Source organism: Hylobates moloch, unplaced genomic scaffold (genome assembly GCF_009828535.3).
Source record: "Hylobates moloch isolate HMO894 unplaced genomic scaffold, HMol_V3 SCAFFOLD_6, whole genome shotgun sequence".
Lineage (NCBI taxonomy): Eukaryota > Metazoa > Chordata > Mammalia > Primates > Hylobatidae > Hylobates > Hylobates moloch.
The window spans coordinates 24919064-24991152 of record NW_026652281.1 but is presented as its reverse complement, the minus strand read 5'-3'; the positions used below and the strand labels follow the sequence as shown (position 1 = coordinate 24991152).

Genomic DNA, 72089 nt, shown 5'->3' with positions numbered 1-72089 from the left:
TTGATTGATTGATTGGTTGATTTTTGCCTGCGTGCTTATAGTCTCTTTTAAGTTCATCTTTGAAATTTTGGAGTTGATTGTTTTATATCGACTTCAGAGGGGCACAATATGCCTCTTCAATCTTTTATAGAAGTTTTTTTCTATTGTCCTTCTTTGCAAACTTTTGTCTTATTTGTTTCCGTTTTCAGCAATACCAGTTATTCCTATTTTGGAGCCCTTTTGTCTTTCATTTTCTTTCATTTTCTCTCTGCTATTTGTGCAGTGTTTTCTCTTTTTCATGTCATTTTGCTCAGTTTCCTCAATGTGATTCTTCATATTTATGACTTTATTTTCACTAGTGTCTATGTTCTCTTTTGATATTTCTAATGTTTCCTTCATTTAAATCACGGTTTTATTTTTTCTATTTATTTTATTTTATTAGTTGTATGGAAAAGCTATTTTCTCCTTGACCTTCATTTGCCTTTTAAAAATATGCTTTATAATGTTTTTCTGGAATAGCTTTTGGCTGTCTTTTTTTTTTCTTGAAGTACTTCTTTATATATATATTTCTTTAATATATATGTGTATTTATATGGAATATATAATACATTCCATTAAATATATATGTAGTACATTCCATGCTTTATACATTTCATGCTGGTTCATTTCTAGTTACTATTCATCTTAGAGTTAAGGCTTTTGGGAAAAAAGTGAGGTAGGAGGAGACGGACCATTTAGCAAAATAAAAGAAAATATAGTCCTTTGATGTAAGAGCATTGAGAAGAGATGAAAAAGCCATCAGAAAAAAAATGATACAACAGCAAAAAGAGATAAATAGTGAAATGGTAGAGCTCAAAAAGAAATGAGAGAGAGAAATAAAAGTCCAACAGAAATCAAGACAACATTAGATGCTGCAAAGAATAGAATAGATGGCACAGAAACACAGTCAATGATGAAGAGAATAGGCTTGAAAAGCTATTTTTTAGTCGGCTGGTTATTTCTTTTAAAAATAAAGTATAACAGAAGGGCTGCAAGAGTGAGCTGTGTTAATTAATTGTCTTTGTAGACTTTACAAATTAAAGAAAAAAACCCCTTTTGTGGGTTAGATTCTGCTATTATCTAGCAGATATCTTTTTTGGTCACATTGAAAGTTCTCATGTCACAAGATTTCTTATGAATTGATGTGGTGTGTTCCTTTTATCTTACCAAGAACAGGTCACTATTCTCCATCTCATTTCTTTCATCTCACCCCAACAGGTGGGTTTTTCTTTCAATTTATCAGGTTTTCCCCCTTACTTATCTCAATTTCCTTTGCCACAGTGTGTTGTTAAACAGCTATAAGGAGTCTCGAGTGCTTTGCCGTGTACTCAGACCGTGCCTTTGCAATTAAGGAGTTGTTGATTTCACTCCTCATCTGGTGATCTCCCTGTAATACTGAAGATCTGCGTTATCCCACTCTCAGCTTCTTCTCTCGATGAGCTCTAACACTCACTATCTTTGGTCGACTTCTTGAAGTTTGGTCCCTCACTGTGGCTGCATACACATTCTGTAAGTATGTTTTCACACTGCTCTAAAGAACTACCCCGAGACTGGGTAATTTACAAAGAAAAGAGGTTTAATTTTCTCACAGTTCCACATGGCTTGGGAGGCCTCAGGAAACTTACAATCATGGTGGAAGGTGAAGGTGGGGAGGCAAGTCCTTCTGAACATAACCAGATCAGACATGGCAACCTACTGAATTTAAGCATATTAGTCAGTGGAGGAAAAGAAATTAACCTGCACTCCCTCAGTAACAGCAAGTGAAAAGGGAAGAGCCCAGAGTTGAATCCCTGACCCACAGTGGGGTGCGGGAAATGTGGCATATTGAAGACCCACTCCCCGGTGATGCTCATGGGGGGCCCAAGTCCTTCTGATTGAGGTGCAGCCCATGGACAGTGTGAGACTGGCAGTGGTCCCCAGTGTGCCAGACCCAGGTCTTCCCAGAGTTGGGCTGCTTGGGAATGCAGAGGAAAGTGGGTGGTAAACTCCATCTATGGCTAAATACTGGCATGAGACCGACAGTCAACAAGTACCATAAGGGAAAGTTGAAAGAACTTTGAAGAGAGACTTCAACAGGGTATGACCCGCTCTGGGGATGGTACAAAGTAGGGTGTTTGACTGGGGCAGTCAAGGCATGTCTTACATAGTGGCAGGAGGAGTAGGGGACTGCCAAAAACTTTAAAGCCATCAGATCTTGTGAGAACTCATTATCCTCAGAACAGCATGGAGGAAGCACCCTGTGATCTAATCACCTCCCACCAGGTCCCTCCCTCTCATGATGATTACAATTTGAGATGGGGTTTGGGTGGGGACACAAAGCCAAAACATATCATTTCACCCTGGCCCCTCCCAAATCTCATGTCCTTCTCACATTTTAAAACACAATCATGCCTTCCCAACAGTCCTACAAGTCTAAACTAATTTCAGCATTAACTCAAAAGTCCGATTCCAAAGTCTTATTTGGGACAAAGCAAGTCCTTTCTATGAGCCTGTAAAATCAAAAACAAATTAGTTACTTCCTAGATACATGGCAGTACAGGCATTGCATAAATACACCCATTCCAAATGGGAGAAATTAGCCAAAACAAAGAGGTTACAGGCCCCATGCAAGTCCAAAGCCCAGTGGGGGAGTCATTAAATCTTAAAACTTCAAAATGATCTCCTTTGACTCCATGTCTCTCATCCAGGGCACAGTGATGCAAGGGGCAGGCTCCCAAGGCCTTGGGCAGCTCCACCTCTGTGGCTCTGCAGGGTACAGCCCCCACAGCTACTTTCGCAGGCTGGTGTTGAGTGCCTGTGGCTTTTCCAGGTGCACGGTGCAAGTTGTCAGTGGATCTACCATTCTGGGGTCTAGAGAAACGTGGCCCTCTTCTCTCAGCTCCACTACCCAGTGAGGGCTTTGTCTGGGGGCTCCAATCCTACATTTCTCCTCTGCATTGCCCTAGTAGAGGTTCTCCATGAAGGTTCCACCCCTGAGCAGACTTCTGCCTGGACAGCCATGTGTTTCCTTACATCCTCTGAAATCTAGTCAGAGGCTCCCAAAGCTCAACTCTTGTCTTCTGTGTACCTACAGGCCAAATACCAGGTGGAAGCCACCAAGGTTTGGGGCTTGTACCCTATGAAGCAAAGGCCCAAGATGTACCTTAGCCCCTTTTAGCCATGGCTAGAGCTGGAACAGCTGGGACACAGGGTGCCATGTCCCAAGGCTGCACAGAGCAGCAGAGCCAGGGGCTCGGCCCATGAAACCATTTTTCCTTTCTAGGCCTTCAGACCTGTGATGAGAGGCTGCCATGAAGATCTTGAAATGCCCTGTAGACATTTTCCCCATTATCTTCGGTATTAACATTCAGCTCCTCATTACTTATGGAAATTTCTGCAGCTGCTTTCAATTTCTCCCCAGAAAATGGGTTTTTCTTTTTTACCACATGGTCAGGCTGCAAATTTTAAAACTTATATGTTCTGTTTCTCTTTTAAACATGAGTTCCAATTTCTGATTATCTCTTTGTGAATGCATTTGACTATACACTTTCACAAACAGCCAGGTAACATCTTAAATGCTTTGCTGCTTAGAAATTTATTCCACCAGATACCCTAAACAATCTCTCTCAAGTTTAAAGTTCCACAGATCTCTAAGGCAGGGGCAAAATGCCACCAGTTTCTTTGCTAAAACATAGCAAGTGTGACCTTCTCTTTAGTTCCCAATAAGTTCCTCATCTCCCTCTGAGACCACCTCAGCCTGGATTTCATTGTCCATATCACTGTCAGAATTTTAGTCAAAACCATTCAACATGTCTCTAGGAAGTTCGAAACTTTCCCACATCTTCCTGTCTTCTTTTGAGGCCTCCAAACTGTTTCATCCTCTACCCATTACCCATTTCCAAAGTTGCTTCCACATTTTCAGGTATCTTATAGCAGTGTGCCACTTCTCTAGGTACCAATTATCTGTATTAGTCTTTTCTTACACTGCTATAATGAACTACCTGAGACTAGGTAATTCATAACTAAAAGAGGCTTAATTAACTCAGTTCTGCATGACTGGGGAGGCCTCAGGAAACTTACAATCATGGAGGAATGTGAAGAGGAAGCAAGGCATGTCTTACATGGCAGCAGGAGAGAGAGAGAGAGAGAGAGAGAGAGTAAGGAGACAACTGCCAAAAACTTTAAAATCATTAGATCTCATGAGAACTCACTCACCATCACAAGAACAGCATAGGAGATATAGCCACATGATCCAATCACCTCCTACTGGGTCCCTCCTTTGGCATGTGGTGATTACAATTTAAGATGAGATTTTGGATGGGGACACAGGGTAAAACCATATCACACATATAGCTTTATATTTCGTATTTCCATTTCTATTTTGTACTTATGATTTTTCTTCACATTGTAGTTTTGTGTTTATTTCAAAGAGGGGAGCCTGAGCTTTGCCACATTAGCTAGAAATCTTTACAGTGATCACATGCAAAAGCCATTGCTTTGGAGGAAGCATTGCTCTCTCACTGTCAGTCTCTTTCTCAAATGGAGATATTGCATTAAGGACACTTTAATGCAATAAGATGATGCATTAAAGATGATGACACTTTAAGTCAGAAACACTAAAGTCTGAATTTATTTTTATCACATTCCTAAGGCCATGGAAAAGTGCCAGGGAAGCATGAGTGGCAGCTGCCCATAGGGTGAAGAAGCTGAGGAGGGAAGAAGTAATGCCTTGTTCCAGGCACTGCCCTGACAGTAATAGCCACTGGTGTCCTTCTCCTGATGACTCTGTACTTCCTTGGTCCCTGAGACAACCCTGACAAAGGTAAAATTAAGACATTGACAATCCCAGATCTATTTGTTGATAAGACCTGGAATTAGCAGTGCTACCCACAGGTTAAGGATAAGCCCAAGGTATTCTGGTAGATTTCATCACAGAAACACCCTCCTACTACCCCAGCTTCTGTTATCTGACTGGACCATACCCATCAAATTCTGGGTCTTTCATAAAACATCTGCTGAATGAATAAATGCTTTGTCTTCTAGAAACAGAGTCAGGCTTTTTAACTTGCCTAATCATTTGGGGTCCCATTACTGTGCCTCTGTCTTCACACGGCTTTCTCCTCTAGTCTCTCTTTTTTTTTTTTTTTTTCTGTCTGTAAAAAGAGCACTGTCGTTGGATTTGAGGTTCACCTGGTTAATCAGGAAGATCTCATCTTAAGATCCTTAATTATATCCACAAAGACCCTCTTTTCAAACAAGATCACATTCACAGGTTCTGGGTAGACATATATTTTGGGGGCCTATTCAACCCATTACAGTTGCAAAACACATATTGGATGACATTGTCATGTGTAACACACATACGTGTCCATCTGTAAAAAGGTGGTATACAGGAAAGTTGTAAGCTGAGATTTATGGGAATTCTCAACTTCACCTCTTTTCTGCTCATTGATCTCTAGTAATAGCGAATTGTGCAGTGGTGGTTGAAGACCAAGGAACAATTGTAAGTCCTCTTAAATGCCTGTTTTTGAATATAGCCAGGATTTTACCTGTTGCTGTGTCTTAGCCAGAAGACTGGACTCCCCTGACACGGATACTTGTCCCAACCACAACTAAGTTTGCTCTATTCTTTTTGCATTGCGCTTTGGTTGACCCTATTGTGGGCCCAAACTTTGACACACTGCTTGGCCCTGTAGAACTTTTTTTTCCCACTTTCAGCCACATTGTGGGGGTCCTGGCCTGGTTTCAGCACTCACTGTATTTTCAATGAAGAAAATATTTGCAAACTTTGCAATTGTACCTAGGCTCACTCTGCTGAAATTCCATAAGCAAGGAGTAATGATGATAGAGCAGTGAGTGCTCAAAACTTTGTTGAATGCAGAACAAAGGAGGCTAGGCAAGCTGCCTAGGTTTGCATGGTGAATGACAGGGAGAACTAAGTTTTAAACCCAGGTCTTTCCAATTCCAGAGCTCAAGCACTTAGTCACTGTGCCGTAAGGCTCCATTGGAAATCAGCCACTTACAACAGGGCTGGGTTTATGTTGCTCTTGCGTGGAAGTTTAATAGGAACCCAACAACAGGCAATCTCTGTGAGCTTATCTGACTCCTCAAAATAGTATAGAGAATGAAATAAATACTTTATCCAAGGGATTATGTGATTAAAGGAGTTTGCAGAACAATTTCATTAATGTAACTCTTGCTTTCTGCTTAAAAAAAGGCTGCATTTAAATTTTCAATGGATGTACGTGTGACATAATTTCTATAAGTGGCAGAGTATTAGAAATAACCGTGCTCAGTTAAGAAGGCATGGGAGAAAGGGCAGGGGAGAACAATGGTGAAAAAACAGGAAAATAAGAACAGTGGAAGGCTCTACCATAAACAGTAAGGAAAGTATTTAAATTATACTACACAGCCTAAAGACACAAAACATTTCATTTCCCTTTGCATAAAACTGGTTTGACCTTCACAGTTCTGAAATAACAGGAAATATTTCTCTGGTAACTGTACTGCATTTTAGGCTGGTAGTTAAGCAGACTGTTCAGCATGAATAAATATAGTTTGAAATTGTTAGGGCAGATTTCTATGAAGAGTGCATGTTAAGCAGTAATATAAATGTAAGAGCTTACAGCAAAATGAAATTCATGCTATAAAGGTCAAACCTGCCTAAGAGAGACTTTTAGGTAAACTGTTGGGTTGAAAAGCTGATTCCCATTTTGTTTTAATAGTTGGCAACGTATGGTGGCTGAGGTGATGTGTTTCAGTTGAGTAGATCATGGAGCATTATCCTATACTCAGTTGAGCAGAAATTGTCAGATTTCAGCAGGACTATGAAAAATGGCTGAATTCTCTCTTCCTGAATCTGAAATTAATGACTAAGAATGTTATCAACAACGTAGGTTGTCAAAAAAATAGTGTAGGTACTTTATCTAGAAATGGTATATTTTTCCTTAGATAAACACTGAGAATTTTATGGGATCGTTTAGGAGGAGAAATTTATGTATCTTTCTATTTAGCTACAGTGTTAGCTAAAAACAACTTGATATAAGAATTAGAGATGATTATTTCCTTGTTTTTAATCTCCTCCTTGCTTCTCTGAATTTGAAGTATATCATCAAGTCTTGTTCGTAATTGAGAAGACTGGCTGGGGTCGCAGAACTTGTAGGAGGGTCAGAAGATTCTTAATATTCTATCTGGATGGGTGTGTGAGCTATCAAAGGGGCCCTCATCCTTTGGGCATACTTACATAATTCCTACATTTTGTGTTAATTTTTTGCTTAATTCATATATTTATCAAAGACATATTGAACCCCAACTGTATACTAGCCACTTTTTATAGAGATGAGACAAATGAAGCATAGTTTCTGGCTTCAAGGCTGTGTAGAGAGGGTGGGTGTGTTGAACAAGTGGATAAGTGTTATGACTCAGAGTGCTATGGGAATAGTGAGATTGTGAGGGAGCCCAGTCACACCACCCAACCTAATAACAGGGAGGAGAGGGATTAGGGGAAAGCTTCTTGGAGGAGATGTGTTTTGAGGAAAGAAGCTACTTAATCTCTGGACCTATTTCCTTTTCTGCAAAATGTTGGGAAATTGCCACCTATCCTTCAGGGTTGTAGTGAGAATTATACCAGGTAGCATGTGTGAGAAAGCCTGGAACAGGTAGGCTCTCCATGTTTTCATTATGATCACTGTGGATGGCTTTATCTTCTCTCTTTCTAGCCTGAAATGCATGAATTCCAAAATCTGAATGGGAAAATTAAACTAATATTAGACCAGTTTGACTCTTAGGCTACATAAAGAAGCGCAATCTAAATTATCCACCACTCTGAATATGGAAAGCAGGAGATATGTATTAGTTTGTTGTTACTGCTGTTACAAGTTATCACAGAATTAGTGGCTTAAAATAACACATTTATTATCTCACATTTCTGGAGGTCAGAAGTCAGGAATCAGTGTTATTTGTCTAAAATCAGGGTGCGGTAAGACTGGTTTGTTTTGGAAGCTTTGGAGAGAATCTGTTTCTTACTTTTTCTAGCTTCCGGAGGCTGCCCATATTCCTTGGCTTATCACTGAATCACTCCAGTCTCAGCTTCCATGGTCGTCATATTAACTTCTCCTCCCTCTGATGTCCTAACTTTCTTTTATAAGGATACTTGTGAATATATGAGCCCACCTGGATAATATAGGTCAATCCCATCTCAAGATCCTTAACTTAATTGTATCTTCAAGGTTCCTTTTGTCAAATCAATTAATATTTATAGGTTCTGGGGATCCGAACATGAACATCTTTGGGGCCATTATTTAGCCAACCACAAGATGTAAAGATCAGAGGAGAGTATCTTTGTGTGCAGTGCTACAGTGTTTTGTCCCTGACAATGTTTCACTGCCCCTAATACGTTTGGGGTGTTGGAATGGCTCACAAAGAGAGATACCTATCAGAGCCCTTGGGCTACTGACATCTAAGCTTAGCAAGCCAATGGCAAGTCTTACTGGTTGTTCTTGAATTTAGAATTCTGTCCCATCTTCACATCAATTTCATCTGTTAATTGCTATTAGATAATATTTCTTAATTTCATTTAAATCTGTGTAACAGCCATGCTATGGGCAAAGTGTGAAGAGAATGACAGTAGACTAAAAACTCTGGGTAACAGTTGAATTTAATGCAGTGATGTAATTTGAGCACAATACATTTTTGGTGAGGGAGAGCTTGTGTTGACTATGATTTAGGCAGAGATGTATTTGTTTCATAACATCCAAGTGCAAGACATGTCATATTGCTTTATTTTCCTAAGTCAAATTAAATCTAAGCCTCTGTTCACATAGGTTAGCAAGACAACAAATATCAGTCATGACTGGGAAGGCCTTCCCCCACCCTAGAGCTGAACAAATCCTTGAGAGTTTAATCAGGCCAGAAATCTGGAGTAGGGGCTCTGGTTTTCTGTGAGCATAGTTGATCAGACCTTGCTCATTGTTTCGGTCCAGTTGGAACATTTAAAAGTGGGTTGGTCAGTTGTTCAGAGCATCAGTTTTCCCTATAAACAACTAAGCCAGTGGAAATTCTTCTGTAGCAGCCAATGCCGTACCTCCTAGGATTCATTTTTATCTCAGTCAGCCTCATCAGGACACTGTATTAGAGGGAGATTCTGGTCTCTTCTATACAGGAACCAGAACCATCCCCCACTTATTCCAAGATTTCCAGTTGTTTCCTAGCCCACCTGCAACCTCACCCCTTAGAACCAAACCCGATTTTCTCTTCAAGACCTTGCATTCTCTCACTTAAACTACATGAGATAGTATGTCTGAGAAAGCCTGGCTCACATAGGCGCTCCAAGTTTTCATTGTGATCATTGCTGCTTTCCTCAGGATTTAAAAACAAAAGCTTCTCAACTGTCTTGGTAGCAGTTCTTAACTGGGAGAGTGGCAGTCCTAAAATGTATGAATGCAAAGTCCAGCTGGCCTTTTTATTTTTGTGTGATGAGCTATATGAAATTAAGGCACAAATAACTTTTTCAAGAAGGTGATTCTGTTAAAATAGTTAATGGCTTGGCCAGGTGCGGTGGCTCATGCCTGTAATCCTAGCACTTTGAGAGGCCAAGGCGAGTGGATCACCTGAGGTCAGGAGTTCAAGACCAGCCTGGCCAACATGGCAAAACCCCGTCTCTACTAAAAATACAAAAATGAGCTGCGCATGGTGGCAGGCACCTATAATCCCAGCTACTCGGGAGGCTGAGGCAGGAGAATCTCTTGAAACCGGCAGTTGGGGGTGGGGGTAGAGGTTGCAGTGAGCTGAGATCGCCCCACTGCACTCCAGCCTGAGTGAAAGGGTGGAATTCTGCCTCTAAATAGTAAATAAATAAATAAAATAGTTAAGGCTTGAAAGTGAATTGTTGGCCCCGTGAACATCTAGACTACAGGAAAATAATGTGTTAGTTCAGTTTTCAGCTTTTTATTCTCTCATGTGTCTGCTTTTTTCCTTTCTCAGCCACTTCCCCCTTTCAATATACTACTCATGTCAGCTGTCTTTCAAGACACAAGGGAAATAATGTTCCTAGCTAATTTCACATGTAATACCCAAGATATACATTTTAAACGTTTATTAAGATAGGATTGATCAACTCGTGAAAGCATATCAACTCATGTAAATATTGTATAATCATTTTAGCAGAAGAACATGAGAGCAGCTTCTTGGTGATTTATCTTTTTCTTGCTGACTCAAGCTCTCACCCAAAACCTGTTGGTCCATTTTAGTGGAAAGGTTAAAATGAATTCACTTTCAAATGTTACAGCTTAACTAGTAATAATTTTAGGACCTCATGATTAGGTACATGTAACTTTATTTATTAATTACAATTTCATGCATTAAAATCACCTGGACTCATTTACTCCTCTGGTTGGGCAGTTATGATACATATTGGTAAATTCTGCTGAGACTTTCTTTCTTACTAGTATGTCCAGCCTTGTAGTATCCATGGTCTCTATTGAACCTGACACTTCCCGGTGAAAATTTTGCCTGCCACATCCTGGTGGCTTTTTGTTCTGGCTCTTAGTTATTTTCTAGATTATCATTTCCAGTCATCATGTCCTCAGTAGGAAGACCTATCACACCCAGGTTGGTGGGGAATGAGACAGCTTTCTCTGTTGTCCTGTGATTCTCTGGTGTTAAGAACAGCTTATATTTTCCATGAGCCTTAGAGTTCTCCTAAGCTGCATGGAATATTATGGAGGTATCTTTTCCTGGAGGATTATAACATAGCTTTTTTTGTGGCTGTCAGACCACTTTAATGCATTTTGAGGAAGCATTGAACCATATTGTGAAAAGTATGCAAATAATATCAAACTCAGTGGGTTACCATCACCTTTCAGATAGTCCTTTTTCTTCTCCTCTCTTTAGAGTGAAGAAGTAAATTGTGCTAGTGAATAAAAAGGAATTTTTAAAATTATGTAAAAAGGGAAAGTGCTGTTTTTTGTAAAAGCAACCCTGAAATATAGCTATTAAAAAAAAAGAAATCTTTAATTCAGGATAGGCTTGTTTAAATTCTTAGTTTAAAATGACTTACAAATATAGTGAAAAAGTCTTAAAAATTGTTGATGCTGTTAAATAAACATTGAAAGAGGCAGTGAGGTGTGTTGAAATTGGGCTATTATTTATTATGATTATTTGTTAAATTTTGGTTTCCTATTTTAGATGGCATACCTCCTTCAGCCAGGTTTCATTGTCCTTGCCATGGATGAGGGAAGAGTAGGGTCTCTCAACTACAACTCAGTGGATCTCTGACTTCTCTTTGACAGCAATTTCTGATCTGTCTGTTTGTTTACCGGTGTATCTTTGCCATTCTTTTTCTTCAAGACTTTCAGAAAATTTTGTATAGAAAATTTTTCCTTCTTGATCTAATATGAGGGGATTATATACACACACATGGGTTATGTTCTTCTCCTTTACATTCAGAATTTTGACAACTACTTTGGACTTAAAACCTATAATTTTATTAGTAAGCTTTTAGTTTTTAATCATTTTTTGATTGCTATATGCTCTAAGATGTTTATTTTAAAAATGTGTTTACATATGTAAGTCATGATTTGAAGTGTTATTAAGATTCAATGTCTGTTTGACTCCCCTTCTAAGAGATGTTGAGGTGAGTATGCTTCCTCTTTATCTTACTTCCCCTCCCACTTCTTTCTTTATATTACTTGAAGTGGATTCTATTATCATTTCTAAATTGACCTATTACATTTATGTTTTGTTCTATAGTACTTCTAATTCTCACAGTTGGGTAGTGTCTTTACAATGATTTCTCCATTCATCTCCAAGTTTATACTATAGTAGTTGTTTTAAAAAATACACAATGCCAATTTAATTTATTCATTTGATTCTTTTTCTACTTTAGGGCAATTTTATTTTATTATATCTTTGAATATTTATTCTGTTATATTTCTTATTTAGGAATATCAATTCTACACATATTGGATCTCCTTTGGTTCCATAATGGTGATTTTCCCTCTAATACTTTAACAACCTGTGTTATTTTACATTTTTCTGTTTTCAGAAATGATTTTTTTCCTTTTGATGCCTCTAATGTAACCTTTATTTACATAATAGTTTTATTTTTTCTTTCTATTTTTTTCACTCTGACACATAACTTTTCATTACCTTTATTTTCTTATCTTTTCCCTTGAGTCCTATTATGTCTTGTCTGAACTCTTGTTTCAGAGGGGTTATAATTTTTTAAATTCCTGGTATTTTAAGAGTACCATTTTTCGTGTGCCCGATTTATGTGCTAATTTTTTGCCTGATTTGTGTTTCAGTCTTGCATATTTTTTGTCTTCTGTTTGCCAAGTTCTTTTCTTCAGGTTTTGGTACTGTCTTTGTATATGCCCCAAGCTGACTTTTTTTCGGACTATTATTCATCTTTAATGCACACCTGAGAGGAAGGCTAAGTAGAGTACAGCAGGTAGTTTGAGTTTTAGGCCATGGCTTTGAATACATTCTCACTAATATTCTACCCTATGAATACAAATCAACTATTAGTTAGCAAGAAATCTCTGACACATAGGGAAGTCACAATTGTATTTATTTACTTTATCATCTATCTATCCTCTTCTTTCCTTTCTTCCTTCCTTCATTCCTTTCTTTCTCTTTTCTTTCCTTCTTTCCTTCTCTGTTTTCCTTTCTTCCTTTCTTCCTTTTTTGGTAGTGATTTTTTTCTTGCTTATGTGCACGGCTTCTTACTATTGATAATGTCTCTACCACCTGGTTTCATCCACTCTCTTGAAAAGGGGAATGTCTGTAGACTTTCTTATTCAGCCTGATAATATTGCCACTCTGTGGTATAAAATAAGGTTTACCAAGCATTCCACAACATCTGTATGAAAGTCAGTTGGCCATTCAAGTAAAGGGTGATTCTTTTTGTCTTGCTATCTTTCAGCTGGTGTGAAAAATGCCTCACTCAAGGCCTGCAGAGTGTGATGTCTTTCACGGAGCACTCCTCTATCTTTGTATTATTTTCACTGCACTTGATAGCAGCTGTGGTTTAGCATTGTGGTTGTTTTTCATATGTTGTGGTTTAGGTTTATGTTTTTTTCTTAGCATATTAATGATATATTGTTATTAACAAACCAAACTTAGATTTAAATAAACCAGTTTATTACTTCTCCTAATTCTATTCATTGACTGGGCAGTTCTGCTGGTTTCACCTGGGTTCACTTCTGTGTCTGTGGTCAGCTGGTGGCTCAACTGGGATGGCTGAAAAAGATGAAATGTCTGGCCTGTTTCTCTCCACATGGTTTTTCATCCTGGGTGTCTTCACAGCATGGAGATCTCTGTGTACCACGAGGGTGAGAAGCTGCAGACCTCTAATGGCTGAGGCTTGAAAGACACATAGCATCAGTTCTTCTGCATTCTATTGGTCAAACTCAGTCAGAGGACCAACCCAATTTCAAGGGGTGGCAAAGTCACATTCAAAATGGGTGTGCCTCCGCTGGTAGGAGGATTATTATGCCTTTCTTTGGGCACTTAATCTACCATCAGGTTTATCTATTGATTTGTTTTTCGGCCTTATTATTATTTGGTTTCATAGTAAAGAATAGAGCAAAGACAATTTTATACTTCTGCCTTTAACAGGAAATCAAGCTATTATTTTTAATAGTGAGAAATAATTTTAAAACCTCAATGTTATGCCTCATTTTTAATGACACAGCACATTTTATTTTTGTACCTTTTAAAGGATTATAAAATAGAACGTAAGAAATGCCTCTACATGTATGTAATAGCTTCCAGTAATAGTGCAAGGATGCTGAGACCTGATATGGGAAAGTATTTCCCAGTTCATGCAGTATGGGGTAAGAAATTTTGGAATGGAGGTAAGGAAGGCTGGCTTCTACTTTTGATTCTAATTCTCTAAGTCTAGCTTTGAGATCTTGAGAAAATCAGTTTAGTCTCTCCTTAACTGCAATGAGGAAGTTCCTAAACTATAAGGTCATACAAGTTGCCTGTGGGATTTATTAAAAATTTAAATTCCTGGTCCCTTTTCTTCTTGACATTTTGACTCAGTAGGTCAAAAATAAGGTCTAAGAATCTGAATTTTTAAAATAAGCACTCCAGAAAAAGAGAAGATTCAAATAAACACAATCAGAAATGACAAGGGGCATATTACCACTGACCCAATAGAAATACAGTGACCACCAGAGAATATTATGAACACCTCTATGCACACAAACTAGAAAATGTAGAAGAAATGGATAAAATCCTGGACACATACACCCTCCCAAGGCTGAACTAGGAAGAAACTGAATCCTTCAGCAGACCAATAACGAGCTCTGAAATTGAGGCAATACTAAATAGCCTACCAAAAAAAAAAAAAAAAAAATCCCAGGACCAGACAGATTTACACTTGAATGCTACCAGATGTACAAAGAAGAGCTGGTATCATTCCTCCTGAAAGTACTCTAAAAAACTGGTGAGGAAGGACTCCTCCCTAACTCATTCTTTGAGGCCAGCATCATCCTGATTCCAAAACCTGGCAGACACACGACAAAAAAAGAAAACTTTAGGTCAATATCTTTGACGAACATTGCTGCAAAAATCCTCAACAAAATACTGGCAAATTGAATCCAGTAGCACATCAGAAGGCTTATCCATCACAATCAAGTAGGCTTTATCCATAGGAGCAAGATTGGTTCAACATATGCAAATCAATCAATGTGATTCATCACAATAACAGAACTAAAGACAAAACCATATGATTATGTCAATAGATGCAGAAAGGCTTTCAATAATATTCAACACCCCTTCATATTAAAAACTTTCAGTAACCTAGGTATTGAAGGAACATGCTTCAAAATAATAAGAGCCATCTATGATAAAACCACAGCCAATATCATACTGAGTGAACAAAAGCTGGATGCATTCTTAAAAACCAGCACAAGACAAGGATGTCCTCTCTCACCACTTTTATTCAACGTAGTATTGGAAATCCTGGCCAGGACAATCAGGCAAGAGAAATAAATAAAGGGGATCCAGATAGGAAGAGGAAGTAAAGCTCTTCTGGTTTGTAAATAGCATGATCCTATATCTAGAAAACCCCATAATCTCAGCCCAAAAGCTCCTTAAGCTAATAAACAGTTTCAGCAAAGTCTCATGATACAAAATCAGTGTGCAAAAATTATTAACATTCCCATACACCAAAAACAGTCAAGCTGAGAGCCAAATCAGAAACACAATCCCATTTACAATCGCCACAAAAAAGAAAAAGTACTAAGAATACAGCTTACCAGGGAGGTGAAATATCTCTACAAGAACTATAAAACACTGCTCAAAGAAATCAGAGATGACACAAAGAAATGGAAAAACATTCTATGCTCATGGATAGGAAGAATTCATACTGTTACAACGGCCATACTGTCCAAAGCAACTTATAGATTCAATGCTATTCCTATTAAACTACAATTGACATTCTTCACAGAGCTAGAAAAAGCCATTTAAAAATTCATATGGAACCAAAAAAGAACCAAATAGCGACGGCAATCCCAAGCAAAAAGAAGAAAGCTGGAGGCATCACGCTACCCAACTTCAAACTTTACTACAGAGCTACAATAACAAAAATAACATGGTACTGGTACAAAAACAGACACATAGACCAATGGAACAGAATAAGGAGCCTAGAAATAAGGCTGCACACCTACAACCATTTTATCTTTGACAAAACTGACAAAAACAAGCAATGGGGAAAGGGCTCCCTATGCAATAAATGGTGCTGGGATAACTGGCTTATGCAGAAGATTGAAATTGAACCCATTCCTTACACTATATACAAAAATCAACACAAGACGGGTTAAAGACTTAGATGTAAACCCCAAAACTATAAAAACCTTGGAAGACAACCTAGACAATACCATTCTGGACACAAGAATGGGCACAGATTTCATGACGAAGATGCCAAAAGCCATTGCAACAAAAGTAAAAATTGACAAATGGGATGTAATTAAACTAAAGAGCTTCTGCACAGCAAAAGAAACTATCAACAGAGTGAACAGATTACCTACAGAATGGGAGAAAATTTTCGCAAACTATGCATCTGACAAAGGTCTAATATCCAGCATCTATAAGGAACTTAAATTTACAGGAAAAAAAAGCACTATTAAAAAGTGGGCGAAGCTCATGAACAGACTTTCAAAAGAAGACATACATGCGGCCAAAAAGCATATGAAAAATGCTTAATATCACTCATCATTAGAGAAATGCAAATCAAAACCATAATGAGATACCATCTCACACCAGTCAGAGTGACTATTATTAAAAAGTCAAAAAATAACAGATGCTGGTGAGGTTGCAGTGAAAAAAGAATGCTTATAAACTTCTGGTGGGAGTGTAAATTCATTTGATCATTGTGGAAGATAGTGTGGTGATTCCTCAAAGAGCTAAAAACAGAACTACCATTTGACCCAGAAATTTCATTACTGGATATATGCCCAAAGGAATATAAATTGTTCTGTCATAAAGACACATGCATGCTTATGTTCATTGTAGCACTATTCACAATAGCAAAGACATGGAAGCAACCTAAATGCCCATCAGTGACAGAGTGGATAAAGAAAATGTGGTACATATACAGCATGCAGCCATAAAAAAGAATGAGATCATGTCTTTTGCTGGAACATAGATAGAGCTGGAAGCCATTATCCTTAGCAAACTAACACAGGAACAGAAAGCCAAATACTGCATGTTCTCATTTATAAGTGGGAGCTAAATGATGAGAACATGTGGACACACAGAGGGGAACAATGCACACTGGGGCCTATCAGAGTGTGGAGGTTGGAAGGAGGGAGAGTATCAGGAAAAATAACTAATGGGTATTAGACTTAAAATTTAGGTGATGAAATAATCTGTACAACAAAACCCATGATGCAAATTTACCTGTGTAAAAAACTTGCACATGTACCCCAAACTTAAAATAAAAGTTAAAAAACATAAGCACTTCTTATAATTTCATTGCCAGGAATGGTGACTATATTTTGAGAAATATTTTATAAGTATGATAGAACTTTGGAAACCTCAAAACCTGTGCCTACTTTCAAAATTTTATTAATTATGAAATGCATACTTAAAATGTTTGTTCACTGAGCAATGATTAGCTATTTGTCTGCATCATTTATAATGGCTTTGCAAATAGACATTTTAACTTGTAGGCAATGCTTTGCATCTGTTATTTTGCAAATAAAAGAAAAATTTGTTTCTCGTGACCACTATTAAATCTGTTGACTTAAAAAAGTACACATTTTTGTGATTCTCAACATCTTATCAGACTTTTCTTTCTTGACACATGAAATTGAAATAATATCACTAATATTACAATTAATCATAGAGACATGGGGGTGGATGTTTAAGGACTTGAAAAGCTGTATCTCACACTGCCTAATATGTGAAAGCATTAAGTTGTCTTTTAGGGAAATTACTTGTTATTATTCAGACATATCCCATCCATTTCAAAGTCCTAAGCAATGAGAAGTGAAAACTATTAAAATGAAATTTGCATATATTAGGTGCTCAGCCTACTAAATAAAACAATTTACTCTTATATCAGAAAATAGAATTCAATGACTTAACATTAAATGGTCCAAGGTCAATGTCACCAACATATAACTTGCAAGAGACAGAATAAGAGATCAGGACATACGATTTAGTAATAATCTACTGTAGGATTATTCACTTGCAGTTTTGTAGTTTTGCTTTTTTTTAGACTTTACGGGCCACATTTTTAGCTTGAGGGCCATACAAAAATGGGCCACAGACCTCATATGGCCCCTGATTATGATAAAAACATATGTCGAACTATGAGTAAGATTGATTCTTGGTTTTAAACATTGTGTTAGTAATTTAGGTGACAACTTTTTTGGTTAGAGCAACTCTCTATTTGGCCACTTGATGGCAGCATTTACTATGTGCTAACATTGAACGTCAATTTTTTTTTTTTTTTTTTTTTTTTTTTTTTTTTTTCCTCCCCTTTAGGTTGTTCAGCCTTGTTTAACATTGGTGGTGGAAAAAAGATTGATAGCAATGCAAATGTATTTATAACCACGAGAGATAGTCACCTTCCACCCCAATTAGCCTTTGCATTGATTTACTGAGGAAAAACATCTATTACCGAAAAAGTCTTACAGATTAGTGTTGCATTATTTTGTTACAGTTGAAATATCTGTAGGAAAAGTGATCTCACAGATCCCATTTTAATCTAACCAAAAATGTACTTTCCCAATAATTAAAAAAAAAAGATTTATCATTGAGAATGTAGCTCTTGTTCAGAATGCTATACCACAGCTTTTCCCCTTAAAGCTATATACTTAGTTATTTGAATATTTTTTAATAATGAGCTTGTGTCACATTTTAGGTCTTTAAAAAGAGATTTATTCATGAGCTGTTGCTTGAATAAAGCCATTGATCTACCAAAAAAATTTCCTATTTCTCAATTTCTTTGTGAGAATATAATTATGATCTGAACTAGTCTTTAAAAAAAATAAAAGAGCATACTGCTTCCTGAAATACATTTTGTACCCCCCAAATAATGGAGCTGCAACTGAGACTTTTCCTGCAGAAAAAAAAAACTTAATAGTAATGATTCTATAAACATCCTGGCAACAACTTTCTAGGGGAGGGTTCACTAGGAGAACTCCCATTTGAGATTTACATGGAGCACAAATTGGTACATTTATAAGACAGTTAAAATTTCGTGCTTTTGGCTTGAAAGGAGGGAATCATTTTTTTGTTTCTTTTTAAACCACCCCTTCTTCTCCTCTGGCCCCTTATTTCTCCCAAAAAATAATGGCATTTGGAAGAGTTTGGTGGCTTTTCTTTTCTTTTTTTTTTGCTCCATGATTGGAGAAGATTCCCGTATTATAATATATTGCCATTTGAATTTATATGTCAGAGCAAGGTTAAGGTACTCAACAGTAGAGTTGTAAAGGAGGCTCTTCTGGGGCCACTGGGGCTGCGTAAATGGCAAGAATGTAGCATTGGAAGTCTTGGACCATGAGTTTATATAAATAACTTTGTGGGTAGATATAAATATTCTGGGGAGGCGATTCCAGCTCTGCTATTTTCACAGGCTCAACTCTATTTTCCTGAGTTCTGTGTGTGTTTACTTACATACAATTGTACATTTCCTTCTGTTTATATACAGTTGAGTTTTCTGGCCCTATATAAGGAGATTTATGTTCCACACACGTTCTTCCTATAGCTCATCTCATGCTAGTTAAAAATTTTTTATAAAAGAAAACTAATGCAAGATTACTGTAGAAACCTTAGAAAATATGGATAAGTGAAAATAAATAAGAGCATATATCTTACCATGCTATTATTTGTTACAGTCTAGCACTCCCTCTCTATATATGTATGCACACACACACATACATATACACACACTTACAAATAAATACAAATCTATGTTATAAAAATTAGACCATGCAGTAGTTTTGCATAGGTTTTCCCAACCCAGCTGAATACAATTTCTATTGCTATACAATTCACCTCTATTCCTCTTCTTTTTAACACAAGCATATATTTCTTATTATGCTTCACCTTTATATTTCTTATTATGAGGAATAATACTTGGCTTGAATTCCTGGAAAAGATACTACCTGACTTGGACCCCGGGGTATGATTATGTCCCTGTGGGAATTCATACAGAGGACCCAACCACAGATGGCCTGATGACAACAGGGAATACTTTCAAAATTATATAGGAAGTTTAATCCTAGATTTGACAGGCATAATTGCTGATACGTTCAGTTTCAAATGAAATCAGTGTGGGAAAGAAAAAGGAAATAATAGCTCTGACAGCTTTCCCAATCTGCAGCATTCACTGTCTGTAAAGTCCTGTTAAATTCTAGCCAGCAGTTTAGGAAGGAAAAGCTGAAGTGAATGCACCAAAGAGGGGCTGACTGTCCTTTTAGGAGAGGCTTGTTTTCAGTCTGCCTGGTGCTCAGAGATATCGAGTGCCCACAGGACAATGCTGTCTCTCCGACTGGTGATGAAAGGTACTGGGAACTTGTTACCTATAAATGCCAACTGTAAGTTGCAACAGCTTCAGCAACAGCTGTCTCACCAATTACCCAGTGGTGTGTGTATGTGCATTCCTGCATTCATACACATTGTTTCATTTATGTTGACTCTTCCGGTTAGCATAGTCTAATCAAAGGCCAACTACTGGAACCTGGGTCAGTGTACCTGGCCTCCCAGTGTGTGGTGTCTGAATACAGGGACCTAGTTTGATTATAGTGAGATTTACTCCATTTTCCTCAGCTGTATCTCATTTAAGGCAGAACAAAAAGGTCTCAGAAAAGAGAATGAAGCATAGAAGTGCTGGTGGTTTGATATGAGGGTAGGAGTAGAGAAAATGTGAAAGTTATTGAGGCGTTCCTGCTTGTCAGAACATTTTGGGAGTCTCCCTAAATTCTGAAGCAAACTTAGGGTCGAGCAAGTTTGGTCAATGGGCTTGGTAAGCCCTGTAGCCTAAAGACTGGTTCTGGGTTTATAACAGTAGAGTGCTGTGCCAGATTTTTTTTTTTTGGTTGTTTTATTTTTTGTTTTGCCATTTGCAAGTGTTGAACCCATGTGAATTTTTTATCTGTTCAATAAAAAATTACCCAGAGAGTTGAAATTGGCATTGATTTTTAATTTCTACAAAAGTTATTACAAATATATGTCAGTGTCAATTAAAACAGTTTCATTGCGTAGTACATATAGGAGATCAAATTTCATAATTGCATTTAGCATGTGAGCAGTAGTACTGATTTCAGAGATTAAAGGTCATTGGTGATTAGGCTCTGAGTTTAAATAAAATTACATTATAATTTTTCCTCTTCCTCCTAGATTGCAAACATGATGGACAGGAAATGCTGGCATGAGTTAGAATTACCTAGTAAAAGTCGTGTTGATGCCTGTTTTCTGTTTGCCTTCTTTCTTGCACCTCATCCTCCATAATTGCAAAGATAACTTGAAGGTAAACGTATTTTTTTTTTTTTTTGAGGCAGATCTCACTCTGTCGCCCAGGCTGGAGTGCAGTGGCATGGTCTCGGCTCACTGCAGCCTCTGCATCCCGGGTTCAAGCGATTCTCCAACCTCTGCCTCCCTGGTAGCTAGGACTATAGGCATCCACCACCACGCCTGGCTAATTTTTTTTTTTTTTTTTGGTAGAGACAAGGTTTCACCACGTTGGCCGGGCTGGTCTCGAACTCCTGACCTCAACGGATCCACCCGCCTTGGCCTCCCAAAGTGCTGGGATTACAGGTGTGAGCTGCCATACCCAGCCCATGTCATTGTTTTTTTTTTATTATTATTGTTATACTTTAAGTTTTAGGGTACATGTACACAATGTGCAGGTTTGTTACATATGTATACATGTGCCATGTTGGTGTGCTGCACCCATTAACTCGTCATTTAGCATTAGCTATACCTCCTAATGCTGTCCGTCCAACCTCCCCCCCACCCCACAACAGTCCCCGGTGTGTGATGTGCCCCTTCCTGTGTCCAGGTGTTCCCATTATTCAATTCCCACCTATGAGTGAGAACATGCAGTGCTTGGTTTTTTGTCCTTGCGATAGTTTGCTGAGAATGATGGTTTCCAGCTTCATCCATGTCCCTACAAAGGACATGAACTCATCCTTTTTTATGGCTGCATAGTATTCCATGGTGTATATGTGCCACATTTTCTTAATCCAGTCTATCGTTGTTGGACATTTGGGTTGGTTCCAAGTCTTTGCTATTGTGAATAGTGCCGCAAGAAACATACGTGTGCATGTGTCTTTATAGCAGCATGATTTATAATCCTTTGGGTACATACCCAGTAATGGGATAGCTGAGTCAAACGGTATTTCTAGTTCTAGATCCCTGAAGAATAGCCACACCGACTTCCACAATGGTTGAACTAGTTTACAGTCCCACCAACAGTGTAAAAGTGTTCCTATTTCTCCACATCCTCTCCAGCACCTGTTGTTTCCTGACTTTTTAATGATGGCCATTCTAACTGGTGTGAGATAGTATCTCATTGTGGTTTCGATTTACATTTCTCTGATGGCCAGTGATGATGAGCATTTTTTCATGTGTTTTTTGGCTGCATAAATGTCTTCTTTTGAGAAGTGTCTGTTCATATCCTTCACCCACTTTTTGATGGGATTGTTTGTTTTTTTCTTGTAAATTTGTTTGATTTCATTGTAGATTCTGGATATTAGCCCTTTGTCAGATGAGTAGGTTGCAAAAATTTTCTCCCATTCTGTAGGTTGCCTGTTCACTCTGATGGTGGTTTCTTTTGGTGTGCAGAAGCTCTTTAATTAGATCCCATTTGTCAATTTTGGCTTTTATTGCCATTGCTTTTGGTGTTTTAAACATGAAGTCCTTGCCCATGCCTATGGCCTGAATGGTATTGCCTAGGTTTTCTTCTAGGGGTTTTATGGTTTTAGGTTTAACATGTAAATCTTTAATCCATGTTGAATTAATTTTTGTATAAGGTGTAAGGAAGGGATCCAGTTTCAGCTTTCTACATATGGCTAGCCAGTTTTCCCAGCACCATTTACTAAATAGGGAATCCTTTCCCCATTTCTTGTTTTTGTCAGGTTTGTCAAAGATCAGATAGTTGTAGATATGCGGCATCATTTCTGAGGGCTCTGTTCTGTTCCATTGGTCTATATCTCTGTTTTGGTACCAGTACCATACTGTTTTGGTTACTGTAGCCTTGTAGTATAGTTTGAAGTCAGGTAGGGTGATGCCTCCAGCTTTGTTCTTTTGGCTTAGGATTGACTTGGCAATGCGGGCTCTTTTTTGGTTCCATATGAACTTTAAAGTAGTTTTTTCTAATTCTGTGAAGAAAGTCATTGGTAGCTTGATGGGGATGGCATTGAATCTATAAATGACCTTGGGCAGTATGGCCATTTTCACAATATTGATTCTTCCTACCCATGAGCATGGAATGTTCTTCCATTTGTTTGTATCCTCTTTTATTTCATTGAGCAGTGGTTTGTACTTCTCCTTGAAGAGGTCCTTCACATCTCTTGTAAGTTGGATTCCTAGGTATTTTATTCTCTTTGAAGCAATTGTGAATGGGAGTTCACTCATGATTTGGCTCTCTGTTTGTCTGTGATTGGTGTACAAGAATGCTTGTGATTTTTGTACATTGATTTTGTATCCTGAGACTTTGCTGAAGTTGCTTATCAGCTTAAGGAGATTTTGGGCTGAGACAATGGGGTTTTGTAGATATACAATCATGTCCTCTGCAAACAGGGGCAATTTGACTTCCTCTTTTCCTAATTGGCTGCCCTTTATTTCCTTCTCTTGCCTGATTACCCTGGCCAGAACTTCCAACACTATGTTGAATAGGAGTGGTGAGAGAGGGCATCCCTGTCTTGTGCCAGTTTTCAAAGGGAATGCTTCCAGTTTTTGTCCATTCAGTATGATATTGGCTGTGGGTTTGTCATAAATAGCTCTTATTATTTTAAGATACGTCCCGTCAATACCTAATTTATTGGGAGTTTTTAGCATGAAGCGTTGTTGAATTTTGTCAAAGGCCTTTTCTGCATCTATTGAGATAATCATGTGGTTTTTGTCTTTGGTTCTGTTTATATGCTGGATTACGTTTATTGATTTTCGTATGTCAAGCCAGCCTTGCATCCCAGGGATGAAGCCCACTTGATCATGGTGGGTAAGCTTTGGATGTGTTGCTGGATTCAGTTTGCCAGTATTTTATTGAGGATTTTTGCATCAATGTTCATCAAGGATATTGGCCTAAAATTCTCTTTTTTTTGTTGTGTCTCTGCCAGGCTTTGGTATCAGGATGATGATGGCCTCATAAAATGAGTTAGGGAGGATTCCCTCTTTTTCTATTGGTTGGAATAGTTTCAGAAGGAATGGTACCAGCTCCTCCTTGTACCTCTGGTTGAATTAGGCTGCGAATCCATCTGGTCCTGGACCTTTTTTGGTTGGTAAGCTATTAATTATTGCCTCAATTTCAGAGCCTGTTATTGATCTATTCAGAGATTCAACTTCTTCCTAGTTTAGTCTTGGGAGAGTGTATGTGTCAAGGAATTTATCCATTTCTTCTAGATTTTCTAGTTTATTTGTGTAGAGGTGTTTATAGTATTCTCTGATGGTAGTTTGTATTTCTGTGGGATTGGTGGTGATATCCCCTTTGTCATTTTTTATTGCATCTGTTTGATTCTTCTCTCTTTTCTTCTTTATTAGTCTTGTTAGCAGTCTATCAATTTTGTTGATCTTTTCAAAAAAACCAGCTTCTGGATTCATTGATTTTTTGAAGGGTTTTTTGTGTCTCTATTTCCTTCAGTTCTTAGTTATTTCTTGCCTTCTGTTAGCTTTTGAATGTATTTGCTCTTGCTTCTCTAGTTCTTTTAATTGTGATGTTAGGGTGTCAATTTTAGATCTTTCCTGCTTTCTCTTGTGGGCATTTAATGCTATAAATTTCCCTCTATACACTGCTTTAAATGTGTCACAGAGATTCTGGTATGTTGTGTCTTTGTTCTCGTTGGTTTCAAAGAACATCTTTATTTCTGCCTTCATTTTGTTATGTACCCAGTAGTCACTCAGGAGCAGGTTGTTCAGTTTCCATGTAGTTGAGCAGTTTTGAGTGATGAGTTTCTTAATCCTAAGTTCTAGTTTGGTTGCACTGTGGTCTGAGAGACAGTTTATTATAATTTCTGTTCTTTTACTTTCGCTGAGGAGTGCTTTACTTCCAACTGTGTGGTCAGTTTTGGCATAGGTGTGCTATGGTGCTGAGAAGAATGTATATTCTGTTGATTTGGGGTGGAGAGTCCGGTAGACGTCTATTAGGTCCACTTGGTGCAGAGCTGAGTTCAATTTCTGGATATCCTTGTTAACTTTCTGTTTCATTGATCTGTCTAATGTTGACAGTGGGGTGTTAAAGTCTTCCATTATTATTGTGTGGGAATCTAAGTCTCTTTGTAGGTCACTAAAGGACTTGCTTTATGAATCTGGGTGCTCCTGTATTGGGTGCATATATATTTAGGATAGTTAGTTCTTCTTGTTGAATTGATCCCTTTGCCATTATGTAATGGCCTTCTTTGTCTCTTTTGATCTTTGTTGGTTTAAAGTCTGTTTTATCTGAGAGTGGGATTGCAACCCTTGCCTTTTTTTTCTTTTCCATTTGCTTGGCAGATCTTCCTCCATTCCTTTATTTTGAGCCTATGTGTCTCTCTGCACATGAGATGGGTTTCCTGAATACAGCACACTGATGGGTCTGGACTTTTTATCCAATTTGCCAGTCTGTGCCTTTTAATTGGAGCATTTGGCCCATTTACATTTAAGGTTAGTATTATTATGCATGAATTTGATCCTGTCATTATGATGTTAGGTGGTTATTTTGCTTGTTAGTTGATGCAGTTTCTTCCTGGCCTTGATGGTCTTTAAAATTTGGCATGTTTTTGCAGTGGCTGGTACCGGTTGTTCCTTTTCATGTTTAGTGCCTCCTTCAGGAGCTCTGTTAGGGCAGACCTGGTGGTGACAAAATCTCTCAGCATTTGCTTGTCTGTAAAGTATTTTATTTCTCCTTCGTTTATGAAGCTTAGTTTGGCTGGATATGAAATTCTAGATTGAAAATTCTTTTCTTTAAGAATATTGAATATTGGCCCCCACTCTCTTCTGGCTTGTAGAGTTTCTGCTGAGAGATCAGCTGTTAGTCTGATGGGCTTCCCTTTGTGGGTAACCCGACCTTTCTCTCTGGCTGCCCTTAACATTTTTTCCTTCATTTCAATTTTGCTGAATCTGACAATTACGTGTCTTGGAGTTGCTTTTCTCGAGGAGTATCTTTGTGGCATTCTCTGTATTTCCTGAATTTGAATGTTGGCCTGCCTTGCCAGATTTGAGAAGGTCTCCTGGATAATATCCTGCAGTGTTTTCCAACTTGGTTCCATTCTCCCCGTTACTTTTAGGTACACCAATTAGATATAGATTTGGTCTTTTCACATAGTCCCATATTTCTTGGAAGCTTTGTTCATTTCTTTTCTTTCTTCTCTAAACTTCTCTTCATGCTTCATTTCATTCATTTCGTCTTCCATTGCTGATACCCTTTCTTCCAGTTGATCACATCGGTTACTGAGGCTTGTGTATTTGTCACGTAGTTCTCGTGCCTTGGTTTTCAGCTCCATCAGGTCCTTTAAGGACTTCTCTGCTTTGGTTATTCCAGTTATCCATTCGTCTAATTTTTTCAAAGTTTTTAACTTCTTTGCCATTGGTTCAAACTTTCTCCTTTAGCTCAGAGTAGTTGCATCTTCTGAAGCCTTCTTCTCTCAACACGTCAAAGTCATTCTCTGTCCAGCTTTGTTCCATTGCTGGTGAGGAGCTGCGTTCCTTTGGAGGAGGACAGGCGCTCTGATATTTAGAGTTTCCAGTTTTTCTGCTCTGTTTTTTCCCCATCTTAGTGGTTTTATCTACCTTTGGTCTTTGATGATGGTGACGTACAGATGGGTTTTTGGTGTGGATGTCCTTTCTGTTTGTTAGTTTTCCTTCTAACAGTCAGGACCCTCAGCTGCAAGTCTGTTGGAGTTTACTGGAGGTCCACTCCAGACACTGTTTGCCTGGGTATCAGCAGCGGTGGCTGCAGAACAGCGGATGTTGGTGAACCGCAAATGCTGCTGCCTGATCGTTCCTCTGGAAGTTTTGTCTCAGAGGAGTACCCGGCCGTGTGAGGTGTCAGTCTGCCCCTACTGGGGGATGTCTCCCAGTTAGGCTACTTGGGGGTCATGGACCCACTTGAGGAGGCAGTCTGCCCATTCTCAGATCTCCAGCTGTGTGCTGGGAGAACCACTACTCTCTTCAATCTGTCAGACAGGGACATTTAAGTCTGCAGAGGTTATTGCTGACTTTTGTTTGTCTGTGCCCTGCCCCCAGAGGTGGAGCCTACAGAGACAGGCAGGCCTCCTTGAGCTGTGGTGGGCTCCACCCGAGCTTCCTGGACGCTTTGTTTACCTACTCAAGCCTGGGCAATGGCAGGCGCCCCTCCCCCACCCTTGCTGCCACCTTGCAGTTTGATCTCAGACTGCTGTGCTAGCAATGAGTGAGGCTCTGTGGGTGTAGGACCCTCCGAGCCAGGTGCGAGATATAATCTCCTGGTGTGCCGTTTGTTAAGCCCGTTGGAAAGGTGCAGCATTAGGGTGGGGGTGACCTCATTTTCCAGGTGCCATCTGTCATCCCTTTCTTTGACTAGGAAAGGGAATTCCCTGACCCCTTGCACTTCCCGGGTGAGGCGATGCGTCGCCTGCTTTGGCTCACACACGGTGCGCTGCACCCACTGTCCTGCATCCATGTCTGGCACTCCCCAGTGAGATGAACCCAGTACCTCAGTTGGAAATGCAGAATCACCCGTCTTCTGTGTCGCTCATACTGGGAGCTATAGACTGGAGCTGTTCCTATTCAGCCATCTTGGCTCCACCCTCCATATCATTGTTTTAACAGCAAGAACAATCATACCAGTATGAGTAATAAAATACAAATGGGCACTTTGGCTTTGATTTACAAAAATGCGCAATAGTTTTCATTTATTATCATATGATAACTTAAATGAAACAGCGCTTGCAAATTTATGTTTCCCTGACTGAAGTTTCTTCGTAGGATTCTTCCTCTAAGTTCTGTTTCCCGTCTTGCATTTTCAATTCTGCATCCTCTTGTCATCATTACCATCACTACTAAGTTTGTAGTTTCTGGGAATTTTGCTTCTTTTCTAGTGTGTTCCAGTAAGAAAAAAAACGGTTTATTCTCAAGCTGTAATCAGTGGTCTGAAAGAGTTCTGGTTCTCACTGCGTCATCTTATACATGTCAGTTCTCCAGGCCAAGCCTTTCTCAATTGCAAAATGAGGGCAATGAACTATTTTATTTCTTTGGTCACTTTTAACACTAAACCACACAAAATCATGTGATTCTAAGTTTAGTTTCATCGCCCCTATAAAAAATTTTTGAAGAGTTCGCTTGGCTTTCCCTTTGTTTTTTAACCACAACCACCACAAAACAAGTAAGTATGGGAAGTTCTGTCACAGCATGCATTTTTATCAATAGAAGTGTTTTTGTTTTCTTGGGAAACATGATTTATTCAGGGAGAATGCTATTTGTCATGATGTGGTGACCCCTTGGAAGATAGCTGTTGCATGGGCAACTCAGACACTTTGAGGTTCTAATGATTTGTCCATCATAATAACGGTGATAACAATGACATGATTTAGGTAATAAATATGTATAAGAGGGCCAGACAAATGAAAATACTGGTCATAATAAGAAAGAAACCCCATTGGTATTGAGCACTATCTACATGTAAAAAAAAATTGATTTGCTTTATTATATTTTGAACTTATATCTACAGAAAAAATGTTTATAACCAAAATGTCTGGAGAACATTAGCGTTATTAATCTATATCTAAAGGCCTTTAGTAGAGAACAAAATTAAGAACTGGTTTGAAAAAATTTATGAGAGACAAACCTCTACTGAGACTGATCTAGATTAGACAGTAAGAGAGAGAGAAAAAAATAAAGTACAGAAAAAATTGCGAAGTACAGAAAAAATTGCCAAATAATTACAGATAGCACAGGGTTTAAAATAAGAAAAATATTATAAAAAATATGTGCAGATAGTTCAAAGCATAGATGAAATGGGCGATTTCTGAAAAGGCCAAAATTGATATGAGGAAAAAGAAAGAAAATAAATAGACCAGTAATCATTAAAAAAAAAAAAAAACAAACAGCAATAGAGATCAAAGACTTTCCCCTGGAAAATCTCATAGATAATAGAAGAATTTTACCAAAAAATTAAGTAATAGAATATCTCCATATTATGCAGATAATTATAGAAAATATGCAAAAGAAAGCCATCCAACTCATTTATAAGCTACTATAACCTTGGTTACAAATCCAAATGAAAATACAAGAAATAAAATTATAAGCCTATTTCACTTATAAACCTAGATGATAACTTCCAAAAATCCAAGGAATACGGTTCTGAAAAAAAAAATAGACTTCATCCAATTGAAAAATGCCTTCTGTGTGTGTTACACTTATTCAACCACAGAACTGGGACTAAAACAAATGTGGTGATTAGAATAACAACACAGTATATATACGTATTTACTCTAATGATGTGGAAATGACACAAGAAGCAAAGTTAGAGAGGAAGGAGAGAAGGGGTTGCAGAAAAGTTAGCATGCTAAAGACTATTTCTAATTGCTAATAGTCGAAGGTTATTTAAAATTTACAAATAAAGAATCATATGGATGCTTAAGATTTAAGATATAAAGACAAACATGCAAGACTTGTGCACTACAAACTACAAATATTATTGTAAAAACAAAAATAAAATGTATTTAAGTGGAAAAACGTCCCATGTCCCCATGTATATGGACTTAATATTGTTGTAATGGCAGCGTTCCCCAACTGATCTACAGATTGAATATTATACTTATAAAAATCTTACCTGGTATTTTTGTTTTGTTTTTCTCCCAGAAGTAGACTGGCCTGTCTTAAAATTCGTGTGACATTACAGGAAACTCTGAATAGCTATAGCTATCTTGAAAAAGGAGAACAAATTGGGAGGACTCATACAAAAGACTTAATATTCATGTCATTGGAGTTCTGAAAGGAAAGGAGAAAGGAAACAATAAAAAAAGGAACTCTGGAACATCAGGAAGATAAAAAGAATATGATCAGCAAAAATATGCTTAAAAACAATAAGCATTCTTTCTCTTTTTGAATTTGCTCAAGTATGCTTGATGATTGAAGCAAAAATTATGTAACAGTTTCGTGTGGTTCTAAATATATGTAAAAGAAACACTTAAGATAATTATATAATAAATGGGGGAGGGTGAGTGAGGTAAGGTTTCTGTATTTCACTTGACCTGGTGAAATGACAATACCAGTAGAGTCTGGTATATATATGTTCTAGTGTAGTGGAATAACCACTAGAAAGGTTATACAAAGTTGATACATTCAAAATGCTGTAGCTAAATGAAATGGAATTCTTAAAATTATCCAAGTAATTTTCAAGAAAGCAGGGGAAAAAACCCAGAGAAATGAAGAACAGAAAAAACAGAAAACAAAAAAATTAAAATGACAGATGTAAGTCATAATATAGCAATAATTACATTAAATGCAAATGCTTTAAATACATAAATTGAAAGAGATTGAAAGTGTGGGTTAAAAAATCTCACCCCATTCTAAGCTGTCCATAAAGAAACTCACTTCAAATATAATATAGTCATGGTGAAGGCAAAAGGATAGAAAAAGATATACGATATGAAGATCAATTGAAGGAAAGCAGATGTGTCTATATTAATATCAGATAAAGTAGACTTGACAGCAAAGAAAATTATGAGAGACAGTGTCATGTAATGATAGAAATGTCATTTCACCATGGAGATGTGGCAATCCTAAATGTGAATGCACCGAACAAAAGAGCTGCAAAATATGTGAATTAAAACTAATAGAACTGAAAGGAGAAATGTACACAATTACTGTTAGAGACTTTAATGCTACTCTGTCAACAATGATAGAACAACTAGACAGAAGTCAGAGAGAATATAGAATAGCTAAAAAAATCCGTATTTATCAATTGTATCTGATCAATGTTTATAGAACACTCCACCTAACAATATCAGAATCCACATTTTCTCAAGTGCCCACAGAACATATACTAAGATAAACTATATCCTGGGACATTAAAAAATTTGAACTAAATTTGGAAAGAATTGAAATTATACAGACAATGTCCTCTAACTACCATGGAATTAAAGCAGAAATAAATGCCAGAAAGATAGCAGAAGGATCTCCAAACACTTATAAACTAAATGAGATGTTTCTAGATAATCCATGGGTCAAAGAGGAAGTCTCAAAGAAATAAACACATACACTGAGCTGAATGAAAATAAAATTAAACCTATCAAAATTTGTGGAATATAGGTAAATCAGTGCTGAGAAAAAAACTTACAGTACTAAATGCATACTTCAGAAAAGAGGAGAGTTTCAAATCAATAATCTAAGCTCTCACATGAAAACTCTAGAAAAACAAGAGCAAAATAACCCCAAAGGAAACAGAAGGAAGGAATAAATAAACCTAAGAGAAGAAATCAATGAAGTTGAAACCAGAAAAACAATAAAGAAAATTAATAAAATAAGACATATTTCTTTGAAAAAGTCAGTAAAAATGATACACTTCTAGCAAGACCAACTTTGTCTGGGTTCTTCAGACAAACAGAACCAATAGAATGTGAAGACATAAAATATAAATAGAGAAAGAGAGAGAGGTTTTATTTCTCTTGTGAGAATTGGCTCATGTCATCATTAAGGCTTGCAACTTCAAAATCTGCAGGGTAGGATGGCAGGCTAGAGACCCAGGAAAGAGCTGATGTTGCAGTTCAAGTCTGAAGGCCATCTACTGGCAGAATTCTCTCTTGCTCAGGATAGATCAGTCTTTTGTTCTATTCAGGTCTTCTACTGATTGGATGAGGCCCATTCACATTCTAGAGGGCAATCTGCTTTACTCAAAGCCCACTAATTTAAAATGTTAATCTCTAAGCTCTGAAATTGAATTAGTAATAAAAAACCTACCAACTAAAAGAGTCCTGGACCAGATGAATATACAGCCAAATTATACCAGATGTACAAAAAAACAAACAAACAAACAAAAAAAAAACTGGTACCAACCCTACTGAAACTATTCCAAAAAATCAAGGAGGAAGGGCTCCTTTCTAACTCATTCTATGAAGCCAGCATCATCCTGATATCAAAATCTAACAGAGACACAACAGAAAAAGAAAACTTCAGGCCAATATGCTTGATGAACACGACACAAAAATCCTCAAACAAAACAAAACAAAACAAAACAAAAAACTAACCAGCTGAATCCAACAGCACATCAAAAAGTTAATTCGCCACAATCAAATAGACTTTATTCTTGGAATGCAAGGTTGGTTCAATATATGCAAATCAATAAATGTGATTCACCACATCAACAGAATCAGAAACAAAAAACGTATGACGATTTCAATAGATGTGGAAAAAGCCTTTGATAAAATCTAACATCACTTCATGATAAAAATCCTCAATAGGCTAGGCAGAGAAGGAATACAAAACAATAAGAGCCATCTATGACAAACCCACAGCAACATCATAGTGAAATGGCAAAAACTGGAAGCATTCTCCTTGGGAACTGGAACAAAAGAAGAATGCCCACTCTCTCCTATTAAACAGAGTACTAGAAGTTCTAGCAAAAGCAATCAGGCAAGAGAAAGAAATAAATGGCATCCAAATAGGAAAAGAAGTTAGATTATCTCTATTTGCTGAAAACATGATTGTACGCCTAGAAAACCCTAACAACTCTGACAAAAGGCTCCTGGGGCTGGAAAATGATTTCAATAAAGTTTCAAGATACAAAATTAATGTACAAAACCCAGTAGCATTTCTATACACCAATAACATTCTAGCTGAGAGCCAAATCAAGAACACAATCCCACTTACAATAATGTCACCTAAAACAAAATACTTAGGAATACATCTAACTAAGGAGGTGAAATATCTTTACAAGGAGAGCTGTGAAATACTGCTGAAAGAAATCAATCTGACACAAATAAATGGAAAAATATTCCACGCTTATGGATTAGAAGAGTAAATATTGTTAAAATGGCCATACTACTTAAGCAATGTGTAGATTCAATGCTATCCCTATCAAAATACCATGCCATTTTTCACAGTAGAAAAAAGTATTCTAGAATTCATGTGGAACAAAAAAAGAGACCGAATAGCCAAAGTACTCTTGAGCAAAAAGAATAAAGCCAGAGACATCACATTACCCAACTTCAGATTATACTATAAGACTACGGTAACCAAAATAGCATTGTCGTGGTACAAAAACAGACACATAGACCAATGGAATAGGTTAGAGAATTCAGAAATAAAGCTGCGCAACTATAGCCAGCTAATCTTTGACAAAGTTGACAAAAATAAGTATTGGAAAAAGGATTCCCTATTCAATAAATGGTGCTGGAATACCTGGCTAGCCACATGCAGAAGAAAGAAACTAGACCACTACATTTCATCCCATACAAAAATTGACTCCAGGTGGATTAAAGATTTAAGTGTAAGATATCAAACTATAAAAATCCTAGGAGAAAGCCTGGGAAACACACTTTTCAGTATCAGATTTGGCAAAGAAATTATGACTGAGTCCCTGAAAGCAACTGCAACAAAAACAAAAGTTGACAAGTAGGACCGAATCAGACTTAAGAATTTCTGCCCAGTAAAATAAATTATCAATAGAGTAAACCCCTACAGAATGGAAGAAAATATTCACAAACTGTTCCTCTGACCAAGTTCTAATATCCAGAATCTACAAGGAACTTAAATAAATTAAAAAAAAAAAACCCAAAACAAACAAAACAAAACCAATTAAAAATGGGCAAAGGACATGAACAGACACTTCTCAAAAGAAGATGTACAAGTGGTCAAGAAACATATGAAAAAATTCTCAACATCACTAATCATTAGAGAAATGCAAATCGAAACCACAAGGAGAGACCACCTCACGTGAGTCAGAATGGCTATTATTAAAAAGTCAAAGAATATCAGCACAGAGAAGAGGAATGCAAATTAGTTCAGAAACTGCGGAAAGCAGTTTGGGGATTTCTCAAAGAACTTAAAACAGAACTACTATTTATTCCAGCAATTCCATTACTGGGTATATATCCAAAGGAAAATAAATCATTATACCAAAAAGACACATGGACTTGTATGTTTATTGCCACACAATTCAGGAAAGCACATACATATTATCAACCTAGGTGTTCATCTGTAGTGGAATGGACAGAGAAAATGTGGTACAGAAATACCATGGAATAAAAAAATAAAATCATATTCTTTGCGACAACATGGATGTAACTGGAGGCCATTATCCTAAGGAAATTAACATAGGAACAGAAAACCAAATACTACATGTTCTTACCTATAAATGGGAGCCCAAAACATTTAATACACATGAATACAAAGATGGGAATAATAGACACTGGGGAATTCTAGAGGGGAGAGGTGGGAGAGGGTTTGTGCTGAAATATTACCTATTGGGTACTATGCTCACTAACTGCGGGATGGGACCATCTATACCCCAAATCTCAACATTATGCAATATACCCATATAACAAAACTTTACATGTACCCACTGAATCCAAAATTTGGAAAAAAATTAAATTAAATGTTAATCTCATCCCAAATCACCTTCCCAGAAATACCCACAATAATGTTTGACCAAATATCTGGGTACCATGGCCCACCCAAGTTGACACATAAAACTTACCATCACACTGACAAAAAAAGAGAGTAGACATGATCATCATTTGGAATAAAAGAAGAGATGTCACTACAGACCTCACAGACATCAAAAAGCTAATAATGAAATATTATTAATAACACTACACACATAAATTTGATGAAATGAATCACTTCCTTGAAAAATACCAGTGACCACAGCTCTCCCAAAAAGAAAAAGACAATTTCAGTAGTTCTGCTGAAATTCTTAAGGAAGTTGAATTCATAATTGTAAACTCCCAAAAAATAAATCACTAAAACTACGTGATTTCCCTGGAGAATCTTACCCAGTGTTAAAACACTAATTAAAATCAATTCTACATAATCTGCTTCAGAAAATAGCATAGGTAGAAACATTTCACAACTAATATTATGAAGCTACTGTTACCCATGTACAAAAACCAGACAGATAACAAAAACAAAACAAAACAAAAACCAAAAGCACTACAGAGCAATATCTCTCATGAATGTAGATGTAAAAAGACTTAAAATAATTCAGCAAAATAAAGAATTATACACTATGACCAAGTTGGGTCTGTTTCAGGGATGCAAGGCTGGTTCAGTATTTGAAAATATATCCATGTAATATACCACATTAAGAGGTTAAAAAAGAAAAATCACATGGTCATGTAATTCAGTGCAGAAAAGCATACTCAAATTGATTAAGGTTTAATGCAAATGCTATCAAAATCTCAGCAAGAGTTTTTGTAGATATAGACAAGATAATTCTGAAATTTATTTGAAAAGAAAAAGGAACTGCAAGAGCTGGAACAGTTGTGAAAAAGCAGAATAACATGAGGAAAATCATCTTCCCAATTTCAAGCATTATTATATAGTTATAGTAATCTGTACTGTGTGGTATTTGCAGAGGGACAAATAGATCATTGGAACAGAACATAGAGAATCCAAGAAATATGTCCACACAAACATGCCCAACTGATTTTTTACAAAAGTGCAAACGCAATTTAATAGAGTTAAGGTAGAATGTTCAAAAAATGATGCTGGAACAATGGAACATCCATAGCCAAAAAGTTAAAATGAACCACAGACTAAAATATAAAACATAAAACTATAAAACTCTCAGAAGAAAATGTGAGAAAAACTTCAGAATCTCGGCCTAGGCAAACGTTCTTAGGCTTGACACCAAAGCACAATCTATAAAAGGAAAAATTGATAAATCAGACTTTATAAAAATTAAAATCTTTTGTTCTGTGGATGGCTCTGTTGAAAATAAAAAGACAAGTTACAGAATGGTAGAAAACTCATGTTACTGTAAAAGGACTAGCAAACCATGTATCCAACAAAGGACTTGTATCTAAGATATAGTAATAATTCTCAAAATTCAATGGTAAAAAAGCAAACAGTCGAATTAGCACATAGATAAAAGGCATGAAGACATGTTTTACCAAAGATACATAGGTGGTAAATAAATAAATGAAAAGATGTTCAACATCAGTGGACAACAAGAGAACCTAAATTACAACCATAATGATATATCACTACACACCTATAAGAATGGCTAAAATAAAAAACACCATGGCAACAGAGAATACAGAGAAACTGGATCCCTCATACATTGCAGATGGGAATGTAATATGGCACAGGCACTCTAGGAAATAGTTTCACAGTTTTTTTTTTAATCTAAACATGCTTGTACCATAAAATAGCAATTACACTCTTGGAAGTTAAAACTAGAGAAAGGAAGACCTGTGTTCCACACAAACATGTACATGAATGTTTACAGTAGTAGTTTATAATAGCCCCAAACTGGAAACAACAGGTGAATGGTTAAACAAACAGTGGTACATCCAAACAATGAAATACTACTCTGCAATAAATAGGAAGGAACTACTGATACATGCAGCAACCTTGAAGAATCTCTGGCTAATTATGCTGAGTTAAGACAAACTCAATCTCAATAGGTTATATACTTTATGATTACATTTATATAATATTTTTGAAATGACAAAATTATAGAAACAAAAAAAAAGAGGTTAGTTGTTGCCAGAGGTTGGCCACATGGGTGGGGGCAGGAGGGAAGCAGTTGTGGCTATAAATAACATGAGAGATACTTGTGGTGATGAAAATCTTTTTCTTTTTCTTTCTTTTTGAAATCTTGACTGTATCTAAGTCAACATTCTGGTTGTGATATTGTTCTATAGTTTTACAAAATGTTACCATTGTAGGAAACTGGGTAAAGGATACGTAGAATTTCTGGGTAAAGGATATGTAGAAATTCTCTGTATTATTTCTTACAATTGCATATTAATCTATAATCATATCAAAATAAAGATTTAATTAAAAAACACAAAACAACAAAATATAGAGGGAGTCAAATTAAAAAGAAAAAGTTTTACCCTGGGTTGGGTGGTAAAAATGGTGAGTAGAAGGGAGTTAGCAGAAACAGGGACAATTTTTACTATATGTCTTTCTCTGAACATACTTACAGGAAAATGCACAAATTATGTTTATATCTTGGTGACTTAACACAAAATGTACCTGCCCATGTAAGCACCACTCAGATTAAGTAGGATAGGAGCAGACCTCAGAAATTCCCTTTGTGTCTCCTCTCTTGACTATTCCCTCTATCTCTCTAAATGTAGTCGTTGCCTTGAGTTTAAGAACCATAGATTAGTTTTGCCGGTTTCCAAATTTTATAAAAATGGAACCATATAGAAATCATTCTTTTGTATCTTGCTATTATAACTCAACATCATATATATGGGATTCATCTATGGTGGTGCATGTAGCGATAATTTGTTCATCTTTATTGCTACCTGGTATCCTATTGTATAAACTGCAATTTATTTATTCATTTTACTCTTTATGGACATTTGATTTGCTTCCAAATCTTAACCATCGTGAATAATGTTGCCATGAAAATTCTTTTTTGTGTGTGTATATGACCTTTGGTGCACATAGGTATAAATTTTTCCTATGTAAATTACAGAGAACAAAATTGCTGGGCTATCAGGTATATGTATGGTCAACTTTACATATGACCAATAGTTTTCCAACTATTTGTATCAATTTATACTTTTACCAGCAGTATATGTGAGCTTCTGTTGATTCACAGGAATACCTGATGTTGATGTCAGTCTTCATTCTAGCTGTTTCATTCAGTGTGTAATGGTATCAAATTGTGATTTTTAATTTGCATTTCTCTAATTACTTATAAGGTTGAGTAACATTTTGCCTGTTTATTGCAATTTTTAATTTTAATATTCTTTTCTAAAATGTCTGTTCAAATCTTTCAGTCATTTTTAATTAGGTCATTTGTCTTTTTCTTATTGATCTGTTGGAGTTCTGGAATGGTGAGTCAGTGCCACAGATTTCCCTGCTGGTTTCACTGTGGTTGGTTTCATGCTCTCCTCTGGTGCAGTAACCTCTTAACTTTTTTCTGTGTTTCTCACAAAGGGGTATAGTCTGTGTACTCTTTTTGAGCCAGTGTCTCCCTGGGGGAAAGGAGGGTCTGGGGCTTCCTATTCTACCATCTTGCTCTGGACTGTATTCTGTTACATTGGTTTGTCTATTTTTACATCAATACATCACTGCCTTGATTAATGTAGTTTTATATCCATTAGTGGAAGTTTCCCAATATGTTTTTCTCTCTGATTATTCTGGGTGTGTCTGTGATCCAGTGTGTTTTTCTTCAAGAGGTCTTAGCTATAACAATCATTTTTATTTCTGTATATCATTTAAATTAGCCAGTTTCCACAAACACTCTTGCTGGGATTTTGTTTGGAATTTCATTGACTCTATAGCTCAACCATGAAAATGAACATCTTTGCATATTGATTCATAACTCATGAACGTATTACATCTTGTTATTTAATTAGGGCTTCTGTATTTCTCTAAGTAATATTTTGTAGACTTTTTAATTTTGTCAGATTTTTTTCCAAGCTGTTAGTTTTTTTAATGTTATTATAAAATTTCTTTAAATTTAAGTTTTGTTTGTTGCTAGTATATAGACATAAAACAGATTTGGTATATTGTAATTGCTCTGAATTTATGTATCAATTGTAATATTAATTTGTAGGTACTTTGGGACTTTTTTTTACATACCTAAATATCATGTCATCTGGAAAAAATGATCATTTTAGTTTTTCCTCCAATCTTTTTCTTATTTTTGTCTTGCCTTGCCTTATTGCAATAGCTAGGACTCTGATGATGAGAAGTGGTGAAAGTAGATATCCATATCTTGTCCTCATTCTCAGAGGTAAAGCTTTCAATATTTTACCATTCACCATGATGTTTGCAACAGGATTCAGATACTTTTACACAATAAGCTGTTCCCATATATTTCTAGTATGATAGCAATTTTTATCATGAATAAATGATTAATATAATAAAATCATTTTGCATCTACTGAGATGATTATATGATTTTTCTAATTTAATCTTTGATGGAGTGAATTACATTGATTTTCAAATGTTAAATCAGCCTTATATTACTAGAAGAAACCCAATTAGATCTTGATACATTATCTGTTTCATATATCTTTGCACTTTGTTAATATTTACATAGGATTTTTACTCTTGAATCTTTACCTTAGGGTCTATTTCTGGGGAAACCTACTATAAGACAGAAGTGTATAATTTAGGATGAATTCAGCTTCAAATCACAAAAAAACTTAGCCATGCTTAAACAAATACTGATTACTTTTCTTACACATAAAAACAATAGTGCTTAAAGTTGATAGAATTGATTTACTTGTTTAATGATACTATCAGAAACCTAGTTTCTTTTTAACCATTTTTTCTCTATCTTTTTTATTTTTGCCTTTTTATCATAATGGTTGATACTGCGTATTGTGACTTAGAGCCTCACAATCTCAAACTAGAGTTTTTGGGAAAGGAAAAGGCCGGGGTAGGGCTTTCCCAAGTGCAGTTATTTATATATTAAGGAAGGGAAGCTCCAGAACACATGTCCTTGGCCAGAACTAGGTCACATGCAGATTCCCAGAGCAATCACCGGCAGAAGAGTGTGGAATTCCTGTGACTGAGATTAAACCAATCCTGATTCATCTTCTATGGTCAGCGAATGGCCTACTTTCCCCCTGAAATCAAGGAATCTATTTCTGCTACAAAGTCTGTATTCTATAGCCTGGGAAAAATTAGGGGGATAATAACTGCTCCCAATAGTTCCAGAAAGACTGCTTTTGTATGGCTCTCACTTACGAATATAGATGTAAAAATTCTTACCCCAATGTTAGCAAGCTGAATCCAGAAAGTAAAAATAGTTATGATGTAGTTGGATTTATCTCAGAAAAATGTCAGTCAATTCAGAAATTGAAGGCTACTACAAGGCCATAGAAATGTAACAGAATTAAATGCTCTAAAACAAGCCCATGATTACATGGGAACCTGATATTTGATATAAGGGGGCCTAATGGAAAAGGATTGTTTTTTAATCAATTGATATTGGGAAAACTGGCCACTACACAGAAAAAAAGTTAGTTTTCAAATTTATAATTTAAATTGACTACAGGCTTACGTATGAAAGGTAAAACTATGAAGTGAAGAAAAATACATCAGAAAACACCTTTGTAATTTTGAATTGCAGAAGACTTAATATATAAAATCCCAAAGGTATGTCATAAGATAGAAAACAATGAACTTGTCTGGGTGCAGTGGCTCACACCTGTAATCCCAGCACTTTGGGTGGCTGAGGTGGGTGGATCACCTGAGGTCAGGAGTTTGAGACCAGCTTGGCCAATGTGGCGAAACTCCGTCTCTACTAAAAATACAAAAGTTATCTAGGTGTGGTGGCATGTGCCTGTAATCCTAGCTACTTGGGAAGCTGAAGCAGGAGAATCACTTGAACCTGGGAGGCAGAGGTTACAATGAACCAAAACAAAAAAAACTAAAAAAAATGAGCTTGACTACATAAAAAATTATACACTTCTGTTTAATAAAGGACACCATTAATAAAGTCAACCAACAAGGAACAGATTGAGAGAAATTATTCTTATTTAAAAAATAGAGACAGGGTCTCGCTTTGTTGCTGAAGCTGGCCTTGAACTTTTGGCCTCAAGAAATTCTCCTACCTTTGCCTTGGCTTCCCAAAGTGCTGGGATCATAGGCCTGAGCAAGCATGCCTGGTGAGGAGGAATTATTTGAGAAGTCAAAAACTGAGAAGAGATTGATAACTAGAATACAAAAAATCCCCCCAAACCCACAAAACCTTAGAAAAAAATAGGGAACCAATACAGAAACATGTGAAGCAGAGACTACAGACTCAAAGGGCTAATTTGGACAGGAATCTGGAGATATTTAGTTTTGTTATTTTAGTTTAGTTTAGTATACACAGGTCTCCTGCTCATCCTGTGGAATTTGTGTTCTGGTCCTTAAGGAGGCATGTGTATTTGATTAAGCATTATTTGTACAACAGGGCATTGTAGACAACCTATGCAACTGTATCTAGGGAACCAGATGGGTGAAAAATATTGGGGATGCTCACAGAGGAAACACAATTCTATATCTATTAGAAATAGAGTTATGTGGATGAATCTTTCAAACACAATGTTCAGAGGAAAAAGTAAGGTAACAAGTTCTGTAACATAATTTACTTGAGCAAATTTAAAACTTAAACACACAACAAAATAGTACCATATCCAGGAAAAATGCGAAACACAACACAGTTATTTCCTACAGGTCTAGGAAGAGGTTGGCAGTGCAGATTGAGGCAAAAGGAAGAAAAATAAAAGCAAAAGAGGAGACTTATATGAATAATTGATGACTGTGTTACAAACTTGGGAGTATGAGCAACTCAGTTCTCTGCATTTTAGGTTATATATTTATTAGTGAGGTCCTATCATGATTTTAGCTTGCATATTAACCCCCAGGTTAAACATGACCACTATTTAAAATATTTGCTTCTAAAACATAAATTTTAAGGGAGAGATTTTCTTGTAATTATTTAATTTGTAGAAGCCACTACATATCAATCTGTGACCTAAAGCCACTGTAAATAAATGAGTATTTTCCTCCAAAATCATGCTTTGCATTACTCAGAGGAATATCTTGTCTCTTTCCATTCTATCTCCAAAGGCTTCGGTTTCTGGAAAACTACAATCTACTTCATCTGTAATTTACTCTGTTAATTTAAGTTCCATTTTACTCTCTATTTTCTCCATCTTATCAACAACAAATGTCGGCATTTAAAAACTCTTCTGGTATATTAATCAGGGTCCTCCAGATAATCAGTGTGTGTGTGTATGTGTATATGTTATTGGTATATATATATATTCTATGTTTTATATATATAATCTGGAAAGAGATTTATGATAAAGTATAGGCACACGATTATGGAGCCTGATAAGCCCCATCATGTGGTGTCTGTAAGCTGGAGATCCAGGAAGGCCAGTGTTGTAGCCTGAAGGCTTGAGAGATGGAGAGCCAATGGTGTAGATTCCAAGTCTGAATCTGAAAACCTGAGAACCAGGGGCACTGAGGACGGAAGATTGATGTTCCAGCTCAAGCAATAAGGCAGAGGGAGAGGGCAAATACAACTTTTCTCCGCCTTTTTGTTCTATTTAGGCCCTCAGCGGATTGAATGATGCCACCCACACTGGGGAGTGGCTATCTCCCTTACTCAGTCCATCAACTAAAATGCCAATCTTTTCCAGAAACATCTTTACAGACACATCCAGAGATAATGTTCAATCAGATATCTGAGCATCTGGTGGCCCAGTCAAGTTGCCACATAAAATTAACTGTCAAGTGAGCTAATGATCAGGTTTTCACTATTTTTTTTTTTTCCATTTCTCATGAGAGTGAAGTTAGTGAAGCAGTTTGGAAGAACTACACCTTGGTTTGAATACATTTTATAACTGAAGATTTGAATGAATTTAAATCCACTTCCTATGAAGTGAATGCAGTGAATCTTAAATTCACAATCTTGAGTGAATTTAAGCCATGACTCAAAAGTGGCAACACTGCATTCATTTTATAGAAAGTTTTGAAATTCATTCTGAGGTATAGGAGTGAGAAAACTTTTCATGTAAACCCTCCTTTTAAATTACTAGAGAAATTGTCCTGTCCTTTATATCAGCCAAATTTATTCCTTTCCTGATGAAATCCTGATTTTCTGTTTATTTCTTGCTTATTATTATATAAAACATGCATGTTGTTTTATTAACCATGGATAAGTTTGCCTGACCGCAGAAGTTTACTAAGATTCTAATGACGGTGGGACCAATTAATTGATTAGGACATTGCTACTGAAAATGTTGTCTGAGTAAAGAGCATCACCTGGGGGCTTTTCAGACATGCAGAAACTCAAGCCCAATCATAGACCTAAAGAATCAAAACCTGCATTACAACAAGATCTTTAGGTGATTCTTATGCATGTTAAAGTTAGAGAAGCACCAGGAATCCACACTGGGAACCCTGGTATCTGGACAGCAATGCCAGATTCAAGATAAGCTGCTTTAAAAACGTGATTACTATTATTATTATTATTTTTGAGATGGAGTCTTACTGCAATGCCCAGGCTGGAGTGCAATGGTGCAATCTCGGCTCACTGCAACCTCTGCTTCCTGGGTTTAAGCGATTCTCCTGCCTCAGCCTCCCAAGTAGCGGGGATTACAGGTGTCCACCACCACACCCGGCTAATTTTTGTATTTATAGTAGAGACGGGGTTTCACCAAATTGGCCAGGCTGGTCTTGAACTCCTGACCTCAAGCGATCTACCAGCCTCAGCCTCCGAAAGTACTGGGATTACAGGCGTGAGCCACCGTGCCTGGCTTTATTATTATTTTTTGAGACAGAGTCTTGCTCTGTCACCAGGCTGGAGTGCAGTGGTGTGGTCATGGCTCACTGCTGCCTTGATCTTCCCAGCTCTGACAATTCTTCCATCTCAGCCTCATGGGTAGCTGGGAATACAGGCACGTGTCAAAATGTCCAGCTAATTTATTTTATTTTTTTTTTGTAGAATTGGAGTCCCATTATGTTGCTCAGGTCTCTAGCTCTTGGGCTCAAGTGGTCTTCCTGTCTTGGCCTCCCAAATGGTAGAGATTACAGGCGTGAGCCACTGGGCCTAGCTAAAAAGCTTGCTTTTAAATTAAATCTATTTTTACATGGTTATCCTTGAGTTCCTGATTAATTCTATCATTTATTCATTCATTTATTCAGTAAGTATTTAGCGAGTGCTTATTATATTTTGGGCTCCATAATGGGTGTATACAAAAGCAAACAGGACATGCTAAGAACTGCTGTGTTTTGAATACAAAAATAGATGCAGAAAGAAGCACATAAGCTGGAGTGAAATATGCTGCTGATCTTCTGGGAAAAGTTCCCAGCTCAGCAGTCTGACCATGACAGCACGAGTTATGAAGACAACCATCCAGAACATGTTCAGTGACTGCACCCTGCAAGCTCGCAGCAAAATAAGCAGGCACTGCTTGGCTGGGGAAGCTCGGTTTCTGGGCTCCCAGTTGGGCCTGGGTTGGCTCCAGCTCTCCAACTCAGAACTGACAGCTGGCACCCACACCCTCCTCCTCAGCTTCCGGGATGGCCTGATGGGCAAAGAGAAAGAGAGTGGAATCTGGATGACAGGGCTGGGCATAGCGTGTCCAGAATACTATAAGCCTGTTTGGTCTGTTACAAGTGCTGTGAGCAAAGGAGGACCGCAATTTTGAACATTGCAAAACAATGCATCCAGGCTTAGTCCCAAGGGATGGCAGAACAAGGAAATGCCATAGGCAAGTTCTTTTATGTTAAATCTTATGCCACACTAAAACTGTTACATTAGAATTTTAAAAATAATGTAACCATTGATTTTATAATTCTTTAAGTCTTAGAGATGAAGAATATCTGACAGCTGGTCCTTTTTTTTGGTAAATTAATGACAGAATAAGTGATTTGAATCCCAGAAAAGGACATGGGTCACATCTAATATATAGCAACAACTGTCTATTCCATGTCCAAACACCTTGATTTTTGTTCTTAGTCTTTATTTCCATGAAGTTGGAAATATTTTTAAGAAAAAGGCAAGGAAAGCAAACTCTAGTTATGGGAAGAAAATCTCAGCTTTGGGGAGATGCATTTTCTTCTTCCCTTCCTACCCACAGTGCAAAGTGCAGTCATTACTATCTGTCTCTGTAGTATCTATCAAATGGATGAGGAAGAAAGAAAACATGTGAAGTGACTGATTAGTCATTGGGGATAATTTGTGCAACTGCTTGGCTATAGATATGACTTTATCATATCTTTATCATATAGATAATTTTGTTCATCCTTGGGCAAGTTGTTTAATAGTTGTGAGATTGAGTTTCCTTACCTGTGAAATGAAGATAATTAGACTACACCAAGATGACATAATATTCATTATATTTCATTAGAACAGTGACTGGCACATGGTAAACACTAATAAATTCTATCTGTGAGAGTAGGGTCAAAATTTACACATAACGATTGATGTGTGTTTTTTTTTAAAGTAATTCTATTTTCTTTAATTGTAATTTTTTATAATTCCATTTTGTTCTCTACTCTCTCAGTCTGTCTTGACCAGACAACTTATTCTTTTTTTCTAATTCCAGTATTTTCAGTCCAATCAGTGTCTTTTCAGTGAAATTAAAATATTATTAGAATCGTAGTCTGATTTCGATCTCAGCTACTTTTGCATACATTCTCAGTCTTTTGTATTTTCTTTATGCCTCCCTTGTGTCCTTTTTCTACCGCTCGGGAGTGGTCTATTTTCACAGGACAGCTTATGTATTATTCATCTGTTCTTGTCCGGCTTGGACTTGGGCATCAGTCTGTCACTATGTTACCTGCAGTGATGTTCCATGGTGTACCTGTTCCCTGAACATCCTGTGCTGGTATCCACCGAGGTGTGGTACATGTTGGCAATTGGCTTTTGCCTCCAATTGCAAAAGCTCTGAACTTTGCAGCTACCTCCTCCTGACCTCATATATCTTCCTGTTCACACCTCCTGTAATATTTCTGCCCCCTCTAGTTGTTGTTGTAGGTGGGGTACTAAGAACTCTTGATTATTCTTTATGTATAATTCTGGAGTGGAACCCTGCATTGTTGTCCTGACACCCATCTGCCCTCAGCTATTGCTTACTCCATCTCTCTCATGTTGAATACAGCATCACGTTAAATGTGGGACTTTTCTTATTTTATTTTATTTTACTTTACATTATTTTATTTTATTTTAATTTTACTTTAAGTTCTGGGATACATGTACTGAACGTGCAGGTTTGTTACATAGATATACATGTGCCATGGTGGTTTGCTGCACTCATCAATGCATCATCTAGGCTTTAAGCCCTGCATGCATTAGGCATTTGTCCTAATGCTCTCCCTCCCCCTGCCCCCACCCCCCGACTGTCCCCGATGTGTGGTGTTCCCCTCCCTGTGTCCACATGTTCTCACTGGTCATCTCCCACTTATGAGTGAGAACATGCAGTGTTTGGTTTTCTGTTCCTGTGTTAGTTTGCTGAGAATGATGGCTTCCAGCTTCATCCATATCCCTTCAAAGGACATGATATCATTCCGTTTTTATGGCTGCATAGTATTCCATGCTGTATATGTGCCATATTTTCTTTATCCAGTCCATCATTGATGGGCATTTGGGTTGGTTCCAAGTCTTTGATATTGTAAATAGTGCTGCAATAAACATACGTGTGCAAGTGTCTTTATAATAGAATGATTTATAATCCTTTGGGTATATACCCAGTAATGGGATTGCTGGGTCAAATGGTATTTCTGGTTCTAGATCCTTGAGGAATCGCCACACTGTCTTCCACAATGCTTGAACTAATTTACACTGCCACCAACCGTGTAAAAGCATTCCTATTTCTCCATATCCTCACCAACATCTGTTGTTTCCTGACTTTTTAATAATCAGTATTCTAACTGGTGTGAGATGGTATCTCATTGTGGTTTTGATTTGCATTTCTCTAATGACCAGTGATGATGTGAGCTTTTTTTCTTGTTTCTTGGCCGCATAAATGTTTTCTTTTGAGAAGTGTCTGTTCATATGCTTCACAAATGTGAGACTTTTCTAAAAGGGTTGCTGTCTGCCTAGGTTAGGAGACAAGGACACTAGCCTTACTATTTATCAATTCAGGCCTCAGCTATCTGGGTGTCTCTCCCTCCACAAGTTTTTATTTTTCCTTCTGAGCTGTGAGTCAGGAACCTTGAGTCTGGATATTTTCTCTCTTGTGTTCTGCTCAGTCCTCCTCTTCTGGCCCCAGGAAAGGCTTACTGGGTCCAGTGTGGCACCACGCTAAGGACTTGACCCTGGGTCCTTGATTACTACTGCAACAGAGAAATTAATATCTTCCATGGCTGTGCTCCACAAGCCGAGGCTCTGCTTCCCACCTTCCAAATCACATGTAGGTTTGTCTACTTGGTAGAGACTGGGTCATGGAAGGAGCCCAAGCTATTCCAGTGCCTGGGAGCCCTAAGCTTTCCTGTCCTAATTTTCAGTGGAGTATATTCCAAAAGAGTTGGGCTGGAGTTGTGAGACAAACTCTACAATTGTTGCCACAGGGAGGAAAGTTAAAACATCTGTATATGCAGCATGGTTGGATAGAATTCTTGTTGGAGGTTGAGGATGCAAGAAAGAGTAAGGTTTTAGAAAGCAGCTGCTATTTGCTCTCCTTTTAGTTTAGTTTTTTTTTTTTTTTTCTAAAAGGTGGCACTAATTAAATATTCGTGAATATAACTTCTCCTTTGGACTAAGCAGGAGCAAATCTTATTCAAAGTCAAATAGTGGAGATGAGCTGGACCCTAATGAATAACTTTTACATTTATTGCCTCAAACAGATGTTGATTAAGCAAAGTCTGATTCCACAAACATTTATGGTACATGTATTGAAGGCTCTCTGGTTGGTAAAGAGAGGCTTTACATTTCTTCAATTATTCTTATAAGGCCATTAGATTCTGCAGTTGGATAAGAAACTTATGGGAAAGAAACGATTTACTTACCAAAATTTCAGAGATGAGGAGGAAAAAAATAATACTCTAAGCAAATAGCATGTGTATAAGAGCTGACATAAAGGGTTTGGCATTTTAGAGAGCAGGCGATGCTGCCATTCCAAGTTTCCGTTGTTGTGCTTGTTGTGCTGTGTGAACTCCATGGTGATATCTCTTGAAGGCACCCCCGCAATGACCCACAGCAGAAAGAGGAAATCTTTTCATTCTTTAGCATCTGACTCATGAAATTGAAATGTTATTACCTTGTTTGTGGCTCTCCTCTGCCAGGGAAGAGTCAGCCAGGTTCTTTGGGCTGTTTGGTTATGTCTAAATCACCTGTTTTCTGGCACTTAGGAAAAACATTCTTTTGCTTCCTGAAACACTGGTCCTAAATGTATTTGCTCCACAACATGGTCGTCTTTGAGAAAGAGAGACTATTTGATTTGCTGAAAGAAATGGCTGGGATGCTCATTGCATCTTGGCATACAGAGGCACGTATTTTAAACCTGAATTATCCAGCCTCCTGAAACATAGCCATTGTGCCTGCCTGGATCTATTTGATTCCACTCATATTAGTGCGGTTTTGTTGCACTTAGTTTATTCAACACTACATTGTAGAAAGGAGAGCGGAGTGATGATGCTGTTTGGTAAGGGAAGAACCAAATACAGATCTTAAGGGGATTATTCCATTCAGAACAGATTTTCAGGTCTAGTTGTTCTAAAAAAAAAAAGTGTGGACATCATCCTTACTTTACGTGACATAGATTCATAAAGACCAAGGGTTTCTAAAGTGGGAGAGGAGGAGAGTAGGCCAGGCGCGGTGGCTCATGCCTGTAATCCCAGCACTTTGGAAGGCTGAGGCAGGTGGATCACCTGGGGTCAGGGGTTCGAGACCAGCCTAGCCAACATGGCAAAGCCCTGTCTCTACTAAAAATACAAAAATTAGCCAGGTGTGGTGTCACGTGCCTGTAATCTCAGCTACTCTGGAGGCTGAGGCAGGAGAATCACTTGAACTTGGGAGGTGGAGGTTGCAATGAGCCGAGATAGTGCCACTGCACCCCAGCCTTGGCGACAGGGTGAAGCTCCATCTCAAAAACAAAAACAAAAACAAAAACAGAAACAACAAAGTAGGGGAGGAGAGTGTGAGCATCCCAGGCAGTGCTCAGGATAATCCATATTAGAATACACCCACATACACACACATATGTGTGCACATATAGACAACTCCTATTTAAAATTTTAAATTTACATTTCTTTCTTCATTATCTTATTATTTTATTTTTTGTAGACATGGGGTTTCACTATGTTTCCCAGGCTAGTCTTGAACTGCTCAGCTCAAATGATCCTCCTGCCTCAGCCTCATCCTCTCAAAATGCTAGGATTACGGGCATGTGCCACGGTACCCAACCTAAATTTTCATTCTGGGTGTGATTTTATAATATACATAATATGTTAGCATTTTGTATACGTGTATAATATCTAATATATGAATAAACATATGTGGTGGGGGTTATAATCCAAAATAGCTTTTTCCTGATCAAACCATAATGTCAACATTTTGGAGATTATTTATTTATATGATTATCTTCACACTTGCCCCTAAGGCTATGCTTGTTTTCCAATTTAGTTCTTACTTAAAAAAATTATTCTTTATAATTTCTCCTTTTGGTGTCTCTATTCTCACACTCCATCATGGTCAAATGTGTTCTATGTCAGACAGGGAGTAATTGGCAAGAGTTTCTTAGTTGGGCTCTGGGGTTTTGGCCTCAGAGACTTCCCTTACTTTTTTTTTAATATCTCAGTTATGCCTTTAAAAGGATGTCAGTTACATGTCACCCAGTATTTCCAGAAAGTTTTAAAATATATATTATATGCTGTAATTCCAAAAATTGAGCATATTACATTTCAATCAGGGTAAATGCCTTCTCGTTACTCTTCTATTGTTTTAACGTACAGTTGAATTAATTCTTCCTTTTTACTCTTTTTTTCTTAATTCATAATGATTGTTATCTATTCATTCTTCCAGGAAAATTTAGTATTAATTTTATCAAGTTCAAAAAGAAATTACCATTGAGAATTTCATTTTGGATAGATTAGTACTATGGATACTACACACCCTCAGATGTAACCATATGGTTACTACACACTTTCAGATGTGTGTAGATGTGTAGTAAGCCATTTCCTACTACTGCCAGCTAGAGAGCTACTCAGTCTCACATAAATTAAAAATTTCAGAAGCATCATTTTCTGTAGCTCTGGTGCATATATTTATAAGATGAGGATATTATGAACATTGTCAAATGGACAGAAAAGTTGAACTAATTTTAGGGTAAACTCCCAAATACATCTTACTTGGCTCTAACTTTTTTTTAGAGAATACTTGCTTATTACATGTCTATCAATCCTTCTGTCGATCCATCAATCCATAGCTTATTTTTTTGATGCATTCCAAGGTAAATTACAGATACCTATATACTTCCCTGTAAAAACTTCATAATGCATTTTATTAACCAGAATTCAATACTTGTTTATGGCTTCTATTCTTTGAATTAAAATTTAGACATAACTAAATGCACAAATCCTAAGTGTTACATTTACTAAGATTTGAAAAATGCACACATGATCCTCTATCAAGATATTGAAGATTACCATTACCCCATACATTTCCCTCATACTAAAGAAGGCTATTTTTATATGTCTCATTTGCAGAGTTGCAACACACAAAGTGACTCTGTTGAGAAGGAATGCTTTTGGCTGCAAGGGACAAAAAACCTGGCATATGAAAATATCAAGTGGAGTTAAATCTTGTCATATAACAAGAAATATGGAGAGGAGCAGCTGTTGGTATTAATTCAGTGACACCATGATGTCAAGGATGATGTTTCTGGAATTCTCCCGATTTCCTTTTAAGTCTCAAGTAGCTGCTATAACTTCTGGCATCATTCAAAAATATTTATTCATTTATTCAATAAATATTTATGTTCCAGCCAATGTCCTGATGCTCTGGATAGAGCAACAAACAAAAAAAAGCCTATCTCTCAGTAGGAATAAAAAGAAAGAGGAAATCTAGGCCTGATTGTTAATTTAACTATGAAGGCAAAAGCTTTCTCAGAGCATCTTTCAACCCTTTGGCAGAGTTCTTATTATTTTTCTCATTGAGCAATAGGAAAAAATGAGTATTTTTGAACCTCTATCCTATGAGGGAATTTGGAATAACTGTGGAGTCCGCCAATCAACATTGTCTGTCACAGGAACATTTAGAACAAAGTTGTGGTCTACTCAGCCTCCTTGCAACAATAAATTGTATCAGTACTTACTGTAGCATTCAGATGTCTGTTCTCCCTTAATTTTCTAAAGTAAAGACTTTATGCTCAATTTCTCCCTAATACCAATAGTAAGAAAGTTACCAAGGATCCTCAGTCACTGGTATGTGATCTTGTGTAGGAAAATAACCATGAATTGGGAGTCAAGAGACAGGGTTTTGAAGTTGGTCTCTCACTCACTAAGTGTGAAAATGTAGGTGAGTTTCATCATGCCTTTGGGTATCAGTCTCCTTGGCTGTGGAATGTTGACTTTCATGCTTCAACTTCGGGGTCACATGAAGCAACTTCTGAAGAACAGTCAATAAATTAAACACCTCTCTATCATAGTAATGCAGACATTTTTAAGGGCATTCCATTTGCAAAAAAAATGCACCTCAACCATGCACATGCAGGATGAAGAATTGTCCATTAAAATTAGGTATTTTCATTTTCAGAATGACAATGTATAATTACTTTTTTTTTTTTTTTTTTAGAACAAATGGACTTGTAAAATGTTCTGCGTACCCTTTACTCTTTGGTCTTTTTCTAGCTGAAACTCACTGTTACCTTCTCCCCTTCCACAGTAGGCAGAATAATGGCCACCTTAAAATGTCCATGTCCTAGTCTCTTTAACTCGGGAATATGCCATGTTACATGGCAAGAGGGGAACTAAGGTTGCAGATGGAATTAAGATTGCTAAGTCAGATAACTTTGAGCTGGGGAGATTATTTGAGATGGGTCCTTATAAGTAAATGAGGGAGGCAGGGGAGTCAGTGTCAGAGTGATGTGAGGTGGGAAAGACTTGACTGGTCACTGTTGGCTTAGTAGGTAGAGAAAAGGGCCACAAACCACAAAATGCAGACAGCCTCTAGAAGTGGGAAGAGGTAAGTAATGATTCCCTTGTAGAGGCTCCAGAAGGAATTCAGCCATACTGACTCCTTCATTTTAGCCCAGTGAGACCAATTTCAGATTTCTCATATTCAGAACAGTAAGATAAGTCTGTGTTGTTTTAAGGCACTAAATTTGTGGTAATTTGTTATAGCAGCAGTAGGGAACTGATACACTTTTCCACATTACTATGACAGATAAACTAAACATAACAAAGCTAAGTAGAATTTGGCGCCAGTGAGATCACATAAGCCAGGGAAAACATAATGGCTCCATTTCAGCAGGCTAGATAATTTAATATTAGAATATATGTTTTTCTGCATCAAGATGCAAAGGGACATCAAGCCATCACTTCTAGAGAATCAATAGGATCATTCTTCCTCAAAGAAAGACTGTGTTGTGGAGAAAATGCATTATAAAGCCAGGGTTTCAGGAAGAACAAGGATGCCTTTCCTTTTTTTTTTTTTTCAGCCAGAGTCTTGCTCTTGTTGCCCAGGCTGGAGTACAGTGGCATGATCTCGACACACTGCAACCTCCACCTCTGGGGTTCAAGTGATTCTCATGCCTCAGCCTCCGGAGTAGCTGTTGCATAGCCACAGGTGTGTGCCCCCATGCCTGCCTAATTTTTGTATTTCTAATAAAGACGGGGTTTTGCCATGTTGGCCAGACTGGTCTTGAACTCCTGGCCTCATATAATCTGCCTACCTTGGCCCTCAAAATTACTGGGATTACAGGAGTGAGCCACCATGCCTGGCTGGATGCTTCTCCTAAGTGTTGGAAAACAAGTGAATTAGGCATACATGAACTGCCCCAGAGGACTTGTCTGGTTCTTCCCTGATAGTGGAGGAGAGCCAAAAATAAGATAATAAGGTCCCAGATTAATGAAATCAAAATGTAAGCGTTGTCTCCTTTTGGCACGGGTCATGGTGGGAATGATTTCAAGCTGAGTCATGTGCCACAGGAGGACAACAAATGAAGACTTGGAGTCACAGTGTTTTCATTTTCTGGCCTTTCCAACTCATCATGTACGCTGTTATATCCCTGCTCTTTGCTTTGAGTAGGTTCCCCCCTCCTTTCTGCAATCTTGAGAAATAAATATTTCCTTAAAAGTTTTCTTTTAGGCTGTTGAATATTTGTTTTGATAAGAATAATTGAAGACATGGGAAACCTTTCATTACATTGCAGAGTGACTTAAATAGAATACACATTCCATAAATATTTGTTGAATTGAACTATGTTTAATCACCATCTGTTTAAGGTAAATCAATGGAAAAATTATTCATTGGTGTCCAAGTCACTTCTTTTGTTTGTCTTTGAATGAGGGAGACTCAGGCTGTAGCCTAGGGAAGAAATTATGTTCAAGAATAATATTATCTTCTAAGTCTCACCTTATAGAAAAGAAAATCTCTGAAAAGCGAGTTATTCAAATGAATTCAACATTTCCAAATATTAAAACAAATGATAAATTATTACACAGATTTGGGTTTATAGTCATTCTTTCCTTTTTATTTGGGTTGAAGATGTGAAATACAGGGTTTAGGTGTGTGATTATAGCTGTGTTCTGGAGCTGGTGCACACTGCTAGTGAGACTCAATTGTACACATCCCTTCCCAAATCTCTGTTCATGATGTCACATTGCTCACTTGAAATTGGTCATAGTGGAAGTATTTACACAAGGGAAATAAATAAACGCTGTAAGTCAGGATATGCCTCTCCCCCCACCAAGATGGTTTTGCAACATTTATCAGCTCACAACTGGTAATAGACCATCTCCAAATAGACCATATGCTGGGGAAAAAGTAGACCAAAGAGGGTTGATTTTTTTTGACAGAAGGATGAATACAGCAAATCATTTTGATTCTATAAATGGCTCTTTTTAAAGGGTTCATATTTCTCTCTTAATCCTAGAATGTAGTCCTCATACCTCGAATGTGACAGTTTGGGTGCACAGAAATTCCAGCCCCTCTAACATGGCTGGGGCCTTGAACTCTACCCCTGTCTCTCCAGCACTAGGACGCAGCTCAGCTGGTGCTGAGGTTTTTAACCTCCCAGCTGCTGTTTTCTTCTGGACTTTCTGTAGCACAATCCTGTGCACATGCAATTTAGTGTCAGCTGACTACAAAAGAGGAATTTGTTTGCAGATTTTGAGGTTCTTTTCTCTGGGGTCCCTGCTCCTTGCGTCTTTGCCCTTACATTTTAATCTTTTTTGGCTGCCCTTTCCTGGAGATGTGCTTTGTGAGCCCAGGGAGACCACTGCTTCTGCTAGGGCTCCATTTATTCTTCAGCTCTGTAAATTGGGAAATGCTTTTAGGAAAAAAAGCCAAAGTGATTATAGAGTTCATTTCCTGTGTTTCCTTTTGTTCAAGGAACATGCAGTCCCCTAAATACTGCCTGCATTGACTGCTCTGTAATGCCTTGAAGTAATTTTTAAATACGTTGTTCAGCTTTCCTAATTGCATTCAGCATGAGAGTTAGCCCAGTATCATTTACACTGTCACAGCCAGAGCTAGAAATCTGAAGAAAAACTTTTAAGTATAGAAATATTGTCAAGTCTTCAACAAAACTAATTTCAAAATCCATTCAGTGTTTGATAATCACAGTTGAGGGCAGTTTTCACTCAGAATAATTTCAGCCTTGGCCCTGAACCAAAAAAAAATAGGAATAAAACTTTACCACTGCTAAACCATGGAACTGCTGTATGGTATGATAAGTGAGGCTATTTGGCTTCTATTCTGACAAGACAAACACCACCAACTATGGTTTTATACAATTTTCATGGGTCACAAAATATTTTTCTTCGCACTTTTGGAAAACAAATTAGAAACTGAAAAAACCTTCTTAGCTCATGGGCCCTATGAAAACAGACCATGGGCCATGGTTTGCCAAGTTGTGGTATATTACTAAAAAATTTAAACTTCCATTTTGCAACTCAGAAGCCAACTATTGAGTCCTTTAGCCGAGTTCATCCTGTCTTTAGATACCAGACATTTTAAGTTTCATTCCCTGTCTCTCAGTTAAAAGCTCTGTGATCTTGGACAAGTTACTTCTCTGTGCTTTCCGTCACTGGTGAAATGGAGGTAATAATAGTACTTATAGCTTAGGGTTGTGATGATTAAATGATTTAATATGGATAAAGTAGTGATGTAGTTTCCCTGGCTACCTTGAGAAGTGAGTGCTGGGAAACCCAAGGAGAAATAATAGAAGTTAGAAACAACTCATCAATTAATATTTCATAAGTATTATCCCAATAACATAGTTATCCATATGAGCATTTATAGCTATTAATTTCCCTGCAAGCACTGTTTTAGTTGTAACTTGTAAGTTTTGGTATGTTGTGTTTTTCATTTCATTAAAAATATTTTCTAATTTTTCTTCTGATTTCTTCTTTAATTCATCGGTAATTTAGGAGTGTGTATTTAATTTGCATGTATTTGTGAATTTCCCAAGTTTGCTTCTGTTAGTGATTTCTGTTTACTTCCATTTTAGTCAGAGAATATATTTTGTATGATTTCAGCCCTTTTAAGTTTAGTTAGGCTTGTTTTATAACCAAGCATCTTGTCTAACCTAGACAATGTTCCATGTGCTCTTGAGAAGAATGTGTATTCTGCTATTGTTGCATGAAGTGTTCTGTAGATGTCTGTTAGGTCTAAGTGGTTTATAGTGTTAAAGTATTCAATAGCCTTATTGATCTTCTGTTCAGTTGTTGTATCCATTATTGAAAGTGGGAGTGTTGAAGTCACCAACTGTTATTTTTGGATTGTCTGTTTTTTTTTTTTTCAATTCTGTCAGTTTTGTTACATGCATTTTGGGTTTTGGTTGTAAGATGCATATGTATTTATAATTGTCTTGCTTTGCTGATGGATTAACCATTTTATTATCATGTCTTTCTTTGTCCCTACTAACAATTTTTGTCTTAAAGTATATTTCGTTTGATATTAGTATAGCCAGTAACTCTAGTTCTCTTTTGGTTCTTGTGTGCATAGTGTTGTGTTGTTTCCCACCCTCTTACTTTCAACATTTTTGTGTCTTTGGTCTAAAGTGTGATCTCATATAGTTGGGTCATGATTTTTCTTTCTTTTTAAATCCGTTCTGCCAATCTCTACCTTTCGACTGGAATATGAAATAGTTTCCTATGGCTACTATAACAAATGACTACAAATTGGTGGCCTAAAGCCACAGAAATACATTCTGTCACTGTTCTGGAGGCCAGAAATCAGAAATCTAGGAGGGTCATGCTCCCTCTAGCTCTAAGGGAAAACCTGTTCTTTGCTTCTTCCAACTGGTGACTATCAGCATTCCTTGACTTGTGGCCATGTTAGTCCAATCTCTAATTCACCTTCTTTTGGAGTTTGCCTTCGCTTCCTTCTCCTCTGCCCCTCTTCCTCTTCTGTTTCTTTTAGGCACACTTATCATTGGAGTTAGGGCTTACCTGGGTAATCCAGGATGAGCTTGCCTCAAGATCCTTAATTACATTTGCAGACACCTTCCCCCCACCCAAATAAGATGACGTCCAGGTTCTGATAATTAGGGCCTAGACATAAATTCTTGGGGGTCCACTATTAACCTACTGCAGTTTGTCCTCTGGCTTCCCAATATTCATGTAACATCTCACATCCAAAATACATAGAGCTCCTTCCAACATCCCTCAAAGTCTCAACTCATAGCATCAGCCCCATCTAAATGTCATCCACTCAAACTTACAGGTCTCATCTTCTAAATTATCTTAATCAGGTATGGGTGAGACTCTGGGTATGAACGATTCTAGGGAAAAATTCTCTTGTTATGTCTTTTACTATATTTTTTGAGTTGTTTTCTTAGTGATTGTCCTGGAAATTAAAATTAATATCTTAACTAAAAATAGTCTAGTTTGCATTAATACCAACTTAATTTCAATAGTACGCAAAACTTTGCTTTAGTATAACTTCATTTTCTCCCCACTTCTTTGTGTGATTATTATCAGATTACATGTTTATATACTGTACTCACCTAAATACAATTTTATAATAATTGCTTTATACAGTTGCCCTGTAAATCAGATAGAAGAACAAATTATAAAAATGTATTTGTACTGTCCTGTATTTACCTATATAATTAACTTTATCAGTGTCCTTTGTTTCTTTGTGAGAACTCAAGTTGTATTCCTGTGTCCTTTCATTTAGCTTGAAGGAATCCCTTAGGGTTTCTTGAAGACTGGGCCTGATAGTGATGAATTCTCTCAATTTTGTTTATTTGAAAATATCTTAATTTCTCCTTTATTTTTGAAGGATAATTTTTCTGCATATATAATACTTGGCTGACTATCTTTTTCTTTCGGTGTGTTGATTTTGTCAGCCCACTCTCTTGAGGCCTCTAGTTTCTGTTGAGGAATCAGTTGTTAATTTTATTGATAATCCTTTGTATATTATGGGTCATTTTTCTCTTGCTGCTTTCAAATTTTTTTTCTTTTTCTTTGTCTTTAAGAGTTTAATTATGCTGTGTCTAGGTGTGGATATCCTTGAATTTATTCTACTTGGAGTTTACTGAGCTTCTTGGGTTATAGATGAATGTTTTCAGCCATTATTTCTTCCCATACTCTTTCTATCCCTTTCTCTCTTTCTGTTCCATGTGAGATTTCTATTAGGCATATGTTGGTATGCTTGATGGCTTCCCAAAGATCTCTGAGGCTCTATTTATTTTTCTTCATTATTCTTTCTGTTTCTCAGAGTGGATTACGTCAACTGACATATCTTAAAGTTTGCTGATTCTGTCTTCTGCCAGCTTAAATCTGCTGTTGAGTCCCTTTGATACATTTTTTATTTGAGATATTGTGCTTTTCAATTTCAGAATTTCCATGTTCCTTTTATAATTTCTAATTCTCTATTGATATTTTGTATTCTATGAGACATTGTTGTCATTATGTGAGAATTGTTGTCATTCTTTCCTTTAATTTTTGAATATATAGATCTTATTTTTTAGACCAGTTTTAGGTTCATAACACAATTTAATAGAAAGTACAGAGTTCCCATATACAATCCTCCACACACACAGCCTCCCCTACCGTCAACATCTCACATCAGAGTAATTACGTTTTTTATAACTAATGAACCAACACTGACACACAATTATCACTCATAGTTAGTTTGGATTCACTCATAGTGTTGTACATTATACAGGTTTTGACAAATGTATGATGACATGTACTCACTATTACAGTATCATACTGAATAACTTCACTGCCATAAAAATCCCCTCTGCTCTTATATATTCCTCTCACCTGCTAGGAAACTGGAAACCACTGATTTTTTCAGTATCTCCATAGGTTTGGCATTTCCAGAATGCCATAAAGTTGGAGCCAAACGGATATAATTATTTTCAGATTAGCTTCTTTCACTTACTTATATGCAATTAATGTTTTGATATGCTTTGACTGTGTCCTCACCCAAATCTCATCTTGAACTGTAGTTCCCATAATCCCCACGTGTTGTGAGGATTTCACTTAGTTATATGCAATTAAGGTTCTGATATGGTTTGGCTGTGTCCTCATCCAAATCTCAGCTGGAACTGTAGTGCCCATAATCCCCAGGTGTTGTGGGAGGGACCTAGTTGGAGGTAAATGAATAATGGAGGCAGTTACCTCCACGCTGTTTTTGTGATAGTGAGTTCTCATGAGATCCAATGGTTTTATAAGGGCTTTTCCCTGACTTCACTCTGCAGTTCTCTTTGTTGCCGCCATGTGAAGAAGGACGTATTTGCTTCCCCTTCCACCGTGATTGTAAGTTTCTTGAGGCCTCCCCAGCCCTGCAAAACTGTGAGTGAATTAAGCTTCTTTTTTTTTTTTTTTTAAATAAATTACCCAGTCTTGGGTATGTCTTTGTTAGCAGTGTGAGAATTGGCTAATACAGGTTCCTTCATGTCTCATCATGGCTTGACAGCTAAGTTCTCTTTAATGTTTGATATTTTGTTGTCTATATATATTGTAGTTTATTTAACCATCTACCTACTGAAGGATATCTTGTTTGCTTCTGAGTTTTGGCAATTATGAATAAAGCTGCCACAAACATCTGGGTGCAGGTTTTTATATAGATACACGTTTTCAAATAATTTGGATAAATATCAAGGAGTGCGATGGCTAGCTTCTACAGTAAGAATCTGTTTGGTTTGTAAGAACTGCCAAACTCTTCCAAAGCTGTTGTACTATTTGCATTTCTGTCAGCAATGAATGAGGATTTCTGTTGTTCCACATCCCTGTTAGCACTTAGTGTTGTCAGTGTTTTGGATTTTCACCATTTAATGATGTATAGTGGTATCTCAGTGCAGCTTTGATTTGTAATTCCCTGATGAGGTATGATGTCAAGTCTCTTTGCATGTGATTATTTGACGCCGGTGTATCTTCTTTGGAGAGATATCTGTTAGCTATGTGGATGTTTTTCAGTCTAGTTGTTCATTTTGTTGTTGAGTTTTAAAAGTACTTTTGTATATTTAGCACAATAGTCCTTTATCAGATATGTCTTTTGCAAACATTTTATCTCAGTTTATGGCTTGTCTTCTCACTTTCTGGCTTTAATTATTTTTTAAAATAAATTTTATTGTGCATATTTAAGGTACACAACATGATGCTATAAGATACATATAGTAAATAGTTACTACAGTGGGACAGATTAACATATGTGCCATTTCATATAGTTACCAATTCTTCCCCCCATGGCAAAAGCGGCTTTAATCTTAAATATAATAGACTACTACTAACTATAGTCCTTATGTTGTACATTAGATGTTTTGAGTTGTTTATCTCACATATTTGCTACTTTGTATCCTATAATTGTTTATACACTGGTTTTCTTTAGTCCTTTCAACATATTCATAATAGAAAGATTTTTATAAGTTTGAAAAAAATTGTTAATTTCAAATTAAAAATTAAGCATGTGACCAAATTAAGTGAAAGTAGAAATATATCTAGACATATTCTGACAAAATTTTGAATTTATGTGACTAAAAAAAACCCTCCTTCAGGCTTCCAGGCAGAAAAAATAATTGGTCTTATATTCTAAGGGGCTCATAGAAAGTAATCCTCAATATTCCCTGCAACGCAGAATGCTGGAAGATAATAAAGCATCTAACCAAAGAGATTTGAGGGAGAAAGTCTATGCTTCAAGTATTCTGTTCCTACTGAAGGTGTTATTCATATGTATAGACAATAGAAAGACACTCTCAAATATGCAAAGACTTGGATAATTTACTATTTACCCATCCTTGAAAAATGTACTTGAGCTTCTTGCTGCTCAAAGGTAATGCATCAGGATCACCTGGGAGCTTGTTAGCAATGCAGGATCTCAAGCCCCACCCCAAGATCTCCAGGTGATTAATATAAGCATTAAAGTTTGGGAAGCACAGTCCTTGCTGATTAAACATAAAAAGAAAAAAGTAAAACGTGGAGAAGTCTAGCTATAAAAAAAAAAGTATCCATTGATACCAGTTAAACATATAAAGCTGTTCAAATAATCTTAGTGCTTTAAAAACCATCTTTGAAAAATATGATATATAATAATGTAATAAAACAAAACTTTGTATTTAAACCCGCATTAGGCCTTTGTGGTGCTGTCATCTGCTCAGCTTCTGGTGAGGGCCTCAGGAAGCCTCTAGTCATGGCACAAGGCAAAGAGGGAGCCAGCATGTCACATGGCAAGTGCAGGAGCAACAAAGCAAGGGGGCAGGTGCCATACACTTTTAAAACAACTAGATCTCATATGAACTGAGTGAGAACTCACTTCCATTCTTGAGGCACCCACCACCATGATCAAATCACCTCCCACCAGGCCCTAACTCCAACATTGAAAATCACATTTCAACATGACATTTGAAGGAGACAAACATCGAAACAATATAAAAGTCCTTAGGTTTTATTGGCTACGAATTTTTATATAATCTGGATGCTTGTCTTCTCTACCTCACTAGGGAGATGAGTATAATGTGGAAAATAAAGATGATACTGAATTGCTTGCCTTTATAAGGGTGATGTCATTTCACAAAGGAAGTGGCGTGCAGTGCCTAAGACAAGATGATACATGAACCACTTAGCTATGGAAATTAAAACAAATAAATGAAGCCAGTATTTAAAGAACTTTAAGATAGGTTTGAAGAAGGGTAAGCAATGATTTACTATTAGTACTTTGTGTTTCCATTGGCAATGTCTGTTCTCTCTGGGAAAGGTCATACCTTGATTCTTTTTTTTAATGCAACAAAATGGGAATTACAAAGAAAATGAAACATAGAGAATGGCCAATGAATTGTGTCAGTTTCTTCCCTATAGATTGCAAGGCCAAGTATTAGAGGATGATTTCCTGTTCTTCCCACCCCTTCCTGAAAATAGATTCTCTACAGGTTCAAACAGTCTGTGGGCAGTGGCGGGCGGGGTCAATGGCAAAGGGGTTTTTCATGCAGGCAGCAGCCAGCTGCCACCAATTGCAGGGATAGCCAGTAAATGGTCTACTCTGGGAGTGGGGGCAGGAACAAGTGGAAAATAGAACATGGCCTGATTTTTAAAATTACTTTCTTCAGAGTAGGTAGTATGAGCCCATGTTCTCAAATTCTATTTGCCTTATTTCAGGTACAACGAAACAAATTTCATCTAATCTTATTTTATTTAAAAATCAATGTTATAAACGTTTTACGTTTGTGGGAAAGTATAAAGGCCAACATTGTGGGCATCTTTATATCTACCAATCAGATTTGTTAAATCTTAAGATTTTACACATTCACTTCAGATTTTTTTTTTTTTTAATCTCAAATCATTACAGCAAGAGTTTAGGATTGATGTGTTAAATAAAGTTTATGAGAGGCTATTGTTTTGGACTAGCCTCCTGTATTAGGCCCCAGCAGACTATGCCAAACCATAGTGGAGTCACTTACGCTATGTACCACATAATCCAACTGAATTTTAGACAGGCCAGTTTTCCAGACAGCTGGAGATTCCATTCCACCTGAGTCAGCATAATAAGGAAGTCTCCTGTTTTAACCTTATTAGGAAAGTAACTTCAAAACAACCGATGTGCTTTTTATTCTTTGATTCTGCTTGCTTCAGCCCTTTTTCTGCCTTTAAAGACAACCTCTGCTTGGCTCGTTGGACCATTCATTCTATTTTATAGATAGTGTTGCTCGATTCTAGAATTGCAAATAAAAGCCAATTAAATGCTTAAACTAAATTTGTTGTAGTTTTGTCTTTTGACAGTTGACTATTCCTCCCCAGCCCTATTCCCCTGTCCCCCATACAGAAATAACCACTATCATGGATTTGAATTTGATGTCTTTTATTTTAATGGCTTTTAAAAGTACTTTGGGTACGAATCTCTAGTCCCTAATTGGTGTATTTTTTGCAGATTTTGAAAACCATTACCGTACTGTATGTGTCGTTCTACAACTCATGTTTTCTTTCAACATTATGTTTCTGAGGACTTTCCATGTTAATGTGACCCCAATTTATTCATTTTAACAGTCAGAGTTTTCCATTGTTGAATATTCTGTGATACATCTAGTCCCTTGTTAATAAGCCTTTAGTTTGTTTCCCGGTTTTTGCTCTTGCATAGTACTGTGAGGAGTATTATTATGCAGGTCTGCTTGTGTATGCATGCAAGTTTCTCCAGAGGAATAGAGTGTAAGCTCAACATCTTTAAGTTTACTTGTTATAACCTAATTGCTCTATAAGAGATCTGTACCAATATTCTGTCTCCCAGGTGGTATGAGAAGTCCTATTATTCCACATCTTCATCAACACTTGGTATTGTCTGACTTTAAGATGTTTGCCAATTTAATGGGTGTAAAATTGTATCTCATTGCTGTTTTAATTTGCACTTTCCTTATAACTTTAGGAGTTGAACATTTTTTCATAAGTTTATTTGCTACCCACATTTTCTCTTCTATGAATTAGTTCTCATATTTTTTGCCCATTTAAGGAATTGATCTTTTTATCTTTGTTTCCCATTAGTTTCTAGGAATGCTTTGTGCTTCCTGGATGCAAAATTCTTTCCTGGCTGTGTGCCCTCTCACAATCTGTGGTTTGATTGTTGTTTGCAGAAGCTTTTAACTATTATATTGTCAACTATAACAATATGGATTTTGGTTTGTGTCCTGTTTAAAAAATTCTTTACTACGTTAAGTTTCTAGAAATATTTTTTTGAATTATGAAAATGTCTACTGGTTATTGATTTTTATGTCTAGTGTGAGGTAGGAATCTAATTTTGTTGTATTCCAAATGGATGAATAGCTAACACTATTTGTCAACTAGTTCATCATTTTCTCTGTCTATAATATCACTCTGTCTTAACCCAGTATGATTTTGCTAGAATGTGAGATCTGTGATGGCAGGAGTCTTGGTCTATTTTGCTCACTGATGTATGCCAACCATCTAGGACTGTTCCTGGCACATAGTAACTATTTAAATTTATTGATGAATTAATGAAAATGTGAATGGTGTTTCTGGCGTACACCAGAACATAAGCGTGATTTCTTAACCAAGGGACTTTAGTCAAGACATGCTAAGAGTGTTCAGTGTTATTTTCTCTTCTTTCCAAGAGACAGCCCATGTCTCTGAAAGGTCACAGATAGCTTAGAATGCCTCATACAAGAACAACAGCCACATGAATCCATGTGTTCTAGAGAAAAGGAAAAATTGTTTCAGGTAAGTAACAGATATTATGGAATCCATTTCATCGAGGGTCCCCAACTTCCAGGCCACAGAGTGGTTCCAGTCCGCGGCCTGTTAGGAACTGAGCGGCACAGCAGGAGGTGAGTGGTGGATGACTTAAGCGTTACTGCCTGAGTTCTGCCTCCTTTGACATCAGCAGTGGCATTAGATTTTCATAGGAGTACAAACCCTATTGTGAACTGTGCATGTGAGGCATCTAGGTTGTATATTCCTTATGAGAGTCTAATGTCTGATGATCTGAGGTGGAATAGTTTCATTCTGAAACCATCCTCCTCCTTCCCCTGTCTGTGGAAAAAGTGTCTTCCATGAAATCAGTCACTGGTGCCAAAAAGTTGACTGCTGTATTACATAGTTATTTAAAAACAAATATTATGTGGTAATATCCAGGTCTGAAAGGGAGAGAATAAGAGATGAAATATCATTGTTGAACATGTTAAGTGACTTTTATCTCCACCCTCTATTTCTGTGGAATATAGTTACAGAGGTTGTCTTGAAAGGAAGTGATTGGCAGTTGGGGAGGGAACTGTGGGGTGAGGAGTCTGCTGCATGGCAGCAGTCACAATCCTATATGAAATCGCCTATAGACACTGTCCTCTAGGACTTCATTCAGTTCTAAAACAAAAGGGTTTTTGAGTTCACACTCCATTACTTGGAACTTGCTAACTGCTTCTTTGAGTGGTATAAAATCACAGGGAGAAACAAAAAGCAGTGATGGGTCCATATAACGCAATCCATTGAGGAGAACCCATAAAGAAACTTTTGGCATAAATACCTTAAACAAAAATAATCCAGTTGGAAAGACTTGCTTTAATCAAATATTTCCACCCAACGAGATCACTGCCATGACGTCTGAGAAATCAGCATCTTATGAGAAGCCACAGCATACTAGTTTAAATGCTACGTTTCCTCTAGGTACACATGGATATACATCCCTTCATGTACATTGTAGCATAAAAAGAGGCACCTCACTGTGCGGGTCAAGCTGCTGCTGCAAACACTGATGTACCCATTACAGGGGTCACCCAATGGGAAGAGGATGAACTGGGGGTGAAGAGCCCTGAGCACCTATCTTCTTCCAAGGCAATGTAATTATGACACAAATAATGTTCACAGATTTTAAGTCAACAGTGAGTAATTTGCCCCACCCATTGCAGCAAATGACATTATTTGATCCCCTCAACAATCTTCTGAGGCAGGAACCTTCCCTCATCACATGCCATGATGAAGTGTGAGCTCCTCTGTGTTTGAGACTTGCTTAACTTTTCATATCCCTCCAGTATCCTCTGAAGGAAGTATCACGTTTCCCTCCTCCCATCTTAACTCCTCAGATGACCCTCTTAAATATTCTTATTATGAGTTTTGTAAGGTAAAGTTTTGTGTTTTATCTTTTCTCTGTTAATAAACTGAGAGGTTGCTGAGGGTAGGAATTTGGTGTTACTCACCTTTCTATCCATGGGCCTAGAACAGTGCCTGGAGCCAAAAAACAGCAGACACTGTGAAGTGAAATGAAGTGGAACCTTGCTTTAGTCTCCTGAATCTTTCAGGTGGGCTACACCAACTTTTGTGTGACCCACACTAGCAGCCTATAATTAATCACCTTCCTTTCATTCCAATTTGTACAGGTGGTTTTTCATTTTTGTTTGTTTTTATCTGACTCAAAACTTTGAATGTTTATAGAAATTGGTAGGGTAGGCATAAATGTCAGTTCTAAAGAGTGACAATGTATTTAAGGCTCCTAGCTCTATCCTGGTCTGAGTCATTGGCTAAAAATGTCAGGACAATTTATAACATTAAAATGAATCATAATTTCAAGTGATAATATCCAATGACATGATGAAAATTGAAAATTTATGAATATATCAGAACTTGTCACCAGAGCTAAGATCTGTCTAAACAATTTGGATTTGTCAGTCTGTCTCTCTTAGTGCATTTGTCTTAGATCAATTCTCTAAATACACACTTCCTGGGATGAACCTTGTTGTGATGCTGGTTATCAGGACTGGTAGCATTTGAGATCCCTACTCAGCAACATTTTACTGAGTCATTCACTGTGACGGGTGAGAATGGTACTGCCAAGTAATGATTATTTTTAGACAGGCAGCTAGATATTAGACATACATCAATGTGCAGGACACTCAAAACGTAACAGTAAATAGGAAGACATTTAATTCTCCTTTTTTTTGCTGATGTGATATTTTTGTTGATGGATTATATTTCTGGGAGAAAGGAGGTTTCTAGATAAGTAGTACATTCTTTCAAATTGAAAAATATGAAACGTGTTAAGAGTTCCCAGGGACTTGACTGAATAATCAGTTCTAGGAGCTTTGTCTGTCTGTAAGACCCAAATTTGCTTCCCTGCAAGAGTGTATTGGTCCTTGGAGCCCACAGGAAGCAAATGTTGACAGCAGTGCTTAAATCAGTATGTTGTTCTTTACTGCAGGCATTTTCGCCTTGTGGAGACGACTTGGTCATGCTGTTGTACATTTTTTTTTCCTCATTGTAGATTACATTTTCCAGGTGAATAGAATTGAAGCCCTCAGATGATACAGCATCGCTGTGAGAAATTATGTAGCTAGTATAGAGACCTATTTCCAAACAATTACCAAATAAAGCAGCTTTCAGAGCTTGCCATTACACTACTGTTGCACTCAGTCAAGCAAGGCCATCTGTATCATTTCCTAGGCAGGAAGCACATCATTTTTAGTGTCATGCTGTGGCCCCTTGTGTCAGATAGACTTTGGGTGTAGGGCTTGAAAAAGTCTTCTTTGCTACTTTGGCAATAGCTTATCTTTCATATGCCAAACCGCTTTTAATGAGGGGGTGTGAGTGGTTAACACATGCTCTCTTCCCTTTTCTTTCGGTATTTATGAAGTCAGGAATGCTGTAGCGGTTTGGTTTTCTGTGTGATCATGGGGATACGTATTTTGGTAAGTGCTGACCTTTTTTTCCCAGAGGAATCAGTGGTCTCCTTTTTGCTTACCTTGCTACACTTTCATTTTTAATACTCTGGTCACTCTTTCAAATGCTCCACTGACATAAGTTGCCGGTTCAGTGGGAATGGGGAGAGGAAGAAATTCATAGAAATGTTTTCTAGGTTTTATTATTTATGAATTTATTGATGGTATTTATTATATTCCCAATAGATGGAGAGTTTCAATATTTTTTAAAATGTCATTTTGGTATTTTATTCTTAGCAGCAAGCCTAGATCAGGATTTTGTAAAAAAAAAAAAAAAAAGGAATACTTGAAAAAAAAATCTCTAAAATAGAACATTAAGAAGCCTAGCATAAATTCACTGATGTGATAGATATGTTTATTTCTGCAAAAACATGAAGTAAAAATCACAGAGCTTAGCTCATTTGATAAAATCATATTTGTTTAATTGCAATATTTTTTCTTTCAACATCTGCCAACAATTTCCCAATGAGATAGAACAGGTAAATGTTAATTTGCTCCCAAGGACTTGAGTCATCACTAAGTGCATAATTTTGTTCACCTCTTTGGTAATTCAGAGTCCTAGTTCTTGCCTTTAGTAATCCAGGATGCTGCTGAATACTTGCGAAATGTTCCCAGCATGGCAGACGCTGCTGGTAGCCTTGCTATAAAGAAAATAGGCCATGCTGTGAAAAGATACAATCATACAAAAGGGAAACAATAGGAAAAAGTTACCCTCTGAGCAACCTTATGTACCATGTCATTGTGTTATGTGCATTACTATGTAGACAATTCATTTGACCATTTTACAGATGATGGAACTGAGGTTCAAAAAAGGTAAATAATTGGCTGAAGAATGGGAAGAGAAAAAGCAAAACCCTGATGTTCTTCTGATGCCAAAGCCCTCACTCATTCTTTGTTATACCATGTTTCCAGAGCCAATTCTGTTAATGGAGAGGTAGAGCTGCTTTTCAAGAAGCACATTATTTTGCATTTACAATTAGTTTCCGGTGAAATGAAAGAAGTAGCTCCATACTCCTCGGCATTTAAGTTAAGCATATATAAGGAGGGAGGAAGAAATTTTTAGGAACATTTTCTGGGGTATATTATTTATAAATTTATTTGTTGAACTTATTATTTTCCCAGTCGGTGGAGAGCTTCAATATGTCAATTGTTAGAATTTTCTAGGGAAAAGAAGAAAAATTTAGAACAACTCTCAATCCTAAACTAGAATTAAGACACATGAATATTCTCCTGTAAGACAGAATTTATCCAAAGCATGATCTTTTCAACCTCTGTATTTGAGGATAAAAGTGCGACTTCCAACAGTGTGAGCTAAATCTGGCCCTGACTTCCGGTATGACTTTCCCGTCTTTCCAGATTACGATTATGATTATGCACTGACTCTTATGAAAATAAATCAGCATTTCTCTGAGCTGACGTTGATTATAAGGTGTTCCAAGTAAAATTGGGCCTTGGCTATTCAATGACATGTTAGATGCTGTTTTCTGTATACTTTTATGATTAGGTTAATTTATCTGCACTATCACTGATGTGCAGGAAAGCATAAAATGCACAAGAAAATTTTGGTTGAGAAATAGTAAGTGATGATGGATAACAAATAAGTGGTAAACACTGAGTGACTTTATTTAAAAGAAAAGAATTTGAGGCATGTTTACTTCAACATAAACCAGAGAATTACGACTATTTTTTTCCTCCTAGGTGTCTATGCTAATCTTAACATTTGTGGTTGCATCATATTCATTTTTAATTGGAGCATTAAATAAAGATAATTAGTTTTAAGTGGAAGCTAAAATGTGGTTTTAAAATTTATAACTTTCAGATGCCAGGTTTAAAAAAATCTCCCCATCAACTTTTTAAAATATACTCTTCTTCGCCATCCTCCAACAGAAAGTTTAGAATCTAAACAATCTTGCAGCCTACAGATAAGAATGTTAGATTCCAAATCTGAATGCAAACATGGGAACAATGAAATTTTAAATGCAATTGGTCTCCAAATTTAATGTGTTGTCAACAGGAAATATAATAAGAATGAATTATATTGAATATCTCTGCATTCAGAGATTTAAACTCACGTTTAGATCTACTCTACTCACTTTAGGCTGTACACAAACGTAAGTCAACTTTCAAGAACGATGTTGTAATGTAATCTAAGACAGGTAGAAACTGCAGGACATTTACTAAGAGAAACATAAAGGTAAACCTCAATGACCTTGGTTCTTGGGAAATCATTTAATTTTGTCTTCTCCAAGTCTTCACAGCCATGCCCATCAGCATCTAGCCATCCACTCCCCTGGGAATTCCAGGATCTGGAAGAACATATTGAACCATCTCCAGAATCAGGAGGTAGAAGAAGAAAGATAAAACCACTGTATAAGGAGGAGGGAATAAGATGGTGGGATAGGAACCTACACTGTTCATACCTTCCACAGGAACATCAAATTTTAACAGCTGAATACACAGAAAAGCACTGTCTCAAGAACCAAACATCAGGTGAAAAATCACAGCACCTGGTTTTAACTTCATATAATGGAAAGAGGCATTGAGGAGGGTGGGAGAGAAGAGACAGTCTCAGATTACCAATACCATCCTTCTCTCATCCCCCAGCAATGGCCATGCAGCATGGAGGGTCTATGCATTGGGGGAGGGAGAGTGCAGCGACCAGGTGACTTTCCATTGAACTCATTGCTGCTCTGTCATAGCGGAGATCAAAGATGTGCTGGGCTCAGCCAGTGTCTGTGCATGGAGGGAGCATATGGACCTGACCTAGCCAGAAAGGAATTGCCCATCCCATCAATTGAAACTTAAGCTTCTTGGCAAGCCTTGCCATTGCAGCCCAAAAGTGCTCTGGGGTCCTAAATCTTCAAAAGCAGTCTAGGACACAAGGACTGCAATTTCTAGGCAACTGTTAGTGTTGAGCTGGGCCAAGAGGACTAAGATTGCATGTCACTTAGGGAGGTACCAGTTGGGTAGCTAAAGGAGAGCTTGTACCATCCCTCCCACAACACCTGGCAGTGAAGCTCACAGGAATAAAAGTATCTTCTTCCTTCCACTTAAGAAGAAGAGAGCAAAGAGTAAAAAGGACTTAATCTTCATCTTGGCCACAATAGGATAGGGCACTGGGCAGAGTTGTGAGGTCCCCATTCCAGACCCTAGCTCCTGGATGACATTTCTAGACACACCCTGGGCCAAAAGGGAATCTGTTGCCTTGCAGGGAAGGGCCCCATCCTAGCAGAATTCATCACCTGCTGAATAAAGGGCCCTTGGGCCTTGAATAACCATCAGCAATGCCCAGGTAGTATATGGTGGACTCTGGGTTCTGAGATATACTGACTATAGTAATCCAGCACATTCTCAGCTGTAGTGGCTACAGTGAAAGACTCCTGTTAGAGAAAAGTAGAGGAAAAAGTAAAGGGAAATTTGTTACACCTTACGTACCAGCTTGGCTACAGTAAGATAGAGCAGCAAGCAGGCTCTTGGGTTCCCTGAGTCCAGGCCAAGGCTCTTGGACAGCATTCTAGACACCTGCTCTGGGCCTGAGAGGACCCCACTGCCCTGAAACATGAGTCATGAGTCCCAGGTCTGGCAGCACTCATCACAAACTGATTGAAGAGCCCTTGGGCTTTAAGTGAATGTTGATGGTGGCCTAGAAGAACTCCCCTACCATGGGTGGGCGTGGTTGTGCCCACAGGGAGAGGCTCCTCTGCCTGTGGAAAAGGGAGTGAAGTGTGGGAGGGACTTTATATTGTGATTTGAGTGCCAGTATAGTCACAGTAGAATAGAATATCCAGCATATTTCTCAGGTTTTTTTATTCCAATCCCTGGCTCCTAGACATAATCTTTGGATCTGTCTGGGGCCTGGGGGAACTTGACACCCTGAAGAAAAGGACACAAACATAGCTCTCTTCATGACCTGCTGATTATAGAGCTCTAGGGCCTTGAATGAACACTGATGGTAGCCAGGTAGTTTTTGTGTTGGGCCTTGGGCAAAACCCAGTGCTGTGCTGCTTCAGATTCGACCCAGCATAGTCCCAGTGGCAGTGGCCACAGGTGTGTTTGCATCATCACACCTCAAGTTCTGGGTGGCTCAGCACAGAGAGAGAGAAGGACTCCATTTATTTAGGAGAAAGTAAGGGAAAAGAACGAAAGTTTCTACCTGGTAAGCCAGAGAATTCTTCTAGATCTTATCCAAGACTACCAAGATGGTACCTCTATGAGTCTGTAAAAACCACAGTGATACTGGGCTTGTGGTGCAGTCCTTTTGAATACCTAGAAAGCCTTCTCAAAAAAAGAAAAAAAAAGGCACAAACAGCCCAGACTATGAAGACTACAATAAATACCTAACTGTTCAATGCCCAGACACTGATGAACATCTACAAACATAAAGATCATCCAGGAAAACATCACCTCACCAAATGAACTAAATAAGGCACCAGGGATCAATTCTAGAGAAATAGAGATTTGTGGCTTTTCAGACAGAGGATTCAAAATAGCTATTTTGAGGAAACAAAGAAATTAGAGATAAAAAGGAGGAATTCAGAATTCTATCAGAAAAGTATAATAGAGATTTGAATAATTGAAAATAATCAAGCAGAAATTCTAGAGATGAAAAATGCAGTTGACATACTGAAGAATGCATCAGAATCACCCAATAGCAGAATTGATCAAGCAGAAGAATTAGCTTGAAGACACACCATTTGAAAATATACAGTGTGAGGAGACAAAAGAAAAAAGAGAATAAGCATACCTACAGGATCTAGAAAATAACCTCAAAAGGACAAATCTAAGTTTTTGGCCTTAAATAGGAGGTAGAGAGAGAGAGAGAGAGATGGGGTAGAAACTTTATTCCAAGCGATAATATCAGAGAACTTTCCAAACTTAAAGACAGATATAAACATTCACATACAAGGTTATAGAACACCAGGTAGATTTAACCCAAAGAAGACCATCTGAAGGCATCTAGTAATCAAACTCCTAATGGTCAAGGATAAAAAGAGGATCCTAAAAGCAGAAAGAAAAAAAAAAACCAAATAGTATAAAATAGAGCTCCAATACATCTGGAAGCAGATGTGGAAGCAGTGGAAACCTTACAGGCCAGGAGACAGTAGCGTGACATATTTAAAGTGCTGAAGGACAAAAACCTTCTACTCTAGAATAGCATATCTGGTGAAAATATCCTTCAGTCACAGAGCAGAAATAATGATCTTCCAAGACAAAAGCTGAGGGAGTTCATCAACACCACACCTGTCCTACAAGAAATGCTAAAGAGAGCTCTTCAACCTGAAAGAAAAGGATGTTAATGAACAGGAAGAATCCAAAGGAACAAAACTCACTGGTAATAGTAAATACAGAAAAGTATAGAATATTGTAGCAGTATAATTGTGGTGTGTAAACTATACTTAAGTAGAAAGACTACATGATGAACCAATAAAAAATAACTACAAATTTTCAAGACACAGTACGATAAGACATAAAGCAAAAAAAATTTATAAAGCAGTTGGACAAATTTAAAGTGTAGAGTTTTAATTGTTTATGTAATCAGTATTAAGTTGTCATCAGTTTAAAATAACGAGTCATAAGATAGTATTTGCAAGCCTCATGGTATCTTCAAATTGAACAACATGGATACACAAAAGACAAAAAGCAAGAAATTAAATCATACCAACAGAGGAAATCACCTTCACTAAAAGGAAGACAAGAAAAGAAAGAAGAGAAGATCATAAAACAACCAGAAAACAAACAACAAAATTGCAGAAGTAAGTCCCTACTCACCACTAATAATATTGAATGTAAATGGACTAAACTCTTTAATCAAAGTATTAGTGGCTGAATGGATTAAAAAAATAAGTCTCAATAACCTATTGCCTAAAAGAAACGCATTTCACCTATCAAAATACACATATACTGAAAGTAAAAGAATGGAAATGATATTCCATGGCAAAAGGAACCCAAATAGAGCAGGAGTAACGATACTTATATTAGAGAAAATAGATTTCAA

The 72089-nt window shown here is 37.3% G+C and overlaps 1 long non-coding RNA gene across 2 annotated transcripts; it reads right to left on the bottom strand.

Moving 5' to 3' along the window:
• Window positions 1-13173: 13173 nt before the first annotated feature.
• On the bottom strand, window positions 13174-45300 carry LOC131383704 (uncharacterized). Of its 2 annotated transcripts, none has more exons than XR_009213941.1 (3): window positions 45116-45300; window positions 29462-29619; window positions 13174-13359 (listed from the first exon to the last, which is right to left on the bottom strand). It is a non-coding gene; the product is annotated as an uncharacterized LOC131383704 (long non-coding RNA). The 2 variants fall into 2 exon arrangements; XR_009213940.1 differs by lacking the exon at window positions 13174-13359 and adding an exon at window positions 27573-27724.
• Window positions 45301-72089: the final 26789 nt, after the last annotated feature.